The sequence below is a fragment of the Triticum urartu genome, chromosome 6A (genome assembly GCF_056163025.1).
Source record: "Triticum urartu cultivar PI428250 chromosome 6A, HENAU_Tu73, whole genome shotgun sequence".
Classification (NCBI taxonomy): Eukaryota; Viridiplantae; Streptophyta; class Magnoliopsida; order Poales; family Poaceae; genus Triticum; species Triticum urartu.
In genome coordinates, this window is record NC_141878.1 from 406,968,812 (window position 1) to 407,040,272 (window position 71,461).

The window sequence follows — 71,461 nt, forward strand, 5'->3', positions numbered from 1 at the left end:
ATTTCCCCTTCGAGCTTTGTGAGCGCATCCGATGATCCAAACAGCTAGGTCAGCCCAGAGGACGTGCCAGGTATAGTACGCACGTATCGTCCATGGTCTCGTGCCGATCCAGGCCAAAACGCATAATGCACATGCGGACGTACATGCTGTAGGACGCAACAGTGGTTTGTATCGTACCATCGTTCTTTTGCCGGTCGCTTGTCGCCCGTAGGCACGAACAAAGCTCTCACGCGCACGTACGTCCGAGCTGTGTACCGCACTTTTCGTCACGTACCGCGCGTCGGTTTGGCCATTCTGCGGAGATTCATCCCGTGATCCAGCAATAGGGGAGATACTCCTTGTCTTTGGCAAGGTTGCGCAGCTCAGATGTATGCGATTCCAGTGGTGAGCGTGGTGACATGTAGTGCAGGTAATACGCTCACAATGAGACTGATCCAGGGCGCATGTTAGGGCCGGGGCCAGATAATCTTTGTTGTCTCTGGTAGCTGGTACCAAGCCAAGTTGTCTCTTGTTTGATCACTATTAGAAGGGTTGGATGGGCTTCACTGCATCGCTCATGCTGTTAGAATTTCATAATTTGCTTGTTATTTGGTTTGGTGCGTGTGAAAGATAAACTTTCATAGTGTTGTGTTTTGATGGGCTTTTTGACAGTGTAATTCTGTATTACTAGACCAACAACGGCACGCACGTAACCCGATGGACAAGAGAAAGCGACATAATAATTGGGCCAACAGCGGCAGGAACAGAACGCCAGAAAACGATTGGCCCAACAGCGGCAGGAACACATCCCGACAACCATCAGAAATCGAGAGAACACAACCCGATGACCAATAGAGATCGAGAGAAGCATCGAGGCAGAACGACTGCGTCAGGGCACGAACACCAACGTACGAACCGGCCCACACACAGCAAAAAATGCTAAAGCAACCAACGCATCCGGCACGCATGTTCAAAAAATTTGAAACGAAAAACTGAACACACCATGCATTCATACACAGTCATTTACCTAAAAAATACACATGCCATGTACCAATCTACCCAGAGGTCATTTTCATACAAGTGGTTAAACCTCAGATCGAAAACGTCCCCAGAAATAGAGGCTTGGGTATGATGTCGGAGGCCGGGATGGCTAGCGGTGGGGTGAGCCATTTTGCGGTAGAGGGATAAGATTTGCTGACCAAAATCCCATCTGGAAGTGTAGATATAGCGTCGGAGGGGCGTTTTTGCCGGCCGACTGCGTGCCAAGCTATTTGTAACGGATCTATTCCGGCCGAAAAATCACCCGATCTCACAAATTGGCCAGAGTTTTACGGGCCGACGGACATTTGCGGGATTTGCTAGAAATGCTCTAAATGCACCAAGCCACGAGCACTAGTTAAATTCTTCATTTCATTATATTTTAAATTTGAAATACGGTGACCAATGTTATTAGAATGAAAAATTAAAGACGCTCAACTACGTGGTGCACGCCACACCGGACCAAGTTCACCATCAGCGCAACCTCCGTGGAAGCCACGGCATTTGTATCGTGGCTCTTTCGTCCATATCGAATAGATATACGTTTATGCTAATCCATCCAAAAAGACCGTGAATCGAACCATAACCACACAGTACGTTGTGAAGCACCATCCAAGAAAGACATAGAATTGAACCATAACCACTTAATACGCTGTGAAAGCACCGCCATAGTAAACAATCTGAGACCAGTAAGCCGCTCCACATGCTGATGTTTGTCGGCATCGAAACCGCTCGAGAGAGGTCGCACGTCAAGGCAGGAGATCTCTGTCAGGTTCCGGTCGAAAAGCATATGGCTGGACAATTGGTAGACCTGTGGGATTCGAGCCCATACATGCCGCGACAACCTTGTCCAGCTCAAACACCCACAACAATGGTGGGCGACAAGAGGCCAAAACTGAAAAGTAGCGTTTACCGGAAAGTTTGACGGATTCCAGGTCTTCGCTACAGCCGCGGTCAAGCTAAGATAAGGCGTGAGAATTTCATATGAGATGCATGTGTGTGGATGTGAGGCTGCTGTAAATGTGTTTAAACCCTTGGGCCATGAGGCAGTTGAGCATCCAACGCACGCTTCACAGCTCATATACCACCACCACCCGGCAAAACCAGTCAGAAACTGCTCCTGTACTCTTATTGCTCTCCGGCCGAGCGGAGGTGCGCTTTTTCTCTCCTTGATTATCTCTTTTGGCTAGTATCTTGCTGTCAGACTTGGGGGTGAAATGCAACGTACAAATAACGGACATATAGTCCTGATGTTAGCAAAAGCATCCACACGTATTGTTTGTTCATGCTGCTCACATAGCAAACATGCAGTTCATAACATGTCAGCAAGTTTATGATTTACATTTTGCAGGTGACCAGGGCCTCATGCGTTCTCCTAAGCAACCGGCGAAGCTCGCCCTGCTTTTACTGTTGGCATTGTTGCTGCTCTGTGACGGAGTTGGCAACGTTCACTGCTCGACAATCCACGACAACAAGGTCGATCTGCAGGCGCTGCTGGACTTCCAGCAGGGCATCACTAGCGATCTTCAAGGAGCCTTGAGTAACTGGGACACCACAACCCACTTCTGCCACTGGTATGGTGTCAACTACACCACGACACGGCCGTTTCGCGTCTCGTCGCTTATACTCACTGGTCTAGACTTAGCAGGCTAAATCACCCCCTCTCTTGGAAACTTAACCTTCCTTGAAACGCTTGACCTTTCATATAATAATAACTTCGTTGGCCTCTTACCCATCCTTGGCCATCTCCAACGATTGCAAACATTTTATCTGAACACCAACCATTTAAATGGGACTATTCCTGATTCACTTACCAATTGTTCCAACTCGACCAGCTTAGATCTCTCTACGAACTCGCTAGTGGGTATAATTCCGCCAAAATTAGGCCTTCTTTCACATCTGTCCTACTTAAACCTCTCTGTCAACTCCCTAGCGGGTCAAATTCCTACGAATCTAAACTTACTTTCAAAACTGCTCTACTTGGATCTCTCTAAAAACTCGCTAGTGGGCCAAATTCCTACGAAACTAGACTTCCTTTCAGAACTGATCACGTTGGATCTCTCTGGAAACTTATTAGTGGGCCAAATTCCTCCGAGATTATGCTTTCTTAAAAAACTACTCCCTCCGTCCCATAATGTAAGACATTTTTTTGACACTATACTAGTGTCAAAAAACGTCCTATATTATAGGACGGAGGGAGTAGAATATATCTCTCTTCGATCAAACCAACTCGAGGGGAGCATTCCTGATGAACTTGGGCAATTGCTGCAATTGAAACAGCTGCTTCTAGGCCACAATAAGCTTTCAGGTGAATTCCCACATACCATCTTGAACTCTTCAGGTTCACTCCAATATTTAGGCTTGGGGTTCAATATGCTAAGCAATGCATTGCCAGCTAATATTGGCGACCGTCTGCCTAATCTCATTGAACTTACCTTGGCTGGTAACATGTTTGAAGGCAATATCCCAGCTTCCCTAGGCAGGGCTCAAGGTTTAGAAATGATAGATTTATCAAATAACAGTTTCACTGGGAAAATTCCTACTTCTTTTGGAAATCTTGCAAATCTGACTATTCTAAATCTTGAGTTGAACCAGCTTGAAACAAGGGACACCAGAGACTGGGAGTTCTTAAATGCACTGAGAAATTATCGATCCCTGAATATACTATCACTCTCTTACAATCAGCTCCACGGATCTATTCCTCACTCCATTGGTACTCTATCCACCAACCTTGAGCACCCTTTGCTGACTGGAAACAACTTGTCTGGACAAGTACCCCAGAGCATCAAAAAACTTCGTGCCTTAACTAAACTGTCACTAGGTGAGAATAATTTAAGTGGTACAATTGAAGGATGGGTTGGTGACCTAAAAGCCCTTGTAGTATTATATCTCTAGTCAAACAGCTTCACCAGACTAATTCCATCCTCTATTGGCAATCTTACTAAATTGACATATCTGTATATAGGTGAAAATGAGTTCGAGGGCCACATACCAGCGAGCATGGGAAACCTTCCACTCTTACAACTACACCTTGGCGATAACAATTTTCAAGGGTATATACCAAGAAAGACATAGTAAGCAGACAACGAGCATCGATCTAAGGGATCACTAGCCCAGGTAGCATCAGAGTAGGCCTGGAGCTGGAGAGAACTGGAGCGGGGAAAGAAAAGGCGATGAGAGATTGTGCCACGAAGATATCGGAGAACACGGAGGAGATGACTATAGTGGACAGAGGTGGGGGCTGCAACAAACTGACTCAGGATGTGAACATGATAGGAGATGTCAGTACGTGTAACAGCAAGATAGACAAGGCTGCCAACGAGGTGACGATAGCGAGTGGAATTAGGAAGAGGATCACCATCAGAGTTACGTAGCTGAATGTTGAGCTCCATAGGAGTCACAACAGTGCGCTCATCACCGAGAGCGGCGCGAGCAAGAAGATCCTGAATATATTTTTCCTGAGAAATGTAGAAGCCATCAGAGGTCGAGGAGATCTCAATCCCAAGAAAATAGCGAAGTGGACCAAGATCAGACATGAGAAACTGGTCGTGAAGGCGAGCCTTAACAAAGGCAATATAGTCAGAGTCGTCACCAGCGATGATCATGTCATCAACATAGAGAAGGAGAAGAGTCCGGCCACAAGAAGACATGTGAACAAACAACGCGGGATCATGGTCACTGGGCAAGAAGCCAGCGGCAGTCACCACAGAGGCGAAGCGCTCAAACCAGGCGCGAGGGGCCTGTTTAAGACCATAGAGGGGGCGGCGAAGGCGACAGACCATGTCATCAGGAGCATAGTACCCCGGTGGTGGCTGCATATAAACCTCCTCACGCAACTCGCCATTGAGAAAGGCGTTTTGGACATCAAGTTGAGAGATGGACCAATTGCGAACAGAAGCCACAACAAGGAGAGTGCAGACAGTGGTCATGTGAGCCACATGAGCGAATGTCTCATCATAATTGTGTTCTTGCTCCTGCTGGAAACCACGGGTCACAAGACGAGCTTTGTAGCGCTCAAGAGAACCATCGGAGCGAGTCTTAATCTTGTAGACCCACTTGCAAGTGATGGGACGAACACCAGAAGGAGGAGAAACCAGATCCCACGTGCCATTGCGCTCAAGCGCCGCAAGCTCCTTGGCCATCGCAAGCTGCCATTCAGGCTGAGTCATAGCTGCCCGATAGGTGGTGGGCTCAACAATGGCAGAGAGATCATACCGGTCAGGAGAATAGCGATCAGGAGGGGGACAAGGCCTAACACGAAGGTTATGGACCGGCGTAGGCGTGAGAGGTGGTGCACCGGAAGTAGAGGGCACATCAGGAGGATCATCGATAGCACGAGGACGACCAGTGTAGTAGTGAGGAAAAGGGGAGTGAGGGCGAAAAACTGGAGAGGAAGGTGGGGAGGGATATGACGAGGGAGAGGAGGAGGAGGGAGGGGATGGTGGTACCGGTGGTGTAGGGAGACTCCTCGGGGGAGAGGGTAGAACAAGAGGCACAAAGGGAGATGTGTCGGGAATGAGAAGGAAGGAAATATCTTCCACGGAAAAACTTGAGGAGGAGGGACGCGGATAGTAAGAACGAGACTCATCAAAAGTCACATCACGCAAATGCGCAGTCGGCGACCAACAGGATCCCAACAACGATAGCCCTTGTGCTCATCACTGTAGCCAAGGAAAACACACTCAACTGACTGAGCAGTCAACTTGGTTCGTTCTCGCGGAGCAATAAGAACATAGCACACGCATCCAAACATACGAAGAGCGGAGTAGTCAGGAGAGCGACCAGAAAGACGCTCCATAGGAATACCACCCTTCAAGGCAGCCGATGGCTGAATGTTGATGAGGTGTGTGGATGCGGAAACGGCCTCAGCCCGAAAATGAGGTGGAAGAGAGGCGGCGATCATCATTGCCCGAGCGTCTCAAGCAAATGGCGATGTTTGCGTTCAGCAACACCATTCTGAGCATGGGCACCAAGGCAAGAGAATTGGGTAAGAGTGCCCTGCTCCACAAGAAAACCACGCAACATGTGAGAGATATACTCTCCAGCCGAGTCAGCACGGAAGATACGGACAGGCGTGGAAAATCGAGTGCGAACCATGGCAGCAAAACAATTGTATATGGGGAGAACCTCGCTGCGAGATTTCATATAGTAAAGCCAAGTGTAGCAAGAGAAATCATCAATAAACAGAACATAGTAGCGATGACCCCCTTTCGAGTCAAAAGGAGCAGGACCCCATACATCAGAATGAACTAAGTCAAAAGGACGTCGAGATACAGACTCACTGGTAGGATAAGGTAACTGGGTCTGTTTGCCAAGCCTACAACCATCACAATGCAACGAAACATCACCAGAGATAGACCCTAAGACGCCTTGATGTACTAATGAGGACAAGCGAGAGCCACAGATGTGACCAAGTCGATGATGCCACTGCTGGAAGGACACAGAAGAGGAGGCATCAAAAGCATGTGAGCTGGTGTATGTGGTAGCAGCGGAAGAAACACGAAGCTAGTCAACCTCCCAAAGACCCTCAGACTCACGGCGCCGAGGGCCAGCGCCAACCAGAGCCTGAGTGCGATGATCCTGAAAGGAACAAGAGTCGGCATCAAGAATGACACGACAACCAGAATCAGTAAGTTGGGCAGTGAAAAAGAGATTCATGGTAAGACGAGGAACATGAGAAACACTAGGAACCGAGAAAGACGGAGTGGAAAGGATGCCACGACTAGCAACAGGAAGGGGTGTGCCATCGGCCGTGAGAACATTAGGAGGAAAATCAAGAGGTCGAAGAGAAGATAAAGCAGAAGAATCAAAAGACATATGAAAAGAAGCTCCAGAATCCAGAACCCACGAGGACATACCTAACTGAGTAGGATCCGACGGGGGCGGAGTGGTGGTGGCTGTCATAGCGGCAACAGAACCCGTCGAGGAAGAACCAGATGAGGTCAACATGCGCTTGAGCCGCACAATATCCTGGTGAGTGAGTGACGCGGTCGAGGAAGACGCACGAGTCCCACTAGATGAAGAGCGCTTCAGGTCTATCCGCTTCTTGTGATAATCTGACTCTAGGTGACCTGGCCTGTTGCAGTAGCCACAGAACGTGTGCGAGCGCGACCGACCCTCTCCTGAAGGAGGGTGACCCGCCCCTAGAGGTGTGGGCAGGAGCAGTAGAGTGGTGCGGTGAGCAGACGACACATGAGTTTGGGCAGCAAGAACAATGGAAACCACAAGCAGACCAGCAGACCGGAGACGTGTCTCCTCAGCACGAAGCTCGGCAAGCACCTCCGAAAAAGGAACACGACCACGAGCAAGCAGGTGAGCACGTCGAGGCTCAAACTTTGAGCGAAGGCAAGATAGGAACTCGTGGAGACGATGAAACTCCAAGTCTGACCGCACAGTCTGACAACAGCGGCAAGTACCACAAACCACAGTCCAGAGAGAGTCAAGCTGACGCCAGATGGCAGAGCTCTGTGAGTAGAACTCATCAATAGAATAGTCACCTTGCTGAAGAGCATGCTCCTGACGCACCATAGATAGGTAGAGAGCATCACCAGATGGCTGATATCGCTGACAAAGATAGGCCATATCGCAGCAACAGTACCGACACTACTAGGAAAAGGGCTATAGATGATATGGCCACTAATGGCGCACCAGACATGTGGTGCGCCATTAGTATATACTAATGGCGCACCATGTGTAGGTGCGACATTAGTGTCCAAATATTAATGGCGCACCACATCCACGGTGCGCCATTAATAACAAATTTCTTTTTCATTTTTTTCAAAACTAGTAATGACGCACCAGTGGATAGTGCGCCATTACTAGTTAAACTAGTAATGGCGCACCACATCCACGGTGCGCCACTAGTAAAAAAATTTCAATTTTTTTTCAAAACTAGTAATGGCGCACCAGTGGACATTGCGCCATTACTAGTTAAAACTAGTAATGGTGCACTATCAACTGGTGCGCCATTACTAAGTTTTTTTCAAAAAAAATTCAGAATTTGTTTTTTTTCAAAACTAGTAATGGCGCACCGTGGGTGTGGTGCGCCATTACTAGTTTAACTAGTAATGGCGCACCACTCCCACGGTGCGTCATTACCAACTTGGCCCAACACTTCCACCGAATGCATCCCCCCCCCCCCCCGTGGACCGCCTTTTCAGTTTAAAAGAAAATAAAAGAAATTGATGGAAATGTCATAAGTTTCCCATGTGATATGTGGTCTAGTTGTTGGGAAAATTTACAAATATGAATTTCGACTTTATTTGCAAAATCTCTCTGGAATTTGTAAAATGGTCATAACTTTTGCATACGAACTCGGATTAAAAAGTTTTCTATATGAAAAATCATCTACTCGAAAAGTTACATCCAAATTTAACAGGGGGAACATTTTCAAAATCCCCAAAAACCTAACAGAAAAAAGTTACAGGACTTTTAAGATCCGAAGGCAAAAAAATTCAAAAAAATTTTAAACTTACTAGTGGCGCACGGTATGCTAGGTGCGCCACTAGTAGCAGAAAAAAATTGGTTTAATGGGATTGACCGGGAAGTTTGAAATGTTTTTTTGAATTATTTTTTAAAATATGATACGCAATATGACCGGGAAGTTTGAAATATTGTTTCAAAATTTCATCATACTCATGAACTAAGTCCTAGACATCAGCAAGGTTTAATAGGATTGATATGATAGATATATCAACAAGTGCCTGTGAAGTGAGGTGGTGCTGGGGTTGGATAGAACTATGAAGTTAAGCGTACTTGGGCTGGAGTAGTGTGAGGATGGTTGAACTTTCGGGAAGTTTGACCACAGAGTGTGATTTGACCTGAGATTAAGCATATTGACCCGAGATTAAGAAAAAAAAATGAATTTTTTTTGATTTTTTTTAAATTTTTTTGAAAAAAATTGCTACTAATGGCGCACTCCTGCGTGGTGCGCCATTAGTATACCAGATACTAATGGCGCATCGTGGGCTATACTAATGGCGCACCTGTGGTGCGCCATTAGTAAAAAAAATCTAATGGCGTGGTGCTAGTGGCGCACCTGTAGTGCGCCATTAGTAGCGAAAACAGGTGCGCCACTAGCAGCCCTTTTTCTAGTAGTGCGAGACCCATGAACTCCGAAGCAAACTGAGGGAGGACACTCGCAGTGAGAACAGCAGTAGCTCGAGCATCATTATTGCACCACTGAGTGTAAGCAGACGGATCATCGCGGTATACAGAAAGAGCATCTGAATAAGCTGATACCTGCTGATCATAAGTATCAACCGCAACATCATCTAGAGCCTTGGCGGCATCACTACAAGAAATATGTCAACTTATGACCTTCTGGCAGTGACCCTCGAAGAATTGGTCATAAATTTATGACCATTTTAGACCAATTGGTCAAAAGCTGTTCAGGGGGCTCCAAACCCTAAACCATTGCGACCATTTTGGTCAGAAAGGTCATAATTTCCTTACACGAAATGGTCACAAAGCAAACAGTGCTAGTCCGCTGCCTTATTTCTAGTTGTTAATGACCAATATAGATGGTCATAGCCTTGTAGATTGTGGTGGGTTGTGATGACTAGGCGCCATCTCATCAGTTTTGCCTATGTGTCATGTCCATGTGGCAATTTTTGCCCTAGGTTGTGAAGCAACCTATATTTCTATCATTCCCAAAATTCTCAAAAAAATCTTATAAATTCTTTGGGGGCATATCTTCATCAAATATGTAAAAATCCTTCCTTGCCTAGTTCAAAACTAATTCAACAATATTCATTTTCCTATTCTGTTCACAACAACACTTTATGAAGGAAGTGCTATTTATATATTCTTGATTGCCCTCGGAATTTTTGGGCACTCTTTCCTATCAAATCATTACCGCATGACAAAATTCAGCTCCATTTGCCTAGCAAATCTTCCTCGGCAAATTTCCAAAGTTTTTGTCCACCTAGAAGCATTGTGAAGGAAGTACCTTTTTTATATCTCTAAATGACATGAAATTTATACAGTTCCTTCATATGCCCAAATTATCACCCTCCTCCAAATTGCAGCTCAGTCAAATCATCTATGGGAGCCCAGGTTTAATTTATATTTTATGGCCAAATTGGCACGTTGCAAAGCAAGTGTTATATAGACCCCTCCTATTACCCTCAAACTTTTAGGGCACTCTTCCACACCCAAATCATTGCCACATGATAATATCCAGCTCAATTTTCCTAGTAAATCTTTCTCGGGAAATTTCCAAAGTTTCTACCTCGAGAGAAGCTTTGTGAAGTAAGTACTAGCTAGGCTTACCCAAATGATCTGAAAATTTACTAGCACATGACCATACCAAAGTAACTTACCTACACCAATTTTGACCTCATTTCATTCATCCAATCTCTCTCACTAGTTTTCCCAAGTTTTTGTCCATAGAAGAGCATTGTGAAGGAAGTACTACTTTGGCATGTCCAAATGGTATCAATTTTCTACAATGCTTTCCTATGCCCAAATAACCATCCTCCACAAAATTTCAGCTCACTCCATTCATTATTTTGAGCCCAGCTTCAACATTCATATTTTTGTCCAGCGTGGTACTTTGCAAAGCAAGTACCACCTAGGATCCTCCTTTTGAGCTAAAAATTTGTGAAGACATTCTCCTTAGTAGATGATAATCCTCAGCCAAAACTCACGCCCATTGGCCATGTGCATTTCCCGTACCGCTAATCAAACACTTGGCTGCTAATTCATGTTTGAGCATCGATCGGTCTCCTCGTGAGAATCTTATGTTGTAATTTTCTTCCTAGCACCAACCTGGGGAGTGCCCAACCCACTAGACATGCCTAGGCCGCCCAGAACACATGGCAACATTACGGTCACGCGGTGACCACGCGACGGGCATGCGAGTTTACGCGCTCTAGAGTTGGGGCCCTCGGCCACCGCCCAAACCTCGACGTATCGCCACCAAACCATGTATTTATGATTAAATAGGTCCTTATGTAACTAGAAATGATTTTTGGAAAAAATAAATAGCAAACTATGAGGCAACTGCAGTTCAAATTTGACCCGCTTCCAACTGAATCGGCGGAAATTTGTCTTTTTCACGAGAGGTGGATCAAAATTTTTTACACCCAACCATTTTGTCAATTGTGCATTAAATATGGCCTAGTATTTTAAAAAATGATTTGGTCCAATTTTGCAACAATTATTTGGTAGTTCCTTCACAAAAAAACCTCCTTTCAAGCACTCGAAAAATGGAAAATGGTTTTTTCGTCCAACGAAAATGAAAACTTCCTTAGGCAACATTGTTTGCCATTCCAATATGCACCCTTGTGCACAATATGAGATCATTTGAATAAACTATGCCATGAATGTGGCCATAAGATTGATCATTTGGCTTGAAAGCCATTGATCTCCACACGTGATAACTCGTTTCTGAGAACACTTTTTTAAAATAATTGACATATTACAAGTTTGTTATTTTTCCTGGGAACTTGGCCACAAATAATGACACAATGCGAAGGTTTCCCAATTTTTTGATTTTTTTTGAATTTTTTATGCCCGTTTCAAAATGCGGTTAAAACGGCGGGCTTGACCATTCCTAGCTAGTGGTTGAATCTTGGAATTTTTTTGGTGTTTCTATGATTAAATAGATACTTATGTACCTAGAAATGATTTTTGGAAAAATAAAGAGCAAACTACGAGGAAGCTACAGTTCAAATTTGACCCGCTTCCAGCTGAATCGGCGGAAATTTGTCTTTTTCACCAGAGATGAATCAAGGCTTTTTACACCCAACCATTGTGTCAATTGTGCATTAAACATGTCCTAGTATTTTATAAAATCGATTTGGTCCATTTTTGCAACAATTATTTGGTAGGTTATTCACAAAAAACCTCATTTTGGGCACTCGAAAAATGGAAAATGACTTTTTCGTCCAAAGAAAATGAAAATTTCCTTAGGCAACATTGTTTGCCATTCCAATATGCACCCTTTTTGCATAATATGAGATCATTTTAACAAACTATGCCATGAATGTGGCCATAAGATTGATCATTTGGCTTGAAAGCCATGAATCTTCACACTTATAGCTCATTTCTGTGAAAACTTTTTTAAACAAATTGTCGTATTACAAGTTTATTATTTTTCTCGATAACTTGATCACATATGATGACACAATGCGAAGGTTTTCCAATTTTTTGATTTTTTTTTGAATTTTTTATGCTCGTTTCAAAATGCAGTCAAAACGGCGGGCTTGACCGTTCCTAGCTAGTTGTTGAATCTTAGAAACCTTTTGATGTCTCTGATTAAATAGATATTTATGTACCTAGAAATGATTTTTGGAAAAAATAAAGAGCAAACTATGAGGCAGCTACAGTTCAAATTTGACCCGCTTCCTGCTGAATCGGCGGAAATTTGTCTTTTTCACCAGAGATGGATCAAGGCTTTTGACACCCAACCATTTGGTCAATTGTGCATTAAACATGGCCTAGTATTTTAGAAAACTGATTTGGTGCAATTTTACAACAAATATGTGGTAGGCCATTCACACAAAAAACTTATTTTGGGCACTCGAAAAATGGAAAATGAATTTGGCATGTTGCATCCTTGGTAGTGAGCAATTTGCGGGGGAGGCTCTGGAAGTGGTGAAGTAATTTGCTGGAACCGACAATATGGATTGCTAGAACTGTTGATTCAGGATGCTTCATCCCGGCGGTGAGCAGCCTTAGGGAGGTGCTAGAACTGGCGAATGCTACAACTAGAGAACGTCGGGGTGATGCCGACTGTGAGGCGTCAGACTGCGCTTGTGCGCGACGGCGCAACAGCGGGAGGGTCAATGATGTGTTCTATCTAATAAGAACGAGCAAGATAGGAAAGAAAATATAACTTCGGGGGTGAATCAAATGGTTACATACGAAAACATCGTAGGGGCACCAGGCGAGTGACCCAAATTTAGACCGATTAACCGACGCCTAACAGCCGCCTTTTGGAAAATGGTGTGGTTAAATTTTGCAACACCGATTTGTAGGCATTTAAAAAAAATCAGAGATTTGGGTCCAAATTTTGGATACTTGAGCGCGAGCCAGCGAACCAATGAGAAGCGAGGAACCACATCCACGCGGATCACCAAGTTGGACATGATCTGAGCCATCCATCACGCGCCCATCCAACGGTGGATATTGTCCTAAAAGACCAAAACCCTAACCCACCTACCCACCCACCCTTTCCTTCTCCAGATCCGATCGAGGCTACCGCGCCTTCCTCTCCCTCGCCGCCATCCCCACCCACCACCGCCGCCCCCACCCACCGCCGACCTCGTCTCCGCCATCCCCCTCCCCTCGCCTTCATCCCCCATATCCACTAGTCTCGATCCGGCGTGCGTGCGTGCCGGCGTGGGCGTGCCTCGATTCGATCCAGCGCCTTCCTCCCTCCCTCCCACGACCACGCCTTCCTCCCTCCATCCCTTGGCGTGTGTGCCGGCGCGGGTGCCATGTGGGCAGCTCCAACACGACCACGACCACGAGCGGCGGCGGCGACGGAGGGAAGGACAAGGCGCAGGGCTCTGCGGTCTCCTTCACGGAGGGCGAGGAGGTGCTCGCCTACCACGGCCCGCTCCTCTACGAGGCCAAGGTTCCCCTCCCCTTCCCTCCCCCTCTCTCCCCACCTCCCATTCCGTTCTAGGGTTCGCCCGCCGCCGCGTCGGCTCCCCGGAGCTTCTCCGTTACATTTTTTTTCGGCCGCGGCTAGGGTTTCGAGCAGGGCCGTCGGAGCAGGCGAGGGTTCATGGAGTTGTAATCCTAGGGTGTATCACATCGGATGGCACAACACTCTTTTTTTCTTCAGAGAAGAAAGAAACACAACACCGTTCCTCCTCTGCACCTCCCAGATTTTTACATTTAGGGCATAATTTTTAAATTTAGAGCGCACATGAGGACACTAGTTTGTGCGTATCCCAGTATCAGACCATGATTAGCACCAGGTGAATTGTTCTCTTGGACTATGGGTACTTCATGTAGTAAGTAACAAGGATTGGGAGATGGGACTATGATTAGCACCTGAAGGCTTTATGACATTTACCAGTTGCACACCTGCAATTCTTCCTTTAGTAATACCGACTTTGTTCTGTCTGCAGCCTGTCGTCTTCCTCCACGGGGGTCCTGGGATGGCACTTCGCCCGACAACTGTGGGTTCTTCGATCCGGAGTTCTACATGATCGTGCTGTTCGACCAGGTTGGTTTCGTTTTGATCCCCTCGTGTGTCTGTTCACCGGTGTTCCTAGGAGATCGCAGTGCTTAATCTGCTTGTGTTTGATTGCAGAAAGGCGCTGGAAGAGCACTCCCCATGCTTTGTCTAGAGGAGAACACCACCTGGGACTTGGTGGCTGACATTGAGAAGGTTAGGCAGCACATCGACATTCCAGAGTGGCAGGCAACTGCAAATACATCTTCTTTTATCAACTGCAACATATACCCTGCTGTAAAGAAACCACTTGAAGAAAATATTTAAGAGAGCAGGGCAGTTCGTGTAGATTTTCTTGCATTTGTACATAGCTATTGATCATGAATGTTGCAATGTAAGTTATTAAAAGAATGATGATACCTCTTAATGCCTTGTCTTTTCAGAAACTAGCTAGCTAGTCAAGCATTTCTTTTCAAGTTTGATACTAGTGTTATTGTTGGAGATATATAGTGGAAAACAACATCCACAGTGGTATAGATTGTTCCAGTCCATGACATTCGGGTGCAAATTGGCACATAGCACAAATCTTCAGAGATTTGAGCATACTCCTACCAAATCTTGTACTATATGGCATATCATTAATGTAGGTTTAATATAGTTCTAGCAGATTTAGGCAAGTAGTAGTATATCTTATCTAACTGGACTGGGTGCTCTCTTTTATATATGGAATGATATCAATGTAGGTTCAATTGGGTTATCTGTAGATTTTCCATCTTCTGCATTATTCAGATTATTTTACCTTACCTTGTTTGAACCAAGAATCTGAGCAAAATAGGTAACTGTCAACTCAAGGATTTGAATTTATTTTGGCAGGCACCAATTGGCCAATGAGATGAAGGAGCTGAAGGAGATCCACATGGAGGACACCGAAGAGGAGGAAATGCATGACATCGACAGCTGCGACTTCAGCAACTCCCTTGCGGTTGTTGAATATGTGGATGAAATTTACAGCTTCTACAGAAGGACCGAGGTAATTATCTACTTGGAACCCCGGTCAAGTTATCTAGTACAGAGTTGTGTGTCTGACCTGACCTGGCGAACTCACCCAATGCAGGTCCACTATAAGTTTGAGCTACTGGGTGAAATTTTATTCCTTACTGTCAACATCATTGATAGATACCTGGCCCGGGAAAATGTCGCTAGGAAGAAGCTGCTGCTGTTGCTGTTGTAGGTTTATGGCACTTGCAGGGACACCACAAATTCCATCTGTTTTTTTGTTCTTTGTTTTGATTGATGTGCGTTCATTACCAATTCCTGAGGATGATTTGTGTTCCTCATGGAGATTAGTCTCGGACGCTACAAGCTATTCTCTGTTGTGTGGTATATCCTGATTGGTGGCATTCTATGTGCCAACTTATCCTGGAAACGAACATACATTCATATGCAGTCCTCTGTTATTTTTCTTTTCTCTGTGTTAAATGATCTAAATGTGTGGACCAAATGATCTCATAGTTTAAATGCACCATAGTTTTGCATAACCTCAATACATTTACATGCACACGCATACACATTTGACTGCTGAGTATTTGAATTATTGGAATGTGGGGGTTGGTCTGTTTATTCCCATGTTCTTAAGTTTTGTGTATTTAGACTGTAACTCTTAAGATATCATTGTAGCCGTAAGTAGACTGCAAGTTACCAGCAGATTGTAATGGCAGTCTAATTATCACTTTAATTTTCTCCCAAATGACTGTAAGTGGACTGTACATTGTGACACCACTGATGCCAGACCTACAAACAGTAGTTTGATGGATTTGTAGGGTTTTTTTGGACTATGGTATTACGATAGTTGTAGCTCACATGTTTGAAACCAGGTCCAGTTCCAACCCGATTAGGATTGGCCTTTTAGCAGCATGGATTTACCAAGTTGGGATGTTGGGATAGTTGGATTCCTATTGTCTCTTGTAGCACCAAATGCTAGTATGTGTTTTACTAAAGTCATCAGATAGTTAACTCACTGTGAGATGTCCACACTTGTTTTGTTAACAAACATGAACTGTTGAGTCATCTATTCCTGGCTGTTGCTTTTGTTCAGTATATACGTGTGCTTTCTGTTCTTTTGTTCTATTCACTGTGTGAGTACAGTTTCTTGTTGGCACCAAGGTGTTTGAGATGGTCTTCCTGTTGGTGCATGAGGAAGAGGAAGTGAAGTCATTGATTTGTCCACCGAGGAAGAGGAAGCGTGAAGTCTTTGATTTGTTCAGAGGGTAAGTCCTCGGTCTGTCCCACTCTTCCTTTGCTATGTAATTGTGACCTCCATGTGTTATCTACTTATCTGGACACTTTGGTTCATATACTATTCTTGTGATTTTCCAATGCTATGTCAAAAAATGAATCTGTAACCTTTAATGAATTCAATGTATGATCGTGATGAGAACGAATGAATGAATGATATCATACCAACTTGTTTTTGCCCTTGATCAGTATCATTTGTGGTAGCTCCTAAGAAACATGATCTTTTTCTTGCTCCGAGATCCCAAGTGTGGTGTTGTACTTTTGTTGTGCTTGATTGATGTCCTGCTAGCTGCTACTGTTAATTGTTACTGTCATGATGTTAACACTGCTTAGAATATGTTATGCACCTTAATTCTAGTAGTATTTGTTGTCAAAAGCATGATTGTATTGTGAGCCATCAATTTCTTGGAGTCTTCTTAGAGCTTGCTGGTATTTACTTTTTTCCACCAATATAATATTTGCTAATATTTACTCATGGTTGCTACTGTTATCCGTGCCCTCATGCATTAGGATCGACCCCTAGCTGCTTGTGTATTTGTTTATTATTTTGTTCAATATTCTTTTCCTAGCTGTTGTATGTTTGAGGATATTGCTTTCATTCTGAATTCACAACCATGATAATGATCGTTTCCTGTCTTTTACAGGAGCTCCAGGCTCAAGAAGTTGGAAAAAGGGAACGCTTCATCTTTGTAGCTAATTATATGTTCTTGGATGATGTGAATGGCTGTTATAGTATTTCATAGCAGCACTTTTGTAGTTGTTCTAAATTCCTGGATGATGTGAACTATGGCATGATTGTAATATATATAATATACTCATTTTGGTCGCCATTTATGAAAATTTGTGTGATTGGGGCTCTCTGGACCAAAATACTGGTTACTTTATTGTTGATATGTCGGAAATGAAACATATACTATTTGGGCCCTAAAAAGGCCACAAATCAAACAATGAACAAAAGGCGATGGCCAAGTAAATAAAAAGGCTTAGGCCCAAAAACGAAATAGATCACAAAAAGGCCATGATCCATGAAATAAAAAGGCCAAATTGTTGGGCCAGGCCCATGTAGCTAGAGAAAATTAATAGAGAAAATATATAGTAAAAAGGCTGAATTGTTGGGCTAGGCCCATGTAGAAAATCGAATTGGACCGGGCTGAATCTTGTGCCACGTCAGATTGCCACGCTGGATGCCTACGTGGCCTGGGGAGGTTGCTAGTGACCAAAACGCCACAATAGACGTATTTTGGTCATAAACGTCTACGACCATTCCAGAAGAAAGGTCGCTATAGTCAGTTTATGACGGCCAGCTTTTGACCTTATGTTTTTGGTCACAAAAAGGTCACAAATGGAAATTTGTGACCATTCAGTGACCAATAGTGGTGTCACAAGTTGACATATTTCTTGTAGTGCATCCCGGTCAGCCTGAGAAGCATCAGCAGCAAGGACCGGCGGGATTGGGGCCACTGGCGCAACAGGACATGGCGGACAAGGGAACTCACCAGAGAGAACACCCCATAGAAGAAGTCCACGCATATGGATGCGTGTGAAGCCCACAAACTCAACATAGTTGGTGCCATCGAAGATCACTGAACAGCGAGGGACATCAACATAGCCAGAAGAAGACATGACGAACTCTCTGTCTTTTTTTGGAAGTCAACTGCCTGGATGACCCGATCTAAATCGAGCGAAGCAGGCAGGAACACGCACGCTCGCGGAGCTGGGTTGAGAGGCGCTGGCTACCAAGGCCGGATCGAGCGACACAGGTACCAGGCAGGAGCAGCCAGCTTGGCTAGCTCCAACCCAAAGCCCGTGCTGCCCGGCCCAAGCCGCAACGGAGCAGCGGCCTCAGCGGCTGAACGGGCAGGCGGACAACAGCCGGATCCGGAGCAGAGCCGGACGAGACGGGCTGGTCTGGACAACGGCCAGATGGAGCAGGCGCGACAGGGCAGCGGCCGGCGGCACGGTGAACGGACGGTGCGGCGCGATGGCCGAACAGGGCGCGACCGAACGGGACGGAGGGAGCAGTAGCCGGACGGGACAACTGCCAGACAGAGAGGCAGGAGATCCGGGATGGGGACTGGAGAGGAGGCGGTTGGAGATGCAGCAGCCGGACGGCTGGAGACAGGCGAGCTAGGAACGAGAGGCACGGAGTTGTATCGTGCGGGAGGCTAGCCTAGCATCTGATACCATGTTGGATAATCAACAACTAGTATTCACTAAGGGCCAGAGACCAGTAGATATACATGTGTGGCAAAGTGCAGAGAACCCCTTATACACTGGGGATATGCATACAAGAGCCTATACACATCTAACATATACCACTGAGCTTTGGAAAGCTTCAAGAACTAACATTATTAAACCTCAGCCACAACAATTTCCAAGGTGACATACCTCAGAATAGTAACCTTATTAATTATCTCATTAGTTTCGATCTTTCATCAAATAAGCTCACATGGCAAATTCTTGATTCTTTGGGTAATGTTACTGGGCTCATTCGGTTTGAAGGAAATCAAAACATAGGAATTAGGAGTAGTATAGGAATTTGATAGAATGGCACTTGCCATCCTAAGGATTTGACTTGCCTCATTCCTACGCGCAAAATGAGTTTTAAGTGAATGTGTAGTTTCCTCCAAAAACACAGGAAATGAGTAGTATTCCTATGAAATTCCTGTAGCATTTCCTACAAACCGAATGCATATATAAGAAAATTTTCTCCGGAATCCTTGTTTCTATGTTTTTCTACAAAAATCCTTCAACCAAATGAGGCCTTAGAGAGTCTGCAAATGGACCAAAACTTTCTTACAGGTAACATCCCATCAAATTTTGGCAACCTGACGTTGCTGAATATGCTAAATCTTTCACACAATAACTTGTCAGGCACCATCCCATTAACTCTAAACAGACTAGAGGCTAACAATCTTGATCTTTCGTATAATCATCTTGAAGGAGAAATACCCAGAAATGGGATATTCAAAAATTCTACAGCTGTTTCACTTGTGGGTAATTGGAGGCTTTGTGGAGGTGCCATGGATCTTCATATGCCCATGTGTCCCGCTGTTGCTCGGAGGCCAGAGACACAATACTATTTGGTCAGAGCGTTGATTCCATTATTTGGCTTCGCGTCACTTGTAATGCTGACTTACATTATATTCTTTGGGAAGAAGACGTCAAGAAGAACATACTCAATTTTTCTTTCTTTTGGCAAGAAATTCCCAAGAGTGGCTTATAATAATCTAGCTCGAGTTGCAGGGAAGTTCTCAGAGTTATACCTTGTCAGAAGAGGAAGCTATGGTTCAGTCTACAGAGGAATTTTTTTTAGAAATGGAAGTTAAGACCCCCGGCCTCTGCATCAATCGATGCATAAGGCCATCTTTATTTATTATTCAACAAAGGTCTAACAAGAACATTGTAACGCCCCAGACATAACTTTCCCAATTTGTACTCCAACTCTTGCCGTTTCCGGCGTTAAGTTATATTTATTTCTCAGGTTCGGGTCTTTGTCTCCGTGTGTTGTTGTTGTTGTTGTTGTTGTTGTCATGCATCTCATATCATGTCATCATGTGCATTGCATTTGCATACGTGTTCATCTCATGCATTCGAGCATTTTCCCCGTTGTCCATTTTGCATTCCGGTGCTTCGTTCTCCTCCGGTGGTCATTTCTAGCTTTCTTTTGTGTGTGGGGGTTAAACATTTCCGGATTGAACCGAGACTTGTCAAGCGGCCTTGGTTTACTACCGGTAGACCTCCTGTCAAGTTTCGTACCATTTGGACTTCGTTTGATAGTCCAACGGTTAACCGAGGGACCGAAAAGGCCTCGTGTGTGTTGCAGCCCAACACCCCTCCAATTTGGCCCAAAACCCACCAAACTCTGCTCCATCACCTAGAGCGTTCGATCACGATCGCGTGGCCGAAAACCGCACCTCATTTGGACTCTCCTAGCTCCACTTATGCCTATAAATACCCCCCGAAATTCGGATCTCTCTCCCCCTCTCAAAACCCTAATCTCCAGATCCGCCGCTCCTCCCGCCGAAGGACACGTCCGATTAGGGCTGGACGTGTCCGCCCCGCCGCCTCCAGCCTCCCACGCGTCGACATGTGGCAGCCGGCCACCGCCGCCGCCGCGGCCCGCCCAGGCCCGAGGCGGGCCCTCTCCCACGCCGCACCGGGCCGCCCCACGCGCCGCTGCCTCTCCCGCCGTCCGCCCGCTCCGCCGTCTTCTCCACCGCGACCGGCCGCCGCCCGCCGCCGACTCTCTCCACCGGCGCTGCCGCCGCCATCAGGGAGCAGCCCCGGCCTCCTCCCGCCGCCCGACGCGCGCAAGACCACGCCGGGTCGCGCCCGACCTCGGCCACCGCCGGCGACTCGTCCCCGGCGACCGGATCCGGCCTCCTTCGGCCTCCCCGGCGCCGCCCCGCGTTCCTCTCCGGCGAACCCCCTCCAACTCCGGCGTCTATAACTCCGGCGAGCTCCTGTTCCGGCGTTCCTTGTAAAGCGTGCACGATCCAGATCTGGATCTGAGAAACCCTAAGGGTTGACTTTTTCCCCTCTCCCCCTAATTTTTATGCATACTTTGACCTGCCATATCTCCGCATCCGTAGCTCCGATTTGGACATATTCATTTGAGTTCCATTGCATCATTTTCATTTGAGTTCATCTTGATGCCCTAAATGCTGTTAGAAGGAGGCTTCGTGAGATAACTGTCAGATCTGCTAGTTCATCTTAGACTTTTGTCATTTTTGCCATGATCGTTGTGTGCATGATATGCCTGTGAGTCCTCATATGTTTTGTTAAGCATCTTGTCATCTTTCGAGAGGTGCAACCCATGCATTTTTAGGATGTGTGTGGTGACTTGTGCAAGCTTGCAAAGTGAGGCACTCGGTAAATCTGTTTTCAGGGACTTGGTTGTTTTCACTAAGTCTGGGAGTATTTAGTTCTTGATGCCATATGTTCTTGCTGTTTCCTAATGATCCGTGCCTCTTTTGAGGATGATCAGTAAAGGAGTTTTGTTAATCTTGTTATGCTTTATCCATCCATTCCTTTGTTTGCAATTATGGAGCACCCTAGCTTGAGTCAATTGAGCTCTACTTTTGCTTCGTTGTGAATCTGGGCAGATCGTCAACTCGTTTGCGATTTTGCCGATGCTATTGTAGTTGATCCGTGCATGCTATGCCATTGTTCTTGCCATGTCTAGCTAGAATTTTGTGCCTTCTTAATGGATGTATGCTTGCCTTGCCATGAATTGCACCGTAGTGAGTGCATCGAGCTCGTTTACATGCCTTCGTGAGTTATATTTCAGCATGTCTCAGTTTTCACCAAGTCTGAAAACTGATTGTGTTTTAGCTATGTTCGTGTGCTTGTTAGTATATTTTGTGATCCGTTTTGGCCCCAGGTCACTTAGGGTATTTTGTTAAGCTTGTTGAGTAGATCCATGCCATGTTCTTCTTTGTCATAATCAGGTCATGTATCATGTTGTTTTGCTGCTCCGAAGAGGGCTTCATGATCTGAAATTTCAGACAAGTGTTAATTTCACTAAGTCTGAAATCTGTTTTGCATTTGCGTTTTTGCCATGCTTGTTTGAACCTCATAATGGATGATTTGGCCGTAGCTCAGTGCTAGACTTTTGTTAAGCATCTTGAATGCTTCCTTGCCATGTCTTTTGTTGCCATGTTTGAGTGCTGTAGCATGTTCATTTCATTGCATTTAGAGGCCTACTTGCTGTAAATCGCAGACCGTTGTCATATTTAAATCGCTTGCCATTTCCAAACCGTAACTCCGATTCCGGCGTTCTTTATATCGTTTTCAAGCGATTTCAGTCCCTCTTTCCAGTGGCACACTTGGTTTTCCAAGTTGAGGCCAGGTTCATGCATTTCCTGTCATATCTTGCATTTTGCATCCCGCATCGCATCCCGCATAGCATACCATCTTTGCATCTTATTGCTTGAGCTTGCACGTGGTTGATTGTATCCTTGTTGCTTGTTTGTCTTGTTTGGGTAGAGCCGGGAGACGAGTTCGCTAACAAGGAGCCCCTTGAGTTTTCTTTTGAGGATCGAGTCAACTCTGACAGCTTTGCAGGCAAGATGATCATACCCTCGAAATCACTACTATCTTTGCTATGCTAGTTTTCTCGCTCTTTGCTATGCCAATGCTACGATGCCTACCTTTTGCTTGTCAGCCTCCCAATTTCCATGTTGAACCTCTAACCCACCATGTCCTAGCAAACCATTGTTTGGCTATGTTACTGCTTTGCTCAGCCCCTTTTATAGCGTTGCTAGTTGCAGGTGAAGATTGGAGCCGTTCCTTGTTGGAACATTTATTTACTTGTTGGGATATCATTATATTGCTATGTTATCTTAATGCATCTATATACTTGGTAAAGGGTGGAAGGCTCGGCCTCTCGCCTAGTGATTTGTTCCACTCTTGCCGCCCTAGTTTCCATCATATCGGTGTTATGTTCCCAGATTTTTGCGTTCCTTATGCGGTTGGGTTATAATGGGAACCCCTTGATAGTTCGCCTTGATTAAAGCTTTTCCAGCAATGCCCAACCTTGGTTTTACCATTTGCCACCTAGCCTCTTTTTCCCTTGGGTTTCCGGAGCCCGAGGGTCATCTTATTTAAACCCCCCCGGGCCAGTGCTCCTTTGAGTGTTGGTCCAAACAGAGCCACTTGCAGCGCCACCTCGGGGCAACTCGAGGGTTGGTTTTAGTTGTACATAGTGTTCATCTGAGTGTGCCCTAAGAAAGAGATATGTTCATCTCCTATCGGGATTTGTCGGCACATTCGGGCGATGTTGCTGGACTTGTTTTAACCTGTCGAGATGTCTTGTTGTATCGGGATACCGAGTCTGATCGGAACGTCTCGGGTGGAGGTCTATTCCTTCGTTGACCGTGAGAGCTTGTCATGGGCTAAGTTGGGACTCCCCTGCAGGGATTGAACTTTCGAAAGCCGTGCCCGCGGTTATGGGCAGATGGGAATTTGTTGATGTCCGGTTGTAGATAACTTAAACATAAACTTAATTAAAATGAATCAACCGTGTGTGTTACCTTGATGGCCCCTTCTCGGCGGAGTCCGGGAAGTGGACACGGTGTTGGAGTAATGCTTGCGCAGGTTGTTCCTCTAGATTCTCGCTCGCGCTTTGCCTTCTCTTCTCGCTCTCTTTTGCGTATAAGTTAGCCACCATATATGCTAGTCGCTTGCTGCAGCTCCACATATATTTGCCTTACCCCTTCCTATAAGCTTAAATAGTCTTGATCGCGAGGGTGCGAGATTGCTGAGTCCCTGCGGCTCACAGATACTATAACTCCAGATGCAGGTCCAGGTGTTTCCGCTCCAGGTGACGAGTACGAGCTCAAGTGGGAGTTCGACGAGGACTCTCAGCGTTACTACGTGTCTTTTCCTGATGATCAGTAGTGGTGCCCAGTTGGGGTTTGATCGGGACCGTGTCGCATGTTGGGTTTTCTTCTATTTTGGCGCCATAGTCAGGCCATGAGTGTTTGGATGATGTATGTTATTTATGTACTTTGATGTGACGTGGCGAGTGTAAGCCAACTATGTATCTCCCCTTTTTATTCTATATATTACATGGGATGTTGTGATGATTGCCTAACTTGCGACATTGCTTTCAATGCGGTTATGTCTCTAAGTCGTGCCTCGACACGTGGGAGCTATAGCCGCATCGAGGGCATGACAAGTTGGTAATAAGAGTCTTCCCCGACCTTAGGAGCCCCATTGCTTGATCGTTTTTAGCAGCCGAGTTGTGTCTAGAAAAATGTTTTGAGTCATTTAGGAATTATATATCGGAGAGCTTAGGAATTCTTTTTACTTCCCAGTCTCCTCATCGCTCTGGTAAGGCATCCTGACGTAGAGTTTTGACTCTTCTCTTCTCAAATTTCACTAAATTTTTTTTAGGATCACGCGAGTATCTTGGAATCGTTCCGATGGCTTATGATGAGAACATTGTCTTGGTGCCTCCTGTCAGGGGTTTAGTGGAAGTGTCCCGGGGAGTTGAGCTCTGAGGTGTTGTCATCATAATTTTATCGTTGCAATTCTAGAATACTTGAGATATTTTCGCCGACATAGAAAATCTCTTTTATGCAGTTCGTTGGTGAGATAACCTTGACGCCACCCAGTACTGGGGCGGGAGTTCGGGAGTATCGCCATAACTTGTATAACGGATGCTTTTCGAAGGTTGAGGTAGATGGTTTCCGAAGGTTTCTTGGTTATGTGTTGAAGGATGGATACAGCTGGATGTAGGAATTGCTAGTTTGGGTGAGATATTATGCTTCCCCTGTATCCCCAACACCTGATTGCATAACCGGAAAGTTTCGGGAGTTTCATAGGTGGGAATTCTCGTAGCTCTAGTTCTTCTTCCACGGATATTGGTTTGAGATTGGGATTTCTTACCGATTACTCGTTCTTGATCCGTACCTTGTTGATTTAATTCTTCTACCTTCATTCTACGTGGCTTCACAATTTAGGGATATGTGACCACTTCAAGAGAAATGCATTCATTCATTTTGTTCGGATGTGAAGACTTTATGTTGCAATTTTCTTTCCGTTGGATTCAGCTTCAATATTTTTGTCTATCAATGTGCTAATGGTGGTCAACCTCTTCAAGATGGCTCCTCCAACGCGCTTGACTCCGAATCCTGATCCGCCACCACCTCCACCTCCTCCGGAGGCATGGCAAGCTGTGATGGCCGCAACCAATGCAAACACACAGTTGATCATGCAAATCCTCCAAGAGCACAATCAAGGCAGACAAGGGAATCAAGGCAACAATCAGAATCATTTTGCTACACTGAACCAGTTCCTTGCTAATGGGCCAAAGATGTTCAGCAACTGTGTTGAGGCTTCCGATGCTGACGATTGGCTTGTGGATCTGGGTAAGCATTTTGAGTGCAGCACCGTCAGGCCTGAAGATTTCGTCAAGTTCGCTTCCTTCCAACTCAAAGATCAGGCTGCAGAATGGTTCCCGCAGTACAAGGATTCCAGAGGTGGACGTCTGATCACTTGGGATGATTTCCGTCAAGATTTCCGAGCTCATCACATCCCTCAAAGTGTGGTTGAGAGTAAGCGTCAGGAATTCCGCAATCTGAAGCAAGGCTCGTTGTCTGTCTATGACTACAACAAGTTGTTCCAGAAGCTCGCTCGCTTTGCCAAGCAGGACGTACCTGATGAGAAGAGCATGGTATATCAGTTCAGGGGTGGTCTCAGAGAAGAAATTCAGCTCGCTCTTGTCCTCTTTGAGCCGTTGAGATACGATGAGTTCTACAACATGGCACTGAAGCAAGAGGCTGCTCAGTTGAGGTGTGATGCTTCCAAGAAGCGAGCCAGAGATGCTACTCCATCTTCCTCTACTCAAGTGGCCAAGCAGCAGAAGTTTTGGCTTCCTCCTCCTCCGTTCCGTCAGCCGTATCAGCAGAAGAGCAAAGGTGGCAGTGGTTCTTCCCACCCACCCAACCCTGGCTTTCAGAACAAGTCTTCGTCTCAACCTCCAAGACCGAGTGCTCCGTACCACCGTCCGCTTTCAGAGATCACGTGCAACAAGTGCCAAGAAAAGGGTCACTATGCCAACAAGTGTTTCAACCAGAGCCGTCTTCCTCCTCCTCCTCCTGTGAGATCGGCAAGTACAGCAGTGGTCAAGCATAATCCCAAGCATGCCAAGGTCAACTTGCTGAATGCAGCTCAGGCAGAGGACTCACCAGATGTGATCATGGGTAACCTTCCTGTTAATGATATCCCTGCAAAAGTACTTTTTGATACTGGTGCATCGCTTTCTTTTATTTCAACTCCATTTGTGGCCAAGCATGATTTTGTGACCGAAAGGATTCCTGTTCCGTTGAAGATTGTGTCTCCAGGAAAGCAAATGGCTTCTAACAATTGCGTCCCGGATGTCTCTATCACATTGGGTGATTACAAGTTTCTCTCTTCTCCGGTGGTTCTTGGTAACTCGGATATTGATCTTATTCTCGGAATGGATTGGCTTTCTAAGCACAAGGCACATCTTGATTGTGCTACAAGGCAGATTCAATTGACTCATTCGTCTGAGGATGTAATTGTCTTTGCCGCTCGTGATGATACCATCCGTCTGTTTTCTCTCAATGAGAAGGGTGAACTAGATGCTATCTCGCAAATTCCAGTCGTTTGCGAATATCAAGACGTCTTTCCAGAAGAGCTCCCAGGAATGCCTCCGCACCGGCCAGTTGAATTCGTTATTGATCTTGAGCCCGACACGGAACCTGTGTGCAAACGTCCTTACAAGCTCGGACCTAAAGAGTTGAAGGAGCTGAAGAAGCAACTCGATGAGCAAGAGGGAATGGATCTCATCCGGCCTAGTTCTTCTCCATGGGGTTGTGGTGTTCTTTTTGTGAAGAAGAAGGATGGATCGGACCGACTTTGTGTTGATTACCGTCCATTGAACAAGAAGACCATCAAGAACAAATACCCACTTCCCAACATCAATGAGCTGTTCGAACAACTCAAAGGTGCTCAAGTATTCTCCAAGCTTGATCTCCGTATGGGTTATCATCAGATTCGTATCCATGAGCAAGATATTCCCAAGACGGCTTTCAGGACAAGTTTTGGTTCATATGAATACACTGTCATGTCTTTTGGCCTCGTCAACGCTCCTCTGACGTTCTCTCGCATGATGAACTTCATCTTCAACGCCTACACCATTGACTTCATTTTGGTCTATCTCGACGACATTTTGGTTTTCTCCAAGAACAAGGAAGATCATGCCAAACACTTGCGTCTGGTGCTTGATAAGCTCAGGGAACATCAGTTCTATGCCAAGTTCTCTAAGTGTGAATTTTGGCTCGATGAGGTTCTTTATCTTGGTCATATCATCTTTGCCAAGGGCATTGCCGTGAATCCTGAGAAGGTGTCTGCAATTGTGAATTGGGAACCTCCTCAGAACGTGAAGCAACTCCGCAGTTTCCTCGGTTTCGCAAGCTATTGCAGAAGATTCGTTGAAAACTTTTCTAAGATCGCGAAGCCTCTCTCAAATCTTCTTCAGAAGCACGTCAAGTACGTTTGGTCTCCGGAGTGTGATATTGCTTTCAACACTTTGAAAGAGAAGTTGATCACTGCTCCAGTTTTGACTCCGCCTGATGAATCCAAACCGTACGAGGTCTTTTGTGATGCCTCTCTCCAAGGTCTTGGCGCAGTATTGATGCAAGAGAAGAAAGTTGTTGCTTATACCTCTCGACAGCTGAAGCCTAATGAGAAGAACTACCCCACTCATGATCTCGAGTTGGCGGCAGTTGTGCATGCTTTGTTGACTTGGAGACATCTTCTTTTGGGAAGAAAAGTGGATATTTTCACTGATCACAAGAGTCTCAAGTACATCTTCACTCAGCCTAATCTCAACCTCAGGCAAACTCGATGGGTCGAAATGATTCAAGAGTATAATCCGAGTATTGAGTATACTCCAGGCAAGGCCAATGTGATTGCTGACGCTTTGAGCAGAAAAGCGTATTGCAACAGTCTGATTCTTAAGCCTTATCAACCCGAGCTTTGTGAAGCTTTCCGCAAACTGAATCTGCAAGTTGTTCCTCAAGGTTTCCTCGCCAGCCTGCAAGTCTCTCCTACCTTAGAAGACCAGATTCGCCAAGCCCAGCTTCTTGATGCTATGGTGAAAAAGGTGAAGATTGGGATTGCCAAGAGTTAGTCCAAGTACAAGTGCTACCGCCTTGATGACAAGGACACTCTCTTCTTCGAGGATCGAATTGTTGTACCCAAAGGTGAACTTCGTAAAGTGATCATGAACGAGGCTCACAATTCTATCCTCTCCATCCACCCTGGGAGTATGAAGATGTATCAGGACCTCAAGCAAGCTTATTGGTGGACTCAAATGAAGCGCGAGATCGCTCAATTCATGAATGAATGTGATGTCTGCAGAAGAGTGAAGGCAGAACACCAAAGGCCAGCAGGTCTCCTCCAACCTCTTGCCATTCCAGAATGGAAGTTTGACCACATTGAAATGGACTTCGTGACTGGGTTTCCAAAGTCCAAGCGTGGCAATGATGCTATATTCGTTGTCATCGACAAGCTCACCAAAGTGGCTCACTTTCTGCCTATCAAAGAGTCGATCACTGCAGCTCAATTGGCGGAACTCTATACCTCTTGAATTGTCTCTCTGCACGGTATTCCTCAAGTGATATCTTCAGACCGTGGCAGCATCTTTACCTCCAAGTTTTGGGATTCTTTTCAGAAGGCCATGGGCACCAACATCCGCTTTAGCACTACTTTCCACCCTCAAACAAGCGGTCAAGTCGAGCGTGTCAACCAGATTCTTGAAGATATGCTCAGGGCTTGTGTGATCTCCTTCGGCATGAAATGGGAGGATTGTCTTCCTTATGCTGAATTCTCCTACAACAACAGTTTTCAAGCAAGTTCGGGCAAGGCCCCATTTGAAATTCTGTATGGCAGGAAGTGCCGTACCCCTCTCAACTGGTCTGAAACCGGTGAATGTCAGCTGTTGGGTAATGACTTAATCACAGAGGCAGAAGAAATGTGCAAAGTCATTCGTGATAACCTCAAAGCAGCCCAATCCTGCCAGAAGAGCTACTATGATAGTAAGCATCGTGATTTGGCTTTCGAGATCGGAGATCATGTTTACCTCCGCGTCTCTCCTATGAAAGGTACTCGTCGCTTCGGTCTCAAAGGGAAGCTTGCCCCTAGATACGTGGGACCTTTCAAGATTGTCAGCAAGAGAGGCGACCTCGCCTATCAACTCGACCTTCCTCCAAACTTTGCAAATGTTCATGATGTGTTCCATGTCTCTCAGCTTCGAAAGTGCTTCAAGACTCCTGACCGCACAGTCAACTTCGAGGACATTGAGCTCCAAGAAGATCTCTCTTATCGTGAGCACCCAGTTTCTATTCTTGAAGAGACTGGACGCAAGACTCGCAACAAGTCAATCAAATTCCTCAAAGTCAAGTGGGCACACCATTCCGACCGTGAAGCTACCTGGGAATGCGAGGATCACCTCCGTTCTGAGTACCCGGCGTTCTTTCAGTCCTAGATCTCGGGACGAAATCCTTTCGTAGTGGTGGAGTGTTGTAACGCCCCAGACATAACTTTCCCAATTTGTACTCCAACTCTTCCCGTTTCCGGCGTTAAGTTATATTTATTTCTCGGGTTCGGGTCTTTGTCTCCGTGTGTTGTTGTTGTTGTTGTTGTTGTCATGCATCTCATATCATGTCATCATGTGCATTGCATTTGCATACGTGTTCATCTCATGCATTCGAGCATTTTCCCCGTTGTCCGTTTTGCATTCCGGTGCTTCGTTCTCCTCCGGTGGTCATTTCTAGCTTTCTTTCGTGTGTGGGGGTTAAACATTTCCGGATTGGACCGAGACTTGTCAAGCGGCCTTGGTTTACTACCGGTAGACCGCCTGTCATGTTTTGTACCATTTGGACTTCGTTTGATACTCCAACGGTTAACCGAGGGACCGAAAAGGCCTCGTGTGTGTTGCAGCCCAACACCCCTCCAATTTGGCCCAAAACCCACCAAACTCTGATCCATCACCTAGAGCGTTCGATCACGATCGCGTGGCCGAAAACCGCACCTCATTTGGACTCTCCTAGCTCCACTTATGCCTATAAATACCCCCCCGAAATTCGGATCTCTCTCCCCCTCTCAAAACCCTAATCTCCAGATCCGCCGCTCCTCCCGCCGACGGACACGTCCGATTCGGGCCGGACGTGTCCGCCCCGCCGCCTCCAGCCTCCCACGCGTCGACACGTGGCAGCTTGCCACCGCCGCCGCCGCGGCCCGCCCAGGCCCGAGGCGAGCCCTCTCCCACGCCGCACCGGGCCGCCCCGCGCGCCACCGCCTCTCCCGCCGTCCGCTCGCGCCGCCGTCTTCTCCACCGCGACCGCCCGCCGCCCGCCGCCGACTCTCTCCACAGGCGCTGCCGCCGCCATCAGGGAGCAGCCCCGGCCTCCTCCCGCCGCCCGACGCACGCAAGACCACGCCGGGTCACGCCCGACCCCGGCCACCGCCGGCGACTCGTCCCCGCCGACCGGATCTGGCCTCCTCCGGCCTCCCCGGCGCCGCCCCGCGTTCCTCTCCGGCGAACCCCCTCCAACTCCGGCGTCTACAACTCCGGCGAGCTCCTGTTCCGGCGTTCCTCGTAAAGCATGCACGATCCAGATCTGGATCTGAGAAACCCTAAGGGTTGACTTTTTCCCCTCTCCCCCTAATTTTTATGCATACTTTGACCTGCCATATCTCCGCATCCGTAGCTCCGATTTGGACATATAGTATATCAAAATGTTCGTCTCGACGAGTACATCATTTCATTCCATTGCATCATTTTCATTTGAGTTCATCTTGATGCCCGAAATGCTATTAGAAGGAGGCTTCGTGAGATAACTGTCAGATCTGCTAGTTCATCTTAGACTTTTGTCATTTTTGCCATGATTGTTATGTGCATGATATGCCTGTGAGTCCTTCATATGTTTTGTTAAGCATCTTGTCATCTTTCCAGAGGTGCAACCCATGCATTTTTAGGATGTGTGTGGTGACTTGTGCAAGCTTGCAAAGTGAGGCACTCGGTAAATCTGTTTTCAGGGACTTAGTTTTTTTCACTAAGTCTGGGAGTATTTAGTTCTTGATGCCATATGTTCTTGCTATTTCCTAATGATCCGTGCCTCTTTTGAGGATGATCAGTAAAGGAGTTTTCTTAATCTTGTTATGCTCTATCGATCCATGCCTTTGTTTGCAATTATGGAGCACCCTAGCTTGAGTCAATCGAGCTCTACTTTTGCTTCATTGTGAATCTGGGCAGATCGTCAACTCGTTTGCGATTTTGCCGATGCTATTGTAGTTGATCCGTGCATGCTCTGCCATTGTTCTTGCCATGTCTAGCTAGAATTTTGTGCCTTCTTAATGGATGTATGCTTGCCTTGCCATGACTTGCACCATAGTGAGTGCATCGAGCTCGTTTACATGCCTTCGTGAGTTATATTTCAGCATGTCTCAGTTTTCACCAAGTCTGAAAACTGATTGTGTTTTAGCTATGTTCGTGTGCTTGTTAGTATATTTTGTGATCCCTTTTGGCCCCAGGTCACTTAGGGTCTTTTGTTAAGATTGTTGAGTATCTCCATGCCATATTCTTCTTTGTCATAATCAGGTCACGTATCATGTTGTTTTGCTGCTCCGAAGAGGGCTTCATGATCTGAAATTTCAGACAAGTGTTAATTTCACCAAGTCTGAAATCTGTTTTGCATTTGCCATGCTTGTTTTAACCTCATAATGGATGATTTGGCCGTAGCTCAGTGCTAGACTTTTGTTAAGCATCTTGAATGCTTCCCTGCCATGTCTTTCGTTGCCATGTTTGAGTGCTGTAGCATGTTCATTTCATTGCATTTAGAGGCCTACTTGCTATAAATCGCAGACCGGTGTCATATTTAAATCGCTTGCCATTTCCAAACCGTAACTCCGATTCCGGCGTTCTTTATATCGTTTTCAAGCGATTTCATCCCCTCTTTCCAGTGGCACACTTGGTTTTCCAAGTTGAGGCCAGGTAAATGCATTTCCTGTCATATCTTGCATTTTGCATCCCGCATCGCATCCCGCATAGCATACCATCTTTGCATCTTATTGCTTGAGCTTGCACGTGGCTGATTGTATCCTTGTTGCTTGTTTGTCTTGTTTGGGTAGAGCCGGGAGACGAGTTCGCTAACGAGGAGCCCGTTGAGTTTGCTTTTGAGGATCGAGTCAACTCTGACAGCTTTGCAGGCAAGATGATCATACCCTCGAAATCACTACTATCTTTGCTATGCTAGTTTGCTCGCTCTTTGCTATGCCAATGCTACGATGCCTACCTTTTTCTTGTCAGCCTCCCAATTGCCATGTTGAACCTCTAACCCACCATGTCCTAGCAAACCATTGTTTGGCTATGTTACTGCTTTGCTCAGCCCCTCTTATAGCGTTGCTAGTTGCAGGTGAAGATTGGAGCCGTTCCTTGTTGGAACATTTATTTACTTGTTGGGATATCATTATATTGCTATGTTATCTTAATGCATCTATATACTTGGTAAAGGGTGGAAGGCTCGGCCTCTCGCCTAGTGATTTGTTCCACTCTTGCCGCCCTAGTTTCCATCATATCGGTGTTATGTTCCCGGATTTTTGCGTTCCTTATGCGGTTGGGTTATAATGGGAACCCCTTGATAGTTCGCCTTGATTAAAGCTTTTCCAGCAATGCCCAACCTTGGTTTTACCATTTGCCACCTAGCCTCTTTTTCCCTTGGGTTTCCGGAGCCCGAGGGTCATCTTATTTAAACCCCCCCGGGCCAGTGCTCCTCTGAGTGTTGGTCCAAACAGAGCCACTTGGAGCGCCACCTCGGGGCAACTCGAGGGTTGGTTTTAGTTGTACATAGTGTTCATCTGAGTGTGCCCTAAGAAAGAGATATGTGCATCTCCTATCGGGATTTGTCGGCACATTCGGGCGATGTTGCTGGACTTGTTTTAACCTGTCGAGATGTCTTGTTGTACCGGGATACCGAGTCTGATCGGAACGTCTCGGGTGGAGGTCTATTCCTTCGTTGACCGTGAGAGCTTGTCATGGGCTAAGTTGGGACTCCCCTGCAGGGATTGAACTTTCGAAAGCCGTGCCCGCGGTTATGGGCAGATGGGAATTTGTTAATGTCCGGTTGTAGATAACTTAAACATAAACTTAATTAAAATGAATCAACCGTGTATGTTACCGTGATGGCCCCTTCTCGGTGGAGTCCGGGAAGTGGACATGGTGTTGGAGTAATGCTTGCACAGGTTGTTCCTCTAGATTCTCGCTTGCTCTTTGCCTTCTCTTCTCGCTCTCTTTTGCGTATAAGTTAGCCACCATATATGCTAGTCGCTTGCTGCAGCTCCACATATATTTGCCTTACCCCTTCCTATAAGCTTAAATAGTCTTGATCGCGAGGGTGCGAGATTGCTGAGTCCCTGCGGCTCATAGATACTATAACTCCAGATGCAGGTCCAGGTGTTTCCGCTCCAGGTGACGAGTACGAGCTCAAGTGGGAGTTCGACGAGGACTCTCAGCGTTACTACGTGTCTTTTCCTGATGATCAGTAGTGGTGCCCAGTTGGGGTTTGATCGGGACCGTGTCGCATGTTGGGTTTTCTTCTATTTTGGCGCCGTAGTCGGGCCATGAGTGTTTGGATGATGTATGTTATTTATGTACTTTGATGTGACGTGGCGAGTGTAAGACAACTATGTATCTCCCCTTTTTATTCTATATATTACATGGGATGTTGTGATGATTGCCTAACTTGCGACATTGCTTTCAATGCGGTTATGTCTCTAAGTCGTGCCTCGACACGTGGGAGCTATAGCCGCATCGAGGGCGTGACAAACATACATCAAGCCACCTGAAGCCACCACTCACACCTACAAAACTTGATAATGTGGAGTGCTCTCACTCCCCATATCTAAATCCGGTGTCGTTGCCGATCCATCCACATAACGTATCGGAACCAATAGCCGGTGCAGAAGACCTAAAACATACACTGTTGGAACCGTGGCTAGCCCTAGCTCTACCTCCCTCTCTCTCTCTCTGCACCTCTCTCTCTCTGAACTAGATCACCAGAGGAAGAAGAAGGATGGTGAAGGAAGAACAGAGACACCGCAAGTTTCTTCCCAGCGCACGAACGCTGCCGCCGCAGCGTACGGCCTATATTCCCTCGAGCAACAAACTCACAACAAACCTATTACAACGCATGGGGTATTTAACTATTTATACCTGGAACTCACCGGACACGTACCCAGTTCTAGCCCACGTCGAGCGGCCGATCCAGCCCGCGCCATCCACGCCCATGCGACATGCACATACATACCCTCGTCGTGCGCGCCCGCCCATGGCCGACTCCAACGTCCCCACGATCCTGCTAACAGAAAACACATACACTACACACCACCGTGCCACACACACATGCATCAGCCTGACTCACGCACGCACACACACATGGGCATGGCTTGCTGCTAATTACATTCACACCCCAAGCCATGACTTTGCACATGTCAGGCTCGTTGTCGACGTCGCGCCATGGCCGCTCCTACGGCCTCCTCGACGCTTGACGTTGCACTCCGCCATGATCAGCATGCCCCGCACTCCCCGGCCAGCGCACCCGTCGCGCCCGGACGCGAATGACGTGGCCGTCTCCAGTGCGGCGAGGCGGTCACCTCCTCGGCAATCGACCCCATGCTCCACACGCCCCCAGCTCGCGGCCTTGATCACACACCAACGCAATCAACGCGGCCGATCCAGCATGCCCAGGAGCTTGGTCTTCTCCTTGCCGAGCCACGCCCTCCACGCCCCGGCTCGCGCACACGATCACGCACTGACGTGATCGACGCGGCCGCCCTGCGCTCCGCTTGACGCGTTCTCCTTCGGTGAACCGCATGCCCGTACGCGCGCCCGCGGTCCCGACGCGCCCGACACGTCCAGTGCACACCCATAATACGCATCGGTCGCGCCCGGCTCGCCGCCGCACCTTATTGCCCTGCACCGCTGCAGCCTCAACCGCAGCGCAACGCCTCCACGGTCGTCGCGCTGAGCCGCCGCGGCCTCTGCGACACCACGCAGGTCCTCTGCGACCGCCGCTGCTCGTTGCGCACACGGCATCACGCCACACCGCCGTGGACTTGCCGCGTGTTGCCAACGCCACGCGCTCGCCGCACGCCCGGCATCACGCCACACCGCCGTGGACTCGTCGCGCGTTGCCGACGCCACGCGCTCGCCGCGCGCCGTTGCCAAGACCTTCATGTTCGCCGCGCACTGCGCGCGCCGCGGATGCCGCCGCACGCCACAGCCAGCCCTCGAATCTTGTGGCTCTGAATACCAATTGTTGGAACCGTGGCTAGCCCTAGCTCTACCTCTCTCTCTCTGCACCTCTCCCTCTCTGAACTAGATCACCAGAGGAAGAAGAAGGATGAAGAAGGAAGAACAGAGACACTGCAAGTTTCTTCCCAGCGCACGAACGCTGCCGCCGCAGCGTACGGCCTATATTCCCTCGAGCAACAAACTCGCAACAAACCTGTTACAACGCATGTGGTATTTATACCTGGAACTCACCGGACACGTACCTAGTTCTAGCCCACGCCGAGCGGCCGATCCGGCCCGCGCCATCCACGCCCCCGCGACATGCACATACATGCCCTCGTCGTGCGCGCCCGCGCTTGGCCGACTCCAACGTCCCCACGGTCTTGCTAACAGAAAATGCATACACTACACACCACCGTGCCACACACACACATCAGCCTGACTCACGCACGCACACACACATGGGCATGGCTTGCTGCTAACATACACCACATGCATAAGTTCCAGACGCTGCCATCTTCATCATACCGCTGACCCATCTTCAGGAGAGAGATCCGCATCATCCTTGTCAGTCCGTCCATCCGTCAACGCCACCACGGAGCCCAATGGTGCCACCGCCCTGCGCTCGTCCATCCAGACGCGAAGATTCTGAAAGATCTGTCGTGCGTAGCACCTGCTGACTAGGCATGACACAGCGTAGCACCTGTCGGCCAGGCATGACTTGACATCTCCAACAAAAGCTCCATGCAAGACGAAGCCGCTCCACCTCCTGCCTCTAACTTCCAGCACTGCTCGCAGCCATGGACCTCATACCAGTCAACCGCCCTGCAACCAAACAATTGATATCCAACAATGGTCGGCGACTCCAAGACGACGCCTCTAAGGAGGTTACAGTGTCAAGAACACCATCGTCATCTAATCTAGAAGCAGATCTTAGGCTTTCGCCGGAAATAGCACCGGTCAGGCGAGGTGGTGGAGCTTCACGATGGTGCCTCCAAAGAGGAACACGGCGCCCGAAGGCGTAGTCATCATCGGTGTCAACCAAGCCGACACAAGGTTTTCACCTTACAAGTGGCCACTTGTATTTTTGACCTTGATAAGAAATTTGCAGACAAAAGTTTTGTAACCGAATGCGAGGTTCTGAGTAGAACTCGGCACAAAAACCTCGTACCTATCCTAACTGCATGTTCAACAATAGACAATAGTGGTGACCCTTTCAAAGCTCTAATATATGAATTCATGCCTAATGGGAATTTGGACACATGGTTGCACATCACATATTTGGGTAGTTCTTTGAAATGTTTGAGCTTAGCTCAAAGAGTAAACATAGCCATCGATATAGCCGATGCACTGGCTTATTTACACAATGATTGTGAAAGGCAAATCATACATTGTGATTTGAAGCCAACAAATATCCTACTTGATGATGATATGAATGCTTATTTGGGAGACTTCGGCATTGCAAGCCTCATCGGACATTCAAGCTTAGTCACCTCAATTGGGCTGAAGGGAACAATAGGGTACATAGCTCCAGGTATAATAATTCCAGTGACTTCTAGTTTCGATGGCCATGTATTATTTATAGTATATTAATTACTAATTTTATCTCTTGACAGAGTATGCTCAAAGTGGTCAGGCATCAATCCGTGGGGGTGTTTACAGTTTTGGAATAGTACTCCTGGAGATGCTCATTGGCAAACGACCGACGGACCTTATGTTTGAGAATGAACTCACCATGGTTAACTTTGTGGAGAGGAACTATCCAGATAAGATAATACATATTATTGATGCGCGCCTGCGTGGAGAATGCAAGGGCTATATCCAAGTGAACACTGGAACAGAAAATGCGGCATATGGATGCCTGTTATCACTCATGCAAGTGGCTCTTTCTTGTACATGTCAGATCCCAAGGGGATGCATGAACATAAGAGAAGTAACCAATAAGTTGCATTCAATCAGAACATCATACATTAGAGCAACCAAGCGAGAGCAAGTCATGCTTCACTAGAGTGGCTTACAATGGGTCATCCATGATTTCATGTTATAGCGGGTTGAGTTTATCCCTCAAATTGAGTACTGAAAGTAGACATATATAATAGAAGAAGTGCAATCAACGATGAGTACACGGAGTAACTTGCAGAATTTGGGGTTACAAATGTATGCTGCTAAGTGCTGACTCATAGGAGTACTAATATTTTTTTCTTTGACAGCTAGAGGTACTAAGACTTCTTTTGCGACTTTGGTACACCTGATAACACACATGATATGGGCGATGCCTAAGGCGGCACGGGCGATGCCCGCGGCGATCGCCGCGATCCGGACGCCGGCGTCCGTCGCTTCTGGCGATGGGCACGTCGGGGGTAGGTTCTGGGCTCTCGCAGACCCTGACGATGAGGATGACGACGACGGGGACTGCTCCGGCGATTCGTCGGAGGGGTACTCGCCTACACCATCGGATGTGATTTGTGAGGCATTCAATCCCGGGTATTCGGAGGAGGAAGTGGCTACGATTGTGGAGGGTGTCGTGTCGATTGATGATCCGACGTGGCAAGGTCTGCATCCTGAGGACAAGGTGGAGGTGGTTCGCCGGATTGTTCATCGGAGGACGGCGGCTTCCGCGATCCGGCCATGGAAAGGCCCACTACCTAAGGTACGTCTTCCGAACTTGACTATTTTCAATCTGATTCGGCCGGAATCTTGGACTACGGTAACAAAAAGAAAGCTTTCTCGCCGGGCACAGGCTCGATCGGCGCCGGAGGTGACCGCGGCAGCACCGCTGGCGGTCACGGCATCCCAGATCAGAGCGGCTCGCCAGGAGCATTTGAATTCGCTCCTGGGCCAAGAGGAGGGGCGTTCCGTTGGTGGGCCGCTGGGTGTCTCTGGGCCGGGGTCTATTGGGTATGTGGCCCAGACAGAACTAGTTCTTGAGCACATCGAGAGGGACGAGGCATGCAATGCGTCACGATCGTCGTTACCGCCTCCATTGTAGCGCCCTAGGGTTCTACGTCGGACGCCGACGCTACGGTTTCGTTCCACGAGGGATGGCCGGGCTCGGCGCATTCCGCCTCTCGGGGCCATGGCGGGGCGCGGCGGGCCGCCGGTGCCCGCAAAGGCTTCATCTGGCGGCGGGGGGGGGGGGGGGGGGACGGCGGTGGTGCGCCGCCGCCGGGTGTTGGCAGCGGCCGGGCCGCTCCGCCCCTGCCCGTGCATGGCGCCGGTCGAGGAGGGGTGCCGCCCTTGTCTGCGGGTCGGGGTACCGGTGCTCCTGGTGGTGCGGCCACTACGACGACAGGTCGCGGCGTTGGCGTGCAGCCCGGGGTTCGGCCGTCGGCGCCTAGCTCGGTAGCTCTGGCTGTGGGGCGTGGCGCTGCTCCGCCGAGGCCTCCGACTCCTACAGCTGTGGGGCATGGAGCTGCTCCGCCGAGGCCGCCGATGCATAATGGCCCTCGGCCGGTTGGACAAGTCAATGGCCCTTAGCCGGTTGCCCAGGCCACTAATGCCGGTGTGCAGCCTCGTGCCACGCCGCCGCCTCACTATGTGGCAAGGCCGACGCAAAAGCACTCGGGACCTGCGCAGATGAGACAAGACATGGTGGCTGGAGAGTCTACTGATCCGCTTCGGGGACAGTGGGGGGACAATGGCCATGATGCTTATGGGGATGGTCAACACCGTGGATCGTCATCTACGGGAGGTGGTCGTGGTTATGCTGGCAGAGTGATGGTTTCGCTGAGAGGCCGTTCCTTGGCCCTCCGGGCGGTTTTGTCGAGGGTGCTTCAGGGCCGGATTACCGGCAGAGAGGTGGCTACCGTGGTCACCGTGGTGGTCGTGGTCGATTCCGCAGACAGCCTCCGCCGCCGGCCGTTGTGGACCATCAGGCTACCGAGGTGGTGGCCGAGCCCGCTCAGGTGACCGCACTGCCTAGCCAGGCTATGGAGGTAGTGACGGCTTTGGCCAATGTGGATGTTTCTATGACTAGTGCTTCAGCTGACACAGGCAACAGGAGAGAGTCTGAGAGGGCGTCCAAGTGGGCGCGTAAGAAGGAGAAGATGCTATGCTATCGATGTGGTGAGAAGGGTCACTTCATTGCTGAGTGCGTGGCTGAGTTATGTGATACGTGTGGTAAGCCAGCGCATGCCACGGGGGATTGCCTGCTTCTGCTTGATCAGGCTCCGGCTCTTACAATGTATGGAGTATATTGTGCTGAGCTGATGTTCTTTGAGTCCCCGACTGCGAGAGAGATTCCAGTAGAGACGCAGAGCCTGACTATTGGAATTGTGAAAGCTACCCAGGGAGCGGTTTCTGAGGCTCAGATTGTGCAGAGGCTTCAGGAACTGGCTCTAGGTGATTTTCAGTGGGAGCTTGTCCACATCGAGGAGAGTGTGTTCAGGGTTGACTTCCCATCGGTAGAGGACTTGCAGCGGTTGTTGAGCTTTGGGTTGTGCAAGGTCCCCGACACTAAATGCATTTTAGAGTTTCACGAGTGGAAGAAAGTGGAGCCTAAGGGAAAGCTCCTCACTCAGGTGTGGCTGCGGTTTTCTGGGGCACCCTCTGAGCCTCTGACGGATGCTCGAGTTGTGGCTAGTCTGGGTATTATGGTTGGCAAAACTGAGAAAGTGGATATGGCATTCACCCGCGCCCATGGGGTGGCCCGACTGCTGGTGAGTGTTCTGGACATCGAGTTCATCCCGGATGTGGTTAACTGGACTTATAGGGGAGATGTGTTTCCTCTTGAGATTGAGTTTGAGGATTCAGAGTTGTTTGCTGAGGCGGTTAATGGGGATGATGTGGATAAGCACGAGGGTGACGACAATGCGGGTGCTAGGGAGGATCCGACTGATGAGGCTGGACGAGAGAGGTCCAACGGATCGGGACCAGTTGCTCAGTTACCCGAGACTGGGCCCGGGGTAGAGCCGGCCCCATCTCCGTCGGTGCCGAAGAGTACTTTGCGGTTTGGATCATTTGAGCCCGCGTCTGCCCCTCCTAGGCTTTGGAGTGACCGGGTGGATTCTGATGATGCTTTCGAGTGCTCGCTCCCGATGTTGGATTTTGAGACTGCTGTTCATCCCGCGGTGGGTGACTGTGTGACGGCACACTCAGTGACGATCTTGGAGGGGGGTGGGGACGTGGAGCCTCAGGTGGTTTCGCTCCTACTAGTGCCCCCTGTGGTCACGTGCCGATAGATGTCGACTGCTTCGGAGGATATGCCTAGGGGGGAGTTCGGGGCAGGTGGCCACGACTTCTTCTCCCCCTATCCTGGCGCCGGCGACGCCGGCCGCACCGTCGACGGCCGGCCTTGGGGGACACCGTCTGGGGCAGGTGGCCCCGGTTCCTCCCCCTTCGGCAGCGGCTAGTGAGGCCATATCTCCAGTGGTGCTGGGTGGGGGTCTGGGGCAGGTGGCCTCGGTCCTTCCTTCTCCTTTGGCAGTCGGGACGGCGACGCCCTTAGGTTTGAGGGTTGGGGCGGGGGGGGGGGGGGTGTTCTGGCAGGCGGCGCCCGTGCCTCCCTCCCCCGGCTTTCCGTCCGTGCGCCTTGGGAGCCCTCCGCCGCCTCCTCCGAGTGGCACTACTCGGGAGGAGGTCATTGCCTTTGGTGGGATCCCCGACATGGTCTCTGCGGGGCGACGGATGAGTTCTCGTCTCCAGGACCACCCGGAGGTTGATGACATGCAGTAGAGGTGTGCTATGAGGGCGGCCAAGCTTCGTGACATTGATGTCACTACTGGTATGTCTGTCAACTTGTCCAATTCTATTTTGCATTTTTCTAAGGATGAGATTATAAATAATGCAAACCAATTAGGAGTTTCGCTAGGGAGTACTAATAGTGAAATCTCCAACTCAGTAAATGATCTCCTTGATTTGGAAGCGGGACGCGCTTTAGAAACTATTCGAAACCTAGCAGCAGTACGACCTATGAATGATGCTGAGATTGATGCATTGGGGGTAAGAGTACTCGATAATTTTTGTGCGGATCTTGCACCATCCACTATTGAATCCGAGGAGGAGGAGGTTATCCTAGAGGATGTAGTGGATAAACTACCAGAGCCCAATTATGAGGACCGGATGGAGGACCATAGTAAACCCAGGCGTAAGTGGAAGTGGAAGGTTTATCCCGCGCCCGTGGTTCGTAGGAGTGCTAGGATTCGGACGGCCAAAAAATTTCATGATGACATATGAAAGGAATCTTTTGGAATAGCAGAGGTCTGAAGGACTTGGCTAAAAGAAGGTTTCTTGCTGAGCATCATTAGATTTCATTGCTCTCTCGGAAAATGGTAGGGATAATTTTGCGCCACAGTTTCTTAACACGTTATCAGGGGGTGTCGAGTTTGATTGGCATTGCCTTCCTCAGCGAGGAAGATCCGGTGGGATCCTTCTTGGAGTGAGATGCGATTCACTAGAAGTCCGAAGTGTAGTGATGGGTGACTTCATGGTTAAATTTCGGGTTAGGTCCAAAGCTGATGGGTTTAATTGGGCTCTGGTGGCGGTTTATGGTGCCGCACAACCCGAGTTTAAACCAGAGTTTTTGGCAGACTTGGTTCGAATTTGCGGTTCCGAGCAGCTCCCAATTTTGGTTGGGGGTGATTTCAACATCATTAGGAGGAGAGAGGAAAAGAATAATGATAATTTTGATGGCAGATGGTTGTTTATGTTTAACACCATCATTGAAAGCTTGGATCTAAGAGAGATAGAGCTTTCTGGTCGAAAATTTACCTGGGCCAACGCTTTGCCAAATCCGACATACGAGAAGTTGGATCGAGTCCTTGCAAGCGTCCATTGGGAACAGAAGTTCCCTCTCGTAACGGTTCAGGCTCTCTCGCGCGGAATATCGGATCACACACCTTTATTCGTGGACTTAGGTGAGCCAAACCACGTGGGAAACAAAACACCTTCTCTTTTTGTAACGCCCCATATGTAACCTGCCATATTTGTATTCCAACTCTTGCCATTTCCGGCACTAAGTTATGAGATTCCTTGTTGTTGGGTTTTTGTCTTCGTGTTGCTTTTGTCTTTGTCATGCATCTCATATCATGTCATCATGTGCATCACATTTGCATACGTGTTCGTCCCATGCATCCGAGCATTTTCCCCGTTGTCCGTTTTGCATTCCGACGCTCCTATGTCCTCCGGTGTCCCCTTTTACCTCTTTTCGTGTGTGGGTGTTAAACGTTCTCGGATTGGACCAAGACTTGCCAAGCGGCCTTGGTTTACTACCGGTAGACTGCATTTCAAGTTTCGTGCCATTTGGACTTCGTTTGATACTCCAACGGTTAACCGAGGAACCGTAAAGGCCTCGTGTGTGTTGCAGCCCAACACCCCTCCAAAGTGGCCCAAAACCCACCTAAACCCCCTCCATCATCCCGGCCATTCGATCACGATCGCATGGCCGCAAACCATGCTTAATTTGGAGCCTCCTAACTCCCTCTACCTATAAAAAGGCATCTCCCCTCGAAAAATCCCGGGTAAAACCCTAACCTAATCCCCTCTCCGCCTCTGGACGAAGCTCCCCACCGACGGACGTGTCTGCCGCCGCCGCCCGACCAGTCGCACGCCGCCATGTGGGCTGCGCCCGCTTCCCCCGCGCCAGCGCACGCCGGCCCGCCGGGGCCCAGGCGGGGCCCTCCTGGCCTGAAGCCGCCGCCACCCGCCCGCGCGCGCCTCCTCCTCGTCGTCGCACCGTCCGGTCGCCGCTCCGCCGCCCGAGCGCGTCGCCGTCCGCCTCCGCCGCCTCCGCCATCCGTCGTATCCTCTCCGCACACCGTCGACCCCGACCGCCGCCAGGGGCAGCGCCGCGCCGCCCCGACGTCGGATCCGGCGATCCCCGCTCCGGCGACCCCTTCCGCTCGAAGATCCGGTGAGTTCGTCAACTTCGGCGAGGATCCGTTCAACCTCGTTTTGCGTGCCGCTCGATCCAGATCTGGATGAACCCTAGCCGGGTTGAGTTTTCCCCTAAGTTCCAGTAATGTTTAGCATTTTTCATCGCATCATAACTTTGCATCCGTGGCTCCGTTTTGGGCGTGTAGCATATGAAATTGTTCGTCTCGATGAGTACTTCATTCCATTCCATTGCATCATGTTCTTTTGAGCTCATCTTGATGCCCTAAATGCTGTTGCAAGAGTGTTATGCAATGTTAGTTTCAGTTTCTTAGCAGAGATTTGGACATTTGTCATTTTTGCCATGATTAATGTGTGCCTCCTATGAACTTGAGCCCTACATGTGTTTTGAAGTATGCCATGTCATCTTTACAGGGGTGTATGCCATGTATTTTTGTGATCTTTGTGGTGACTATCACAAGCATGCAAAGTAGCTCTCGTGATGTTGCTGATTTCAGGGACTTAGAAATCTTCTAAGTCTTTTCCCTGATAATATTTTTATGCCATGTATTCTTGTTGCTACAGAGTGATCCATGCCTCTTTTGATCATGTTCAGTAAGGATGATTTTGAGATAATGTTGTGATCTATCCATCCATGTCTTTGTTTGCAACTATGGAGCACCCTAGCATGACTCAATCTTGCTCTACTTTTGCTATAAAATGTTCCTGATAGATTGTTTACATGTTAAGCAATTTTGCCGAGGTTGTTGTAGTTGATCCATGCATGCTATGAGGTTGTTCTTGCCATGTTTAGCTTCTATGCCATGTCTACTTGCTTGGTGTATGCTTAGTTTTTCATGCAATGCCTTGTGGTGAGTGCATCGAGCTCGTAAGTATGCCTACGTGAATCTGTTTTGCCATGTTCCAGTTTTCTGCTAAGTCTGAATCTGTTTACGAAACTTGCTATGTTCCCATGGTTGCCATTGTATTTTCTGATCCCTTTTGGCTCATGGTCAGTAAGGTACGTTTGTTATATGCTTTGTGTAGTTTCATTCCATGGCTTGCTTTGCCATGATATTTTCCTGTAGCATATTGTTATCTTGCTCTAAACATTGCTTCCCGATGATTAAATTCCTGCCATGTTGCTATTTTCACTAAGTCTGTAACCTGATATCTTTTGCACTTTTGCCATGCTTGTTTGAACCTGCTATTGTGTGAATTAGCCGTAGCTCAGTGTTCATATTTTGTCAAGCATCTTGAGTGGATCACTGTCATGTGCTTTGTTGTTATGTTAGAGTGCAGTAGCTTGTTCTTGATGCATTTAGATGGCCTCATGTTGTTAATCGCAGGTTTGCGCCATTATTGTTTTGCTTGCCATTTGCAATCCGTGCATCTGATTCCGGTGATCTTTATATCAATTTCGACCGAAATCAACTCATCTTTCCAGCGGCACTCTTGGTTTTCCAAGTTGAGGCCAGGTTCAATCTTTCCTTTCCGAAGCATGCATATGCATTTCATATCACGTCCCGCATATCATGCCATGTTTTGCATCATGTTGCTTGTGCTTTGCGCCATGGTTGATTGTGGTTCCCTTTGCTTGTGTTCTTGCTTTGGGTAGAGCCGGGAGACGAGTACGTGATCGAGGAACCCGTTGAGAATGTTTACGAGGATCAAGCTAACGTCAACTCGGAGAACTTTGCAGGCAAGATGACCATACCCTCGAAATCACTTCTATCTTTGCTTGCTAGATGCTCGCTCTTTTTCTATGCCCATGCTACGATACCTACCACTTGCTCCCATATTGCCATGTCAAACCTCTAACCCACCTTGTCCTAGCAAACCGTTGTTTGGCTATGTTACCGCTTTGCTCAGCCCCTCTTATAGCGTTGCTAGTTGCAGGTGAAGTTTGGAGCTTGTTCCTTGTTGGAACATGTTTATTGTTGGGATATCATTATTATATCTTGTTTACTTTAATGCATCTATACACTTGGTAAAGGATGGAAGGCTCAACCTTATGCATGGTGTTTTGTTCCACTCTTGCCGCCCTAGTTTCCGTCATACCGGTGTTATATTCCTTGATTTTGCATTCCTTACATGGTTGGGTTATAATGGGAACCCCTTGACAGTTCGCCTTGAATAAAACTCCTCCTGCAAGGCCCAACATTGGTTTTACCTTTTGCCACTCAGCCTTTTCCCCTTGGGTTTCGCGGACTCAAGGGTCATCTTTATTTTAAACCCCCGGGCCAGTGCTCCTCTCAGTGTTGGTTCAACTTGTCAGCCGCCGGTGGCCACCAGGGCAACTCTGGGCTGGCCTACCAGAAGTTTGGACAATTTGGTGTGCCCTGAGAACGAGATATGTGCAGCTCCTACCAGGATTTGTCGGCACATTCAGGTGGCTTTGCTGGTTTAGTTTTACCATTGTCGAGATGTCTTGTAACCGGGATTCCGAGTCTGATCGGATTGTCTTGGGAGAAGGAATATCCTTCGTTGACCATGAGAGCTTGTGATGGGCTAAGTTGGGACACCCCTGCAGGGATTTGAACTTTCGAAAGCCATGCCCGCAGTTATGGGCAAATGGAAATTTGTTAATGTCCGGTTGTAGAAAACCTAAAACTTAACTTAATTAAAATGAATCAACAGAGTGTGTAGCCGTGATGGTATCTTTTCAGCGGAGTCCGGGAAGGAAACACGGTCTCGTGTTATGCTTGATCGTAGGTTGTTCTAGGATCACTTCTTGATCATAGTTTCTCGATCGTGCCTTGCCTTCCCTTCTCGTTCTCATTTGCGTAGTTTAGCCACCATATATGCTAGTGCTTGCTGCAGCTCCACCTCATACCTTTTACCTTACCTAAAGCTTAAATAGTCTTGATCGCGAGGGCGTGAGATTGCTGAGTCCCCGTGACTCACAGATTACTTCCAAAACCAGATGCAGGGACCGATGATACCGCTCCAGGAGATGCGAATGAGCTCAAGTGGGAGTTCGATGAGGACTTAGGACGATACTACGTTTCCTTCGCAGACGATCAGTAGTGGAGCCCAGTTGGGTCGATCGGGGACATTACCATTTGGGGTTGTCTTTATTTTTGTTCCGTAGTCGGACCTTGATTCTATCTGGATGATTGTAATGATATATTTATGCATTGTGTGACGTGGCGATTGTAAGCCAACTATGTACCTCTTTCCTTATTCAGTACATGGCTTGTGTAAAGATTACCCCTCTTGCGACATTGCCTACAATGCGGTTATGCCTCTAAGTCGTGCCCCGACACGTGGGAGATATAGCCGCATCATGGGTGTTACAAGTTGGTAATCAGAGACTTCCCCGACTTAGGAGCCCCCTGCTTGATCGAATCGCTGGTGTTGTTGAGTCTAGAAAAATGTTTTGAGTCATTTAGGATTATATATATCGGAGAGTAGGATTCTTTTTACTCCTCAGTCCCTTCGTCGCTCTGGTAAGGCATCCTAACGTAGAGTTTTGACTCTTCTCTTCTCAAATTTCACTAATTTTTTTAGGATCACGCGGGTATCTTGGAATCGTTCCGATGGTTTTGTGACGAGAACATTGTTCTTGGTGCCTCCTGACACTTAGGGGTTGTGGCAGTGTCCCGGGGAGTTGAGCTTCGAGGTGTTGTCGTCACAATTTTATCGTTGCAATTCTGGAATACCTGAGTTTTGCCGACATCGAAAATCTCTTTTATGCAGTTGTTGGTGAGATAACCTCGACGCCACCCAGTACTGGGGCGGGAGTTTGGGAGTATTGCCATAGCTCGTATAACAGATGCTTTTCAAAGGTTGAGGTAAACGATTTCCGAAGGTTTCTTGGTTAAGTGTTGAAGGATGGATACAGCTGGATGTAGGATTTGCTAGCTTTGGGTGAGATATTATGCTTCCCCTGTATCCCCAACACCTGATTGCATAATCGGGAAAATTTCGGGAGTTTCATAGGTGGGAATTCATGTAGCTCTAGTATTTCTTCCACAGATATTTGGTTTGTGATTGGGAAATCCTCACCAAGTATTTGTTCTTGTCCGTACCTTGTTGTTTTATTCATCTACCTCTATCTAAGTGGCTTCTCAATTATGGAAGTGTGACCATTTAATTTGGAATGCATTCGTTCATTCTTGTTTGAATGTTAAGACTATATGTTGCAATTTCAATCCATTTGATTCAGCTTGAATACATGTCTGTCAAGATGCTAACGGATGTCACCCTCTTCAGGATGGCTCCTCCAACGCGTCAGAATCCTGAACCGCCACCACCACCTCCACCTCCGGAGGCATGTCAAGCTGTGATGGCCGCTACCAATGCCAACACACAGATGCTCATGCAACTCTGGCAAGAGCGCAACCAAGGAAATCAAGGCCATGGCAACAATCAAAATCAGTTTGCTACACTCAACCAGTTCCTTGCAAACCAGCCAAAGACCTTCAGTAACTGTGTCGAGGCAACATACGCTGATGATTGGCTCGTGGATATCTGCAAGCATTTCGAGTGCAGCAACGTCAGGCCTAAGGACTTTGTCAAGTTTGCCTCGTTCCAACTCAAAGACCAAGCTGCAGAATGGTATCAGCAATACAAAGATTCCAGAGGAGGTTGTGTGATTACCTGGGATGAATTCCGTCAAGACTTCAAAGCTCACCACATTCCTCAGAGTGTTGTTGAGAGCAAGCGTGATGAGTTCCGCAATCTGAAGCAAGGCAGCTTGTCTGTTTACCAGTATAACATCATGTTCCAGAAGCTCGCTCGTTTCTCCAAGCAAGACGTCCCTGACGAGAAGAGCATGATTTATCAGTTCAGAGGTGGCCTCAGAGAAGATCTCCAACTAGCCCTTGTGCTTTTTGAGCCGAAGAAGTACGATGAGTTCTACAATATGGCACTGAAACAAGAGGCTGCTCAACTCAAGTGCGATGCTTCCAAGAAGCGAGTCAGGGATGCAACTCCTTCTTCCTCAACTCAAATGACAACTAAGCAGCAAAATTATTGGTTGCCCCTCCTCCTCCGTTCCGTCAGCCTTATCAGCAGAAGATCAAAGGTGGCAATGGATCTTCCCACCCACCCAACCCAGGCTTTCAGAACAAGACTTCGTCTCATGCTTCAAGATCAAGTGCTCCGTATCACCGTCCGCTTTCAGAGGTCACGTGCAACAAGTGTCAGTAGAAGGGTCACTATGCCAACAAATGCTTCAATCAGAGGCATCTTCCTCCTCCTCCTCCGTCGAGATCTGCTAGCACTGCAGTGGTCAAGCATAATCCCAAGTTTGCAAAGGTCAACATGATGAACACAGCTCAGGCAGAGGACTCGTCAGATGTGATCATGGGTAACCTTCCTGTTAACGATATTCCTGCAAAAGTTCTTTTTGACACTGGTGCATCGCATTGTTTCATCTTGAGACCATTTGCATCTAAGCATGAGTTGGTTTTCCAAGATTTTCATAGTCCGTTAGCAGTTGTCTCACCGGGTAAATGCTTGCACGCAAGCTACGTGGTTCCAGATGTTTCTATCACATTGGGCGACTATAAGTTTTTGTCTTCTCCAATGGTCCTTGGTAACTCGGATATTGATCTTATTCTCGGAATGGACTGGCTTTCTAAGCACAAGGCTCAGCTTGATTGTGCTGCCACACAGATTCAATTGACACATTCATCTGAGGATGTAATCGTCTTTGCTGCTCGTGATGATACCATTCGACTGTTTTCTCTCAATGAGAAGGGTGAGTTGGATGCCATCTCTCAGATTCCAGTCGTTTGCGAATATCAAGACGTCTTTCCAGAAGAGCTTCCAGGAATGCCTCTTCACTGGCTAGTTGAATTCATCATCGATCTTGAGCCTGGCACGGAACCTGTTTGCAAACGTCCTTACAAGCTTGGACCTGAAGAGTTGAAGGAGCTGAAGAAACAACTCGATATTCAAGAGCGTATGGGTCTCATCCGACCAAGTTCTTCTCCATGGGGTCGTGGCGTTCTTTTTGTCAAGAAGAAGGATGGAACGAACCGACTTTGTGTCGACTACCGTCCATTGAACAAGAAGACCATAAAGAACAAGTACCCACTTCCCAACATCAATGAGCTTTTCGAACAACTCAAAGGTGCTCAAGTATTCTCCAAGCTTGACCTCCGTATGGGCTATCATCAGATTCACATTCGTGAAGAAGATATCCCCAAGACAGCATTCAGAACAAGCTATGGTTCATATGAATACACTGTCATGTCTTTCAGCCTCGTCAATGCTCCTCCAACATTCTCTCGCATGATGAACTTCATCTTCAACACCTACACAAATGACTTCGTCTTGGTCTACCTCGATGACATTTTGGTCTTTTCCAAGAACAAGGAGGATCATGCCAAGCACTTGAGATTGGTGCTGGATAAACTCAGAGAACATCAGTTCTATGCGAAGTTTTCAAAGTGCGAGTTTTGGCTCGATGAGGTTCTCTACCTTGGGCATATCATCTCCGCCAAGGGCATAGCTGTTAATCCTGAGAAGGTGTCTGCAATTGTGAATTGGGAACCACCTCAGAATGTGAAGCAACTCCGCATCTTCCTTGGGCTCACAAGCTATTGTCGAAGGTTCGTTGAGAACTTCTCTAAGATCATGAAGCCTCTTTCCAACCTCCTCCAGAAGCATGTGAAGTATGTCTGGTCACCTGAATGTGACATCGCTTTCAACACCCTCAAAGAGAAGTTAGTCACTGCTCCAGTTCTGACTCCTCCTGATGAATCCAAACCATTTGAGGTTTTCTGTGATGCTTCCCTTCAAGGTCTCGGTGCAGTGTTGATGCAAGAGAAGAAAGTGGTGGCCTATACCTCTCACCTGTTGAAGCCCAATGAAAAGAACTACCCCAGTCACGACCTCGAGTTGGCGACAGTTGTCCATGCTCTTTTAACATGGAGACATCTCTTGTTGGGAAGGAAAGTGGACATCTTCACTGATCATAAGAGTCTCAAGTACATCTTCACTCAACCCAACCTCAACCTCAGGCAGACTCGTTGGGTCGAAATGATTCAAGAGTATAATCCGAGTACTGAGTATACTCCAGGCAAGGCCAATGTCATTGCTGACGCTTTGAGCAGAAAGGCTTACTGCAACAGTTTGATTCTGAAGCCCTACCAACCAGAGCTTTGTGAAGCTTTCCGCTAACTTAATCTCCAAGTTGTTCCTCAAGGATTCCTTGCCAAACTCCAAGTCTCTACTACTTTGGAAGATCAGAGTCGTGAGTCTCAACTTCTTGATGCTATGGTGAAGAAGGTGAAGATTGGGATTGCCAAGAGCCAACCCGAATACAAGTGCTATCGTCTTGATGACAAGGATACTCTATTCTTCGAGGATCGCATTGTTGTTCCTAAAGGTGACCTTCGTAAAGTCATTAGGAACGAAGCTCACAATTCACTCCTCTCTATTCACCCTGGAAGTACAAAGATGTACCATGACCTCAAGCAGTCGTATTGGTGGACTCGTATGAAGCGCGAGATTGCTTAGTTCATGAATGAATGTGATGTCTGCAGAAGAGTGAAAGCAGAACACCAACGACCAGCTGGTCTCCTCCAACCTCTTGCCATTCCAGAATGGAAGTTTAACCATATTGAGATGGACTTCGTGACTGGATTTCCCAAGTCCAAGCGTGGCAATGATGCTATCTTCGTTGTCATCGACAAACTCACTAAAGTGGCTCATTTTCTTCCTATCAAAGAGTCTATCACAGCAGCTCAGTTGGCAGAGCTATATACCTCCAGGATTGTCTCTCTGCACGGCATTCCACAGTTGATATCTTCAGATTGTGGAAGCATCTTCACATCTAAGTTCTGGGATTCTTTCCAGAAGGCCATGGGCACCAACATCCGCTTCAGCACAGCTTTTCATCCTCAAACCAGTGGCCAAGTCGAGCGAGTTAATCAAATTCTTGAAGATATGCTCAGCGCATGTGTCATTTCTTTCGGTATGAAGTGGGAAGATTGTCTTCCATATGCCGACTTCTCCTACAACAATAGCTTCCAAGCGAGTTCGGGCAAGGCCCCATTCGAGATTCTCTATGGCAGGAAGTGCCGTACTCCTCTTAACTGGTCAGAGACTGGTGAACGCCAACTTCTTGGAAATGACTTGATCACAGAGGCTGAGGAAACGTGCAAAGTCATTCATGAAAATCTCAAAGCAACGCAATCGCGCCAGAAGAGTTACTATGATAGCAAGCATCCTGACTTGGCTTTCGAGAACGGAGACCATGTCTACCTCCGCGTCTCTCCAATGCAAGGTACTCGTCGCTTCGGTATCAAAGGGAAGCTTGCCCCTAGATACGTGGGTCCTTTCAAGATCATTGGCAAAAGAGGCGATCTCGCCTATCAACTTGAGCTTCCATCCAACTTTGCAAACGTGCACGACGTGTTTCACGTGTCTCAGCTTCGCAATTGTTTCAAGACTCCTGACCGCACCATCAACTTCAAAGACATTGATCTCCAAGAAGACATGTCTTATCATGAGCACTCCATTGCTATTCTTGAAGAAACTGAGCGCAAGACTCGCAACAAGTCTATCAAATTCCTGAAAGTGAAGTGGTCACATCATTCCGACCGTGAAGCCACCTGGGAACGTGAGGACCACCTCCGTTCCGAATATCCAGAGTTTTTCCAGTCCTAGATCTCAGGACGAGATCCTTTCGTAGTGGTGGAGTGTTGTAATGCCCCATATGTAACCAGCCATATTTGTATTCCAACTCTTGCCATTTCTGGCACTAAGTTATGAGATTCCTCGTTGTTGAGTTTTTGTCTTCGTGTTGCTTTTGTCTTTGTCGGATCCGGCTTGCCTGCTCCCTCGCCATGCTCCCATCCGTGCTCCCATTCCATCCTACGGCTGTCTTTTTCTCCTTTTTCTTTCTAATCTAATCATCTCCCCCCTGATTTTAAGGGGGTGGGGCCGGGCCTTATTTTGTTCCAATTAAATCATGCCACGTATGCGGGAGCACGGATGGGAGCACGCTGGGGGAGCAGGCAAGTCTCGTCCGTCTTTGTCATGCATCTCGTATCATGTCATCATGTGCATCACTTTGCATACGTGTTCGTCTCATGCATCCGAGCATTTTCCCCGTTGTCTGTTTTGCATTCCGGCGCTCCTATGTCCTCCAGTGTAACCTTTTACCTCTTTTCGTGTGCGGGTGTTAAACGTTCTCGGATTGTATTGAGACTTGCCAAGCGGCCTTGGTTTACTACCGGTAGACCGCTTGTCAGGTTTCGTGCCATTTGGACTTCGTTTGATACTCCAATGGTTAACCGAGGAACCGTAAAGGCCTCATGTGTGTTGCAGCCCAACACCCCTCCAAAGTGGCCCAAAACCCACCAAAACCCCCTCCATCATCTTGGTCGTTCGATCATGATCGCGTGGCCACAAACCATGCTCAATTTGGAGCCTCCTAGCTCCCTCTACCTATAAAAAGGCATCTCCCCCCGAAAAATCCCGGGTAAAACCCTAACCTAACCACTTCCCCCACGTCGTCGCACGCCGGCCCGCCAGGGCCCAGGCAGGGCCTTCCCGGCCCGAAGCCGCGGCCGCCCGCCCGCGCGCGCCTCCTCCTCGTCGCCGCGCCGTCCGGTCGCTGCTCTACCGTCCGAGCGCGTCGCCGGCCGCCTCCTCCGCCTCCGCCGTCCATCGTCTCCTCTCCGCACGCCGCCGACCCCGACTGCCGCCTGCGCCGCCTCACGCCGCCCCGACGTCGGATCCGGCGATCACCGCTCCGGCGACCCCTTCCCCTCGAAGATCCGACGAGTTCATCAACTCCGGCGAGGATCCATTCAACCTTGTTTTGCGTGCCGCCCGATCCAGATCTGGACGGACCCTAGCCGGGTTGACTTTTTCCCTATGTCCCAGTAATGTTTAGCATTTTTCATCGCATCATAACTTTGCATCCGTGGCTCCGTTTTGGGCGTGTAGCATATCAAATTGTTCATCTCGATGAGTACTTCACTTCATTCCATTGCATCATGTTCGTTTGAGCTCATCTTGATGCCCTAAATGCTGTTGCAAGAGTGCTATGCAATGTTAATTTCAGTTTCTTAGCAGAGATTTAGACATTTGTCATTTTTGCCATGATTAATGTGTGCCTCCTATGAACTTGAGCTCTACATGTGTTTTGAAGTATGCCATGTCATCTTTACAGGGGTGTATGCCATGTATTTTTGTGATCTTTGTGGTGCCTATCACAAGCATGCAAAGTAGCTCTCGTGATGTTGCTGATTTCAGGGACTTAGAAATCTTCTAAGTCTTTTCCCTGATAATATTTTTATGCCATGTATTCTTGTTGCTACAGAGTGATCCATGCCTCTTTTGATCATGTTCAGTAAGGATGATTTTGAGATAATGTTGTGATCTATCCATCCATGTCTTTGTTTGCAACTATGGAGCACCCTAGCATGACTCAATCTTGCTCTACTTTTGCTATAAAATGTTCCTGATAGATTGTTTACATGTTAAGCAATTTTGCCGAGGTTGTTGTAGTTGATCCATGCATGCTATGAGGTTGTTCTTGCCATGTTTAGCTTCTATGCCATGTCTACTTGCTTGGTGTATGCTTAGTTTTTCATGCAATGCCTTGTGGTGAGTGCATCGAGCTCGTAAGTATGCCTACGTGAATCTGTTTTGCCATGTTCCAGTTTTCTGCTAAGTCTGAATCTGTTTACGAAACTTGCTATGTTCCCATGGTTGCCATTGTATTTTCTGATCCCTTTTGGCTCATGGTCAGTAAGGTACGTTTGTTATATGCTTTGTGTAGTTTCATTCCATGGCTTGCTTTGCCATGATATTTTCCTGTAGCATATTGTTATCTTGCTCTAAACATTGCTTCCCGATGATTAAATTCCTGCCATGTTGCTATTTTCACTAAGTCTGTAACCTGATATCTTTTGCACTTTTGCCATGCTTGTTTGAACCTGCTATTGTGTGAATTAGCCGTAGCTCAGTGTTCATCTTTTGTCAAGTATCTTGAGTGGATCACTGTCATGTGCTTTGTTGTTATGTTAGAGTGCAGTAGCTTGTTGTTCTTGATGCATTTAGATGGCCTCGTGCTGTTAATCGCAGCTTTGCGCCATTATTGTTTTGCTTGCCATTTGCAATCCGTGCATCCGATTCTGGTGATCTTCATATCGATTTCGACCGAAATCAACTCATCTTTCCAGCGGCACTCTTGGTTTTCCAAGTTGATGCCAGGTTCAATCTTTCCTTTCCGAAGCATGCATATGCATTGCATATCACGTCCCACATATCATGCCATTTTTTGCATCATGTTGCTTGTGCTTTGCATCGTGGTTGATTGTGGTTCCCTTTGCTTGTGTTCTTGCTTTGGGTAGAGCTGGGAGACGAGTACGTGATCGAGGAACCCGTTGAGAATGTTTACCGGGATCAAGCTAACGTCAACTCGGAGAACTTTGCAGGCAAGATGACCATACCCTCGAAATCACTTCTATCTTTGCTTGCTAGATGCTCGCTCTTTTGCTATGCCCATGCTACGATACCTACCACTTGCTTATCATGCCTCCCATATTGCAATGTCAAACCTCTAACCCACCTTGTCCTAGCAAACCATTGTTTGGCTATGTTACCACTTTGCTCAGCCCCTCTTATAGCGTTGCTACTGCAGGTGAAGTTTGGAGTTTGTTCCTTGTTGGAACATGTTTATTGTTGGGATATCATTATTATATCTTGTTTACTTTAATGCATCTATACACTTGGTAAAGGGTGGAAGGCTCAGCCTTATGCCTGGTGTTTTGTTCCACTCTTGCCGCCCTAGTTTCTGTCATACCGGTGTTATGTTCCTTGATTTTGCGTTCCTTACACGGTTGGGTTATAATGGGAACCCCTTGACAGTTCGCCTTGAATAAAACTCCTCCAGCAAGGCCCAAAATTGGTTTTACCTTTTGCCACCTAGCCTTTTTCCCTTGGGTTTCGCGGACTCAAGGGTCATCATTACTTTAAACCCCCGGGCCAGTGCTCCTCTGAGTGTTGGTCCAACTTGTCAGCCGCCGGTGGCCACCAGGGCAACTCTGGGCTGGCCTACCGGAAGTTTGGACAATTTGGTGTGCCCTGAGAACGAGATATGTGCAGCTCCTACCAGGATTTGTCGGCACATTCAGGTGGCTTTGCTGGTTTAGTTTTACCATTGTCGAGATGTCTTGTAACCGGGATTCCGAGTCTGATCGGATTGTCTTGGGAGAAGGAATATCCTTCGTTGACCATGAGAGCTTGTGATGGGCTAAGTTGGGACACCCCTGCAGGGATTTGAACTTTCGAAAGCCGTGCCCGTAGTTATGGGCAGATGGGAATTTGTTAATGTACGGTTGTAGAAAACCTAAAACTTAACTTAATTAAAATGAATCAACAGAGTGTGTAGCCGTGATGGTCTCTTTTCGGCGGAGTCCGGGAAGAGAACACAGTCTCGTGTTATGCTTGATCGCAGGTTGTTCCAGGATCACTTCTTGATCATAGTTTCTCGACCGTGCCTTGCCTTCTCTTCTCGCTCTCATTTGCGTAGTTTATCCACCATATATGCTAGTGCTTGCTGCAGCTCCACCTCATACCTTTTACCTTACCTAAAGCTTAAATAGTCTTGATCGCGAGGGTGTGAGATTGCTGAGTCCCTGTGACTCACAGATTACTTCCAAAACCAGATGCAGGGACCGATGATACCGCTCCAGGAGATGCGACTGAGCTCAAGTGGGAGTTCGATGAGGACTCAGGACGATACTATGTTTCCTTCCCAGACGATCAGTAGTGGTGCCCAGTTGGGTCGATCGGGGACATTATGCATTTGGGGTTGTCTTTATTTTGGTTCCGTAGTAGGACCTTGTTTGTATCTGGATGATTGTAATGATATATTTATGCATTGTGTGACCTGGCGATTGTAAGCCAACTATGTACCTCTTTCCTTATTCAGTAATGGGATGTGTAAACATTACCCCTCTTGCGACATTGCCTACAATGCGGTTATGCCTCTAAGTCGTGCCCCGACATGTGGGATATATAGCCGCATCGTGGGTGTTACACTTTAGAACTTGCTTGGTTTGAACGAGAAGGCTTCTGGGATCTGATAGCCAGGGAATGGGCTAAAGATAGAGGAGGCAAGACTTCTGTCGAGCGGTGGTAGAATAAGATTAGGCATTTGAGAAGTTTCCTACAGGGATGGGCTAAACACCTTAGTGGGATTTATAAGATTGAAAAGGACAGGCTCCTTTCTCTGATTCAGTCCCTAGATATTAAAGCCGAATCCACAATGTTGCAACCTGCAGAGTTCCAGTTTAAGCTGGATGCGGATATGAGGTTGAAAGAACTTCTCCGTGAAGAAGAGTTGAAGTGGGCATTGAGAGCTAAAGTTCGTAGAGTGGTCCAGGGGGACGCAAACACTCAATTCTTTCATTTGATTGCTAATCGCAAACACAGAAAGAAGAGAATTTTCCAGCTTGAGCAATGATTGTAGGGCAGGACAACCTGAAACTTTACATCACCGAGTATTATAAGCAGTTATTTGGACCTCCGGAGGATAGTTGTGTGTCCCTCGATGAGTCTAGGATTGAGGATGTGCCTCAACTAACTACTAATGACAATGATATTCTGGTTGCCCCTTTCTTGGATAAGGAGGTGTTTGATGCTATAATGAAGATGAAAAACAACAAGGCTCCCGGCCTGATGGATTCCCGGCGGAGTTTTACAAAAGATGTTGGCATATTATTAAGGGGGATTTACTTCCAATGTTCCACGATCTTTTCTCTGGACAGCTTCAGTTATTTCACTTAAATTTTGGAACTATAACACTGCTTCCTAAGAAGACAGATGCTCTGAGAATTGAGCAGTTCAGGCCGATCTGCCTTCTCAATGTTAGTTTCAATTTTTTTACCAAGGTTGGGACGAATCGGCTCACACAGATTGCGCATTCTATGGTGTAGCATTCCCAAACTGCTTTCTTGCCGGATAGAAACATCCTGGAAGGGGTGGTGGTCCTGCATGAAACGCTCCATGAAATCCACTCGAAAAAATTGGATGGAGTTATTTTTAAGGTAGATTTCGAGAAAGCGTACGATAAAGTAAAGTGGCCATTCCTACAACAGGCGTTGCGTATGAAAGGTTTTGATGAAGTCTGGCGACGCCAGGTTGAATCATATACGCAAAAAAGGGAGTGTTGGAATTAAAGTGAATGACGAGATCGGTCATTATTTCCAGACACAAAAGGGCCTAAGACCAGGGGATCCGATGTCCCCTATTTTGTTCAACATTCTAGTTGATATGTTGGCAATTTTGATACGAAGGGCTAAGGAGGCTGGTCAAGTGGGGGGCCTTGTACCTCATCTCGTTGATGGAGGGGTGTCCATCCTCCAGTACGCCGATGATACAATCATCTTTATGGAGCACGACTTGGCAAAAGCGAGAAATATGAAGCTGGTGTTATGCTTATTTGAACAATTGACTGAGTTAAAGATTAACTTTCACAAAATTGAATTGTTCTGCTTTGGTAGCGCCAATGATGAACAAGAGGCCTACAAGCAATTGTTTGGGTGTGATTTGGGGGCTTTGCCTTTCACATACTTAGGAATACCAATCCACCATCGTAAGCTGACAAACAGAGAATGGAAGTGCATCGAGGACCGATTTGAAAATAAACTGAGCTGCTAGAAGGGCAAGCTCATGTCATACGGAGGCCGCTTAATTCTGATAAATTCGGTTCTCACGAGTATGCCTATGTTTCTTTTGTCTTTCTTCAAAGTCCCAGTTGGTGTTAGGAAAAGACTGAACTTTTATCGATCCCGATTCTTTTGGCAGTGTGATGAGCTAAAAAGAAAATACCATTTAGCCAAATGGGATATCATCTATAGACCGAAAGACCAAGGGGGTCTTGGGATTGAGAATCTTGAAGTTAAGAACAGATGTCTTCTCAGCAAGTGGTTGTGGAAGTTATCTAGCGGAACTGACGCCACTTGGGCACAAATCCTTCGTAGTAAGTATCTTCAAACCAAAACTTTGTCTCATGTCACAGTAAAACCGACTGATTCACCCTTTTGGAAAGGGCTTATGAAAGTAAAGCTTTCCTTGTTTAATAGGACAAAGTTTATTGCTGGTGACAGAGCAAGTACGAGATTCTGCGAGGATACTTTGCTCGGAGAGGTACCCCTAGCCATCCAATACCCGTCGTTGTATCATATTGTTCAACGACGTGAGGTTTTTGTTGCAACAATATTTCAATCAATCCCCCTTAATATTCAGTTCAGAAGGGCGTTAGTGGGCAATTGTTGGGAAGAATGGTTGCATTTAGTAAGGAGACTGATGGACGTTCAACTTTCCCAACAACCCGATAAATTAAGCTGGAAGCTTACTAGGTTGGGGCTCGATTCCTAGTTCCAAACATGTGTGGGCTGTCAAAGTTCCTTTGAAAATTAAAGTGTTTATGTGGTTTCTCCACAAACAAGTTATTTTAACTAAGGACAACTTGACAAAGCGTAATTGGACATGACCTACTAGGTGTAGTTTCTGTGATCGGGATGAAACGATTAAACACCTTTTTCTTGATTGCCCACTAGCTAAAGTTTTATGGAGCACAGTCCATATTGCTTTCAATATTTCTCCACCGAGTTCAGTCAACACGTTATTTGGAACGTGGCTTAACGGGGTAGAGCCCAAGTTAGCGCGACATATTCATGTAGGAGTCTGTGCCTTGATGTGGGCGCTCTGGAATTGCAGGAATGATTTGGTTTTTAACAGGACAACACACATTCATTTTTTGCAGGTTATTTTCAGAGCTACGGCGTTGATCCGTTCCTGGTCGCTACTCACTCCGACGGAGGCCAGGGAGCGTTTGGTTACTGGATCTATCCACTGGGAGACGGTAGCTCGGCATATCTTCAACCGGTTTGGATGGCGGTCATGTAATAGGATAGGCAATTAGTTTACCTATCTCTTTTTAGCCAGCCGGTTGTGACATACTTCTTTTGGCTAGTTTGTGTTTCTAGCCTTTTTGGTTCTGTGTGAGCCCTTTTTTTATTCACTTTTTGCTTTCGGAGACTGTGGGACCTTGTTGGATCCTATTTATTTGGATTAATAAGATGGCCGTATGCATCATTCTGATGAAGAGGCCGGGGAAACCCCCCTTTTCGAGAAAACTAAGACTTTGATTCAGCATGGGTTATATCTCTGCGTGTCAGATTACTTGGTGAAGCACCACTTGTAACACACATCGATTAACTCCCTACCACAACTGCAAGTTAATTAGCAAACACTTCACTACTAGGAAAAGGGCTAAAGATAGGATTGACACTAATGGCGCACCAGAGAAGTGGTGCGCCACTACTATATACTAATGGCGCACCAGGTGGACGTACGCCATTAGTGTGGAAGACACTAATGGCGCACCCCAGACAAAAGGTGCACCACTAGTAACAATTTTTTTTCCATTTTTTCAAACATACTAATGGCGCATCCGGGCAAAGTGCGCCATTAGTAGTTAGAACTACTAATGGCGCACCGGCGACAAAGTGCGCCAGTAATTTGTTTTTTTTACTTTTTGGCAAACTACTAATGGCGCACCGTTGCACAGTGCGCCATTACTAGTTTAGTAATGGCGCACTGTGCAACGGTGCGCCATTAGTATAAAAATTATTATTTTTTACTTTTTTTGCAAAACTACTAATGGCGCACTGCATTAGAAAATCGTGTGTCCTCTGGATTTACCTCGCGTGAAATGCCATGTGTGCATGAACAATTGCATCATTTATCGGGACGAGCACGCGGAGTCTACCATATGTCCGGTGTGCGGCGTCACTCGATACAAGAAAAGAAAGAAAGCTCCTCAAAAATCGGTGTGGTACTTTTCGATCACTCCTCGTCTGCAGCGGTATTTCGCGGACCCTAAGGTAGCAAAGCTCCTGCGTTGGCACGCGGATAGGAAGGAGAAGAAGCGGGAAGATGACGGAAATGATCCGGAGATAAATAAAAAAGACAAGATGCTGAGCCACCCTAAGGATGCGAGCCAGTGGTGAGGACACTCGATCTCGATCCCCCTCCACCGCCGCCGACGAGCACCCGCCCCCCCGCACCCTTCCCCGCTCCACCACCGCCGACGAGCACCCGGCCCCCCGCACCCTCCCCCGCTCCACCGCCGCAAACGGGCACCCCCCGCACCCTCCCCCGCTCCACCGCCGCCGCCGATGATATTTTCAAGTAACAAATTTGAACATATTTTTTTAAAAATTATTACTGTTTTTATAAAAAAATATTACTGTTATGATTTAAACAAGTTTGAACATATTTAAACACAAATAAATATCAGACAACATTTAAAATGCAAAAAAATATTGCGGAGCCTAGGAATCAAACCCAGGACCTCCTGGTGTGTATGCTGCGTGCTGACCAGTCGGGCTAGTGGGCGGGTTCTGATGTGGATTGGGTTAGGTGCAATATAACCTGTGCTCGAACTGTAATAAAAAAACATTCTAATGGCGCACCGCTGCGGGGTGCGCCATTGCTATCTAAAAAAATCTCTAATGGCGCACCGAGGAGTGGTGCGCCATTAGTAAGCTATCCTCCCTCTCCCTCGCCAGATCCCCTTCGACCCTCTCTCTCGCCACCAGATCCACCCACGCACTGCCCCGACCCATGACGCTGCCGCCCCGACCCTCACCAGACTCCACCCCCGCCGCCCCCGCGCCCCCACCCCCACCGCCCCGACCCTCGCCGGACTCCACACCCCCGCCGCCCCCGCGCCCCCGCGCCCCCACCCCTGCCGCTCTCGCGCCCCCACCCCCGCCGCCCCGACCCTCGCGCTAGGGTTCCTCGCCCCGCCGCCCGCTCCTCTCCTCCACCTCGGACGAGCGAGCACCTCTTCCGACCCCTGTAGCAGCCGGCGACCTCGGCCCCGACGCACGCGCCCACCCCGCCGGCCCCTGCCGTCCTCCGCCTCTGGTCTCCCCAGCAGCAGCCGGCGAACCAAGGACGGTGCCGTGACCATCGTCGCCACCTCCCGCCGTCTCTCCCTGCGCCTGGCTGGCGGCTGCTCTCCTTCGACGCGCTGCCCGTGGTGAGGCCCTCTTCCTTACTCACCTCCATGTTCCTTGTTCATCTCTCTGTTCCCTGTTCCTCTCTTGTCCATGCTGCTATTTACATGGATCAATGGATGTTGGATAGATGGATGTGTGTTGATGTTAGGTAGTAGATTGTTTGCTTGATGGTTGGTTGAATTGTGCTAGTTGCTTGCTAGATGGATGGACGAATGGTGCGAGTATGTAGACATCTTTTGCTACTGTGAAGGGTCAGTGCTAGTGTAAAGGGTAGTAGTAATTCGTTCCCTTTTGCTTCTGCCTGGTGCTAATTTGCTGCTGTTAGCTTTGTGTGGCTTCTTATTATTCTCTAAATCATTCTTCAAAGCAGGCTTTGCATCGCTTTAGGTCCATGTTTTATCAAGTGACATGTTAACAGCTTGCTAGTTTAGGATACATAATTAATGCCTTTAAATGGTGCACTCTATAAATGCCTTTAAATATAACCTTGCTGGTTTAGGATACATAATTGCAGAGAAATAATCACATCAATGCCTTTAAATGGTGCACTCTGCAAGAAATTAATAACCTAGCATCACAATTCAGAAATACTCCTGCTACTCATGTAGGTGCCGCATGAGTTTTTTTGGTTTTGTTACTGCTAGGTAGGTTGATAAGGAGAACTGCATATTTGACAGGCACAATGTCCTGTTTTTTTAGTAGGAGCAAATTTTACATACAGTTTGGAGTACTAGCTCAGATACTGGTTCAGATTTTGATGTGCTTGCTTGTTACTGTAAGTGAGTTTATAATTGCACCCACTTGCTCGTCCTCATATTTTCTGTAGCCATGCAATTTATAATTGCACCCACTTGCAGCAACTAGCTGGAGTAGATTATGGCAAGTGAAAGCAACAAATTCTCTACAATTCGAAAGCTCAATATCCTTGTAGTAGGAAGAGCTTGCTTTAACTGAATTTGGACTTGGTGCACTAGCTTGGCAATTTTGCTTGCTTGCACTGCTTGAGTAGTTCTCCATCTAATGTAGTCAATAGATGTTGTCAAGTGATTGTGTCATGGTTTTGGTTCTGTTTTTAAAAAGGAAAGCCACTTGTTCAGGCTTCAAGAAAATATTTTCTCAGAATATTACTGCTAAGCCCAAGCTTGTTAATCAGCATGTACATTTCTGTCATATATTGCTAATGTCTGCTCAGATGTGTACTTGCTATTGTCACCTATCTTTTTTTCTTCTACATGATATGGAACCTTATGATACTGCACCAATAGCCTTTGTGCATCCAAGTTATCGAACTATGTGAACTAGAAACAGAAATAGAGAGAATTGATCATTACTTTTCTGAACTGTCGCAGAAGCCTCAGTAGTTCTTTCAAGTTCGTACATTGAAAGGCTTGTTTCACAATTTCTGAATTACTTGTGATGCCTGTTATCATGCATGTTTTATGATCTGTTGTAAGGGTACTAATTGGTCTCTTCTGCTGCTTATCAGAGATGGCGGGAAGCAGCCACCGCCGCTCTACGACACCGCAGTACGAGTTGGATGCTTCCGAGTTCTTCACTATCATACTTCGGACTTCAGTATCATCCATGACGCAGGTATATAAAACGAGAGATCTCCCCTTCACCCATCTCATTATGATATCTGTGGTTTGCTACAGCACTCATTGTCCCAAACTGCAGAGGCTGCCTGACAGTTTTATGAACATGCTGATGGGTGAAGATCCGCCAAATAATGTGAAGCTGCGACAGGCCGGCAGCGGGTTTCGCAGGCTGTGGGATGTGGAGTTGGTGATCAAGGAGGGCCACATGTACTTGTCTCGTGGGTGGGAGAAGTTCTACCGTGCCTACGACCTGCGGCTGGGGTACTTCCTTCTCTTCAGGTACGACGACGACGCCACCATGCTCATCGTGAAGGTGTTCAACGCGACTATGTGTCGCATGCGCTACGCTGAAGATTATGATGCCGGTACGTTCTGTCTCTTCTTATTCCTCTACATTTGGCTTTGTCTCACATCGATTGTTAACGGTCGTTGTTGCATTTGGACAGGTAATGGGAGCAGCAGCAGCGACAATGGCTACAGCCAAAGCAGCAGCGACTATGGCTGTAGCGAAAGCAGCAGCGATTCTGGCAGCAGCATAGACAACAAGAAGGATGATCCGGACTGGAGTGCGGGAGAAGAGGAGCAGAGTGGGGATGAGGAGCTGCAGGATGACGATGGGCATCAGGCTGAGGATGACCTAGCGCTGGCGGTGGCTGACCAAGGGCAAGAGATGGTGGTGGCTGACCATGGGCAAGAGATGGTGGTGGCTGACCATGGGCAAGAGATGGAGGTGGCTGAGTATGACCTAGCGATGGTCGTGCCTGAAGGTGGCCTCGCGATGGTGGTGGTGCCTGACAATGACCACGCACCGGTGGTGGCGCCGGCGATCCCACAGCTGGGCGACATGACCACGCCAATTGAGGTAGAAGACTACATCCCACTGCCTCCACCGCTTCGCCGCTCTTGGCGCATCAGGCTGAGGAAGGAGAAGGAGAAGAACAATGCATGAGAACTGAACTTTGTCAGGTATGTCAGATCTCCAAAATGATATATATATATACTTAGTTACCTATGTTATCTCTAATATGCTTAGTTTCCTATAGGTTAGCTTCATTTTACCTAAGTTGGCTCTAGTATGCTAACTTAGAGCTTATATGCTTAGTTTCCTATAGGTTAGCTCCAAAATAACTTATGTTAGCACAAAATGATCAAGTTTACATAATAAGCTTATAGTCTTTTTCTTATTCTTCTTCTTTTCCAAAATGACATAGGTTAGCTTCATTTTACCTAAGTTGGCTCTAATATACTAACTTAGAGCTTATATGCTTAGTTTCCTATAGGTTAGCTCCAAAATAACTTATGTTAGCACAAAATGATCAAGTTTACATAATAAGCTTATAGTCTTCTTCTTTTCCAAAAATTTTCGTATTCTTCTTCTAGTGTTCTTCTTCTTCTAGTATTCTTCTAGTCTTCTTCTTTTTCTTCTTCTAACTTCTTGTTTATCATTTTGCAGATTTGATTTAATTCACGGAAGCTTGCATGGATGGAGTGCTTCTTTTCCATTTGTGTTTTTATTTTGTATCAATGTGAAACTTTTGTGAATTGATGGATAACGGTGTTGGATGAATAATGTGAAACTTTTGTAATATGTAATGATGGAACTATGTGTTGGCTATGTATGTATATATGATGGAACTTGTGTGTTGGCTATGATTGTTATATGGATGCTTGTTGTATATATATGTTTGGATATCTCATAGGTGAAATAGTGACATGAGATTAAGAAAAAAAATTAAAAAAATGGTTACTAATGGCGCACTACCATGTGGTGCGCCATTAGTATAGCAGACACTAGTGGCGCACCGTGAGCAAAACTAATGGCGCACTGCCTGTTTACTGGATGGTGCGCCATTAGTATACCAGATACTAATGGCGCACCAGTGGTGCGCCATTAGTAAAAATTAATAGTAGCGTGCTACTAATGGTGCACCGGTAATGCGCCATTAGTAGGCAAAACCGATGCGCCATTAGTAGGCCTTTTCCTAATAGTGCTTGGTCTATGGTCTTGAATCCAAACTGCAAACTACTGGGCCTTCTCACTTGTATACTATTGCCCTTCTGCAAAAAAAAATATGAAAACAAATATGGGCCTTCGCGATAATGCCCGGTTGCCCTCATGGTGCTCCGACCAGCGGCAAGTGGGCAAGGAAGCCGACAGAGGCGGTGGATGCGCTCACCGAGGCGGCGACGACGAAGAAGAAGAAGATTGATGATGGTTCGCAGCTGTGGCGTTTGAGATTGTTTTGTTGATTGTAGTGTGAAGGAGGGGGGTGGGGGTGTTGCAACCTTAATGTCTTAATTGCATTCGTCACACATCCAATGCCTCGACGATCTAGATTATGACAGCAAGTATGAACCATGATTTTTTACTGGATAACACACAAATATCTCTTGAAATAGATGTATAGCAAGTCATGTTGTAAATATTGAAACGAAAATTCAAAGACCCTGAATGAACTATTACGTGGTGCACACCGCAAGAGATTTCTTCTTGTATCGGACCATGTCCACCCTCAACGTAACCTCCGTGAAAGCTACGACATCTGTATAGTGGCTCTTTCGTGGATGTCGAACAGATACACGTTTACTTGACCCGCCAGTCCATCCAAATAACCGAGAATCGAACCATATCCACACAATACGTTCACCGTTGTAAAGAACCAACCACAATTTTCTTTTGACGAAAAAACAACGTGAAAAACGAGAACCTCATACCAGTAAACCGTTCCACATGCTGATGTTTGTCAGCATCGATACCGCTCGAGAGAGGTCGCACGTCAGGGCAGAAAATCTCTGTCCGTTTCCGGTCGAAAATTATATAGCTGGACAATGGGTAGAGACCTGTGGTAATCAACGGCTGGATATATCGCAACAACTTTGTCCAACTCAAACAGCGACCACACTGGTGGACAACGACAAAGAGGTGAAAAGTAGCGGTTACTGGAAAGTTTGACTGATTGCAGGTCTTCGCTGTAGCAGCGGTCAAGCTAAGATAAGGCGTTGGAATTTCAGATGCGATGCATGTGTGTGTGGATGAGAGGCTAGTGTAATTGTGTTCTTATACCCTTGGGGTAACTCATACACACTGTTTCAGATGAGATGCAAAATTGTGGATGCAAGGCTACTGTAAAACAGGTTTTGAACTGCCAGGGTCCCGAGTCAGCTGAGGCCCTGTTTGGTTACAGGGACTAGGATAGAAAAAGTCCCAAATAAGAGGGACTTTTTTTAAGGGACTAGAAGAAGACTCTTTTTCTTTAGTCTCTGAGACTAAAAAAAGTCTAGTTCCTTACAACTCAGAACTCACGCACGCTCCAGGACCAGAAACTGCCGAAAAAGGGCGCCAATTGGTATTCGGACCTTCGTCACGGGTTATCAATGATCGACGCCTAACCAACTCAATCAACTCACTAGGTGTGATAACATACATGTTTTGATCAATTTCTTTATACACCATTTTCCTCTTTTCTTTTTTCTATCCTTTTCTACTTTCTTTTTCCAAATTCGTAATTGTTTTCTTCAAATAGATGAACTTCTTTTCTAAATCCATGAACATAATGTTTTGAAACTCGTGAACGTTTTTTCAAATTGATGAACATTTTTCAAAACCGAGGAACTTATTTTTCAAATTTGATGTGCTTTTTATTGTTTATGGAAGTTTTTCTCAAAATCGATGAACTTTCTTTCAAATTCGATGAACTTTTTTGAAAATCGATGAACTTCTTTTGAATTCGTGAACTTTTTTTAATACATGAACTTTTTCGATTTGGTGAACTATTTTTTGAATACGCAAACTTTTTTTTCATGCTCATGAACTTCGTCTGTAATATGTGAACATGTTTTCAAATCATTAGAAAATATAACCTCTACATTGTAGTGCGCAATAAATAGCGCGTCTACATTTCTATTCTTTAAATATTTCGCACTATGAATATTCACTAGCAGTTAGCTGGTGGTCTAGTGGTTAGCCTCTCCATGTGGAAGAATGAGGGCGCGAGATCTAATCCCGGTCGCGAGGTATTTTTGGTGCAATAAGAGGTCTCGTGGCTGCCGCCCGATCCTACAGCAGGATCTTGGCTTTCACCTGAAGAGCTCGACTTGAAAGAAGAGGATGCACGGCGCCACTGCCGCCGGCAGGCAAGCACTAGTCACACTTTCGCCTGGAGTAGCACACCCTCACTCCAATGCAGTTGGCCGACGCCAACCAGCACCTCCATCGCGCGGACCTCCACTGACCTGCGCACCCCTGCATAGCGAACACACCATCGCCGAGGCCATGCGATTAATATCAACTTGGTATTAATGTATTTCACTTTTCCAAGAAAACAAAATCTAAGACCTTACTCTTTTTTTGCAGGTTTCCACCTTAAAACTATATTTTGCATTTTTTCTTACTACTAAATCATCTTTTGCTTAACTGAAAGTGCGTTAAGTCGACTAGAGGGAGGGTGAATAGGTAGGCGATTTTTATGAATTCTTCACTGAGAAATTTTAGGGTGAGGAAATTCCTGAGCGAAGAACTACTTGTAGCGGAATAAGTACTCAGATGCATACATGACATAACATAAACATGAATATCATGATGAAATGAAAACAGACACAGTACAGAAAGCGTAAGCACATGATAAAACAGGATGAAGACAAACAGATTGAAGACATTGAACTGAGGAAATTGAGAAAGTCTTCAGTCAAAGTCTTCAAACAGATATGAACAAGCACACAACACAGTAATGAGGAAATGGAAGGGTTGAGGAAATAAAACCAGTTAGCTCGGTGAAGACAATGATTTGGTAGACCAGTTCCAACTGCTGTGACAATTGTACGTCTGGTTAGAGCGGCTAGGTATTTAAACCTGAGGATACACAGTCCCGGACACACAGTCCCGGACACACAGTCCTCACCATATTCTCCTTGAACTAAGGTCACACAGACATCGTCCAATCACTCGTGGTAAGTCTTCAGGTGACTTCCAAACCTTCACAGACTCGGTCACTTGGCGATCCACAATTCCTCTTGGATGCTCTAGACCATGACGCCTAACCGTCTGGAGGATGTACAGTCCTCAAAGGTAACAAGCGTCGGTTCCACACAGGAACAATCTCTTCAGTGATGCTCAATCACTTTGGTTTGTAGGTGTTTGGTTTGGGGTTTGGGGTTTTTCCTCACTTGATGATTTTCGCTCAAAGTCCTTGAAGGATGGGATGCTCTCAATGACAAGTGTCAGTTTCTCGCGGAGCAGCCAACCAACTAATGGTTGTAGGGGGCAGCTATTTATAGCCAAGGGAGCAGCCCGACATGATAAGGCATAAATGTCCTTCAATGATATGACCACTAGGTGGGTAGATATTTTGGGACAGCTGGCACGTAGTAGAACAACAGTCGGAAATTTGACTATCAAATTCCTCAGGGCTATCATGTTCCTCACTGGCGAATCCTAACTTCTCAGTCAGAACAAATTTTTCAGAGACCAGAAGAACTTCGTCTCTGTCACTGAAGAAATTGACTGAGTTGTATGAGATTTCCAATGGCTTCACTCAAAGGGATTGGTAAGTGTAGGATTTTGAGTTGAGCATCACTTGGAAACTTTTCCCTAGTTTTACCTCGACCCCCTTTAATAGTACAGTGTTTCCTATGACTCGAGAAAGAGAAAATGAAACTACGAAAACAAAAGTCTTCACGCTTCATGTTCCTCATATGAATAACAAGTCTTCATGGTCACACCAATTTCTTCACTTTCAAAGTCTTCAGAAATCCAAAGTCTTCACACGAAGACATTCATTTTTAGGGGTCGACTTTCTCTGTAAATATCAAACTCCTCATAGACTTATAGACCTATGTACACTCACAAACGCATTAGTCCCTTAACCTATAAGTCTTCAATACACCAAAATCCATAAGGGGAACTAGATGCACTTACAATCCCCCCCTTTTTGGTGATTGATGACAATATAGGTTAAGTTCTCAATGGGGATAAACATATGAAGTGTAAATACTAATATTGAGGAATTTGATTGCAATATATAGAAGAACTCCCTCTGAAGATGTGCATAGCGAGGAATTTTCTTTTGAAGCAATGCACATGTGAAGAGTAGAATCATGGAGATCTCCCCCTATATCTTGTAATTCATACACACATTTAACATAAGATATGAAGAATTTGAAATGCATGATGAAATATGGTGACTGATGTGATTCAGCTTGCGTGCATTATCATATATGTGGAAATAGCATGCAGAAGAACATACCAAAAGTATCAGACCACCACCGGGTTTAAGTTTACATATCGATCCAATAGAACGTCAGAAGAACGAGAGTTGTAACTTAGAAAAAAATGCCCATATAAAGAGACCCGCTTGAAGACTAACTCAAATTTCTCCTCCTTTGTCATCGAATAACCAAAAGGGATGAAAAGTGAGGACTAACGCTCCTGAAGAATATCATCGCTGAGTCGATGAAGGAGCGCCACCATTGTTGGGGTCGGTTGTTGAGGTAGGGCCTGCCGCAGTGACGTCCAAATCTTCATGCTCATCAGTCTCACGCGATGAAGAATATGAGCTGGCTACTGCTACCTCTTGAGCATGCATTGGTTTTCCCTTGAAGAGGAAAGGATGATGCAGCACAGTAGCATAAGTATTTCCCTCAGCTTTTGAGAACCAAGGTATCAATCCAGTAGGAGATAACACACAAGTCACCTAGTACCTTCACGGTCACTTAAGAGAGTGAGATCTGATAGAGATAATAAGATAAATATTTTTGGTATTTTTGTTGTATAGATTGAAAAATAAAGATTGCAAAATCGGTAATAGAAATAACAAGTTCATAGGAAAATAATATGATGGAAGATAGACCCGGGGGCCATAGGTTTCACAAGTGGCTTCTCTCAAGATAGCAAATTCTACGGTGGGTGAACAAATTACTGTCGAGCAATTGATAGAAAAGCGCATAGTTATGAGAATATCTAGGCATGATCATGTATATAGGCATCACGTCCGCGACAAGTAGACCGAAACGATTCTGCATCTACTAGTATTACTCCACACATCGACCACTATCCAACATGCATCTAGAGTATTAAGTTCATAAGAACAAAGTAATGCATTAAGCAAGATGACATGATGTAGAGGGATAAACTCAAGCATTATGATATAAAGTCCACCTTTTTAACCTCGATGGCAACAATACAATACGTGCCTTGCTGCCCCTGCTGTCACTGGGAAAGGACACCGCAAGATTGAACCCAAAGCTAAGCACTTCTCCCATTGCAAGAACGATCAATCTAGTAGGCCAAACCAAACTGATAATTTGAAGAGACTTGCAAAGATATTTAAATCATGCATAAAAGATTTTAGAGAAGAATCAAATATTGTTTATAGATAATCTTGATCATAAATCCACAATTCATCGGATCTCGACAAACACACCGCAAAAATAATTACATCGAATAGATCTCCAAGAGAATCGAGGAGAACTTTGTATTGAGATCCAAAGAAAGAGAAGAATCCATCTAGCTAATAACTATGGACCGGAAGGTCTGTGGTAAACTACTCACACATCATCGGAGAGGCTATGGTGTTGATGTAGAAGCCCTCCGTGATCGATTCCCCCTCCGATAGAGAGCCGGAAAAGGCCCCAAGATGGGATCTCATGGGTACAGAAGGTTGCGGCGGTGGAAATAGGGGTTCGTGGTGCTCCTGGATGTTTTTGGGGTATATGGGTATATATAGAGGAAGAAGTACGTCGGTGGGGCTGCGAGGGGCCCACGAGGGTGGGGGCGCGCCTCCTTGCCTCGTGGCCTCCTCGCTTCTTTCTTGACGTAAACTCCAAGTCTGCTGGATCAAGTTTGTTCCAAAAATAACTCTCTCGAAGGTTTCATTCCGTTTGGATTCCATTTGATATTCCTTTTCTACGAAACACTGAAATAGGCAAAAAACAACAATTTGCACTGGGCGTTTGGTTAGTAGGTTAGTCCCAAAAATAATATAAAAAGGTATGTTAAAGCCCATTAAACATCCAAAACAGATAATATAATAGCATGGAACAATCAAAAATTATAGATACGTTGGAGACGTATTAAGCATCCCCAAGCTTAATTCCTGCTCGTCCTCGATTAGGTAAATGATAAAAAACAGAATATTTGATGTGGAATGCTACCTAGCATAATTCTCAATGTAATTTTCTTTATTGTGGCATGAATGTTCAGATCCGAAAGATTCAAGACAAAAGTTTAATATTGACATAAAAACAATAATACTTCAAGCATACTAACAAAGCAGTCATGTCTTCTCAAAATAACATGGCCAAAGAAAGTTATCCCTACAAAATCATATAGTCTGGCTATGCTCTATATTCACCACAGAAAATATTTAAATCATCCAAGCCAAGCAATTGTTTCATACTTTTGGTGTTCTCAAACTTTTTCAATCTTCACGCAATATATGAGCATGAGCCATGGACATAGCACTATAGGTGGAATAGAACGGTGGTTGTGGAGAAGACAAAAAGGAGAAGATAGTCTCACATCAACTAGGCGTATCAATGGGCTATGGAGATGCCCATCAATAGATATCAATGTTAGTGAGTAGGGATTGCCATGCAACGGATGCACTAGAGCTATAAGTGTATGAAAGCTCAAAAAGAAACTAAGTGGGTGTGCATCCAACTTGCTTGCTCACGAAGACCTAGGGCATATTGAGGAAACCCATCATTGGAATATACAAGCCAAGTTCTATAATGTAAAATTCCCACTAGTATATGAAAGTGACAAAAT

General features: G+C 46.8%; 3 protein-coding genes, 1 non-coding gene and 2 pseudogenes across 5 annotated transcripts; all 6 read left to right on the plus strand.

The window, feature by feature from the left end:
- The first annotated feature begins 2,044 nt into the window (after positions 1-2,044).
- Positions 2,045-16,437, plus strand: LOC147965426 (uncharacterized). 2 transcript variants are annotated; one of them, XM_087528138.1, is made up of 6 exons: positions 2,045-2,169; positions 2,369-2,591; positions 14,106-14,203; positions 14,295-14,368; positions 15,026-15,182; positions 15,267-16,437. In XM_087528138.1, exons 2-5 carry the CDS (start codon positions 2,383-2,385, stop codon positions 15,041-15,043), a joined length of 399 nt encoding a protein of 132 aa, XP_087384264.1. In that variant the 5' UTR covers positions 2,045-2,169; positions 2,369-2,382; the 3' UTR covers positions 15,044-15,182; positions 15,267-16,437. The 2 variants fall into 2 exon arrangements, with proteins under 2 accessions (XP_087384264.1, XP_087384265.1); XM_087528139.1 differs by having other exon boundaries at positions 14,291-14,368; positions 15,267-16,434.
- On the plus strand, positions 15,459-15,591 carry LOC147965427 (small nucleolar RNA snoR80). The gene has a single exon (XR_015609565.1). It is a non-coding gene; the product is annotated as a small nucleolar RNA snoR80 (small nucleolar RNA).
- A 2,989-nt stretch (positions 16,438-19,426) lies between the features above and the next one.
- LOC125532842 (putative LRR receptor-like serine/threonine-protein kinase At3g47570 pseudogene) lies at positions 19,427-37,051 on the plus strand (annotated as a pseudogene).
- A 518-nt stretch (positions 37,052-37,569) lies between these two features.
- Positions 37,570-38,753, plus strand: LOC147965428 (uncharacterized; annotated as a pseudogene).
- Positions 38,754-39,205: 452 nt separating this feature from the next.
- LOC147965429 (uncharacterized) lies at positions 39,206-40,456 on the plus strand. The gene has a single exon (XM_087530454.1). The coding sequence runs from the start codon at positions 39,206-39,208 to the stop codon at positions 40,454-40,456; it is 1,251 nt and encodes a 416-aa protein (XP_087386580.1).
- A 22,131-nt stretch (positions 40,457-62,587) lies between these two features.
- LOC147965430 (B3 domain-containing protein Os03g0212300-like) lies at positions 62,588-65,889 on the plus strand. The gene is made up of 3 exons (XM_087530455.1): positions 62,588-62,692; positions 62,777-63,062; positions 65,792-65,889. The coding sequence occupies exons 1-3, from the start codon at positions 62,588-62,590 to the stop codon at positions 65,887-65,889; spliced, it is 489 nt and encodes a 162-aa protein (XP_087386581.1).
- The last annotated feature ends 5,572 nt before the right edge of the window (positions 65,890-71,461 follow it).

Coding starts and splice junctions, on each gene's coding strand:
- LOC147965426 (XM_087528138.1), top strand. CDS start 2,383: ATGCGTTCTCCTAAGCAACCGGCGAAGCTCGCCCTGCTTTTACTGTTG. Junction 2,592..14,105: donor ACAACCCACTTCTGCCACTG/GTATGGTGTCAA, acceptor TTCTGTCTGCAG/CCTGTCGTCTTCCTCCACGG. Junction 14,204..14,294: donor TGATCGTGCTGTTCGACCAG/GTTGGTTTCGTT, acceptor GATTGCAGAAAG/GCGCTGGAAGAGCACTCCCC.
- LOC147965429 (XM_087530454.1), top strand. CDS start 39,206: ATGGAGGTAGTGACGGCTTTGGCCAATGTGGATGTTTCTATGACTAGT.
- LOC147965430 (XM_087530455.1), top strand. CDS start 62,588: ATGGCGGGAAGCAGCCACCGCCGCTCTACGACACCGCAGTACGAGTTG. Junction 62,693..62,776: donor CAGTATCATCCATGACGCAG/GTATATAAAACG, acceptor CCCAAACTGCAG/AGGCTGCCTGACAGTTTTAT. Junction 63,063..65,791: donor CGCTGAAGATTATGATGCCG/GTACGTTCTGTC, acceptor ACACTGTTTCAG/ATGAGATGCAAAATTGTGGA.